The 72,089-nt window shown below is 37.8% G+C and overlaps 1 long non-coding RNA gene across 2 annotated transcripts; it reads right to left on the bottom strand.

The window, feature by feature from the left end:
• Window positions 1–13,264: 13,264 nt before the first annotated feature.
• LOC141581631 (uncharacterized) lies at window positions 13,265–70,448 on the bottom strand. 2 transcript variants are annotated; one of them, XR_012514384.1, is made up of 4 exons: window positions 69,848–70,448; window positions 68,451–68,531; window positions 47,793–47,890; window positions 13,265–14,553 (listed from the first exon to the last, which is right to left on the bottom strand). It is a non-coding gene; the product is annotated as an uncharacterized LOC141581631 (long non-coding RNA). The 2 variants fall into 2 exon arrangements; XR_012514385.1 differs by lacking the exons at window positions 13,265–14,553; window positions 47,793–47,890 and adding an exon at window positions 55,749–57,051.
• Between the last annotated feature and the right edge of the window lie 1,641 nt (window positions 70,449–72,089).

Below are 72,089 nucleotides of genomic sequence, written 5' to 3'. Positions count from 1 at the left end.
AATTAAAAAAATCTATAGATTCCTTTAGAGTCCATTTTAGAGTATGGGTGAATTGACACAGCCCCATGGCAGGACAGTGGTATGTACTGCTGTTTGACCCCTTCTTTCCTTCATGTAACGGTAAACTCTTTTTTATCTTTCTTATTGATGAGAATTGAGAAGAATGTCTTTGCTAGATCATTAGCCTCATCCTAAGTCCAAAAGGCTATGTAAATCTTCTTCTGAAACAGCTGCATTAGAGGCTTCCACTTCTTTCAGTTTATATTAGTCCATTGTTGTCTGCTAACATTTGGTGTCCATGGGAACTCTCTTTAAATTAAAGTGGAAAATAATAGGGAGAGAATTGGTAAAGGATTAATAATTATAGCTAGATAGGAGAAACAAGTTCTAGTGTTTTTCATAGTACCATAGGGTGACGATAGTTAACAATAGTATAGGATATATTTTCAAAAATCTAGAAAAAAGGATACTGAATGCTCCCACAAAAGAAATGATAAATATTTGAAATGATGGATATGCCAATTACCCTAATCTGATCACTACATGTTGTATGTATCCAAACATTACCATGTAGCCTCTAAATATGTATAATTGTTAGGTGTCCATTTTTAAAAGTAGAATATGATGGGGCTCATCACTTCTAAGTCTTTAATGATGACACCAATTTTTGTAATTCCTCATAGCACATGATACTGCTTCTGATAAACTATCTTGGCCAGAGTTGCGAGGGTAGTTTTAGGGACTTCTACTTGGTTTTCCTAAAATAGTGCCTCTGATTTTATGGATCCAGAAACCAATGTGAGAGTACTAAGTACATACATCTCAAATATACACTCAGGCACGTCCATGATCCCATTGAGCCCACTGTGAAGTGAACTTGGGCTAGAATTTCATTTGTCATGTATTATGCTCAAGCCATAACCATTCTAACTATAGGTTCAACTCAGATTCTACATCTTCTTGTCCTTATAGGTCTTGAGATTTTCCTTTCCATAGTGCATTTATTCTAGTAAATCACATTAATTCCCCTTTTAAGAAGGAATGAGGATGCCCATTTAATTTCCTCAGTGGGGCTCAGCCTACATTTGATTAATGGACTTTGAGTCTGTGAACTGGTTTACATCTGGACTAAGAGAATGCAAGAGATTTCCCATAATAGCGGTTGAATTTAGCTTTCTGACTGTCAGCTCTTGATTTTTTTCTGATTCTAAAAATGAAAGGTATGAACCCTATTTCATTGTTCATCTGTCTTATCCCTAGGAAAATCTTAATATGTAATTACTGAGCAGCAATTGCTGTGGGTCTGGGCTCCCTGGTTGCCACCCTGGGTTGTTGCCCTTACCTAGTCATTAAATCTACCTTGCCGTTGATGACAAAATATTACTACATGGCCTCTGCCAGCCCAGATTCCTGTCATTCTTATTGAAAATGGGCCGCCAGGTTTCAGTGTAGAATCCTAGTCAGGTTCCAACATACGATCTTCTACTGTTAATCTCAGCCTACAAGGACTGCTACTTCTCACCTCACCAGAGATGCTCGTGCCTCTCTTAACATTCAGTTCCTTACTACTGTAGTGAAGTGAGTATCCTCTGGGTGCTCCCAGGATGAATTTTTAAGTTTCACATAATAAATTTCCTCTAGCATTTTCACCTCCAATGAGTCTCGTGTCTTTCACTTCAATACTATTCCATGGTAGTTTCAGAATTTTCACTTCACTACTGCAGCCATCCATGCTTCTGGTATTTTCGTTAGAATATTAAATCCTTAGTCCTCTTATGTCAGTGAATCCCCCTCTCATTCAGTCTTTGAGATGTTCAAGATCTACTCTACAATATGCTGATTTATCCATTGACAAATTTCAGAACTGAAACTGGGGATATTTAATATCTGTTGTCTTCAGTTCCAAGTCTTGGTGACATTTCAAGATTACAGGAAATGTCCTTAATAACCTTATATATTTTTTTGTTTCTTTGCTAACCAGAGGTCCAGATTTGTAGTTTTTCCTCAATACAGCCAACCAGGAATGGATTCCTGGTCACTAGGCAACTAGGAATATCTGTCTCCAGCACAATATTTCCAATGAGATGTCTGTGTATGAGAACAATGACACTGTTTATGTGAAACACAGAAGTAAAATGGTACAGCAATGATGGCTGCTCCGTTACTCTTCCAGTATGTGGTAAGATGAAGAGAGCGCTTGGTTTGCTGCTAGCTCATGTCTAAGTAGAAGGTGATGGAAATGGGAACTCACAACCTTGAATCCATTACAAATGGGGTCAAGAAAACCAAAGGATTTTTTTGTCAGCAGAAAAAGCAATCATGATCTCTTACAGGCTGGACTACATTATGGGCAAAGCAAGGGATCATTCAGTGGTAAATGTACTGAGAGTCAAGGTTCCTGGTAGGGTAAGGGATAGCAGGTTCTCAAATGAGTAATAGGCTCTCATGATATCTTACAAAATGAGCTTTCATCTCCCTTTGACAATCGTTTATTGTGGGGTACTTGATTATTACCCACCAGATGAAAAGGCAAGTATGGTTACAATACGGTAAAAAGGTAAAGCTGAAATCCCAGTTTTCCTTATCACAATGTTTGTATTTTTATAATTCTGTTAATGCTACTATATGCTTCTCAGATTCTGGCTGTGGTAAGCAGTATAATGCCCTCTGCAAAGATCTGCAAATCCTAATGCCTGAAATCTGTGGAAATGTGATCTTATATGGCAAAAGAGACTGTGCAGATATAAACATGTTAAGGATCTTGGAGTGGAGAGATCATCCTCAATTATCTAGGTGGGCTCAGTGTAGTCACAAGGGTTCTTGTAAGAGAGAACAGTAGGTGAGAGAAAAGGAGATTTGATGAGGCAGAGGTCGAAATGAGAGAGATTGAAATATGTGAGGCTGCTGACTTGCAATACAGAGGAAGGGGCCACGAGCCAAGGAAGGAAGGTAGGTGGCCTCTAGGAGCTGGGAAGGGCAATGAAAAGGATTCTTCTATATAACCGGAAGAAATGTAGCTATGCTGACACCTTAATATTGTCACAGTGAGACTGATTTAGAATATTTGACTTCTGGGACTATAAGATAATAAATATGTATTGTTTTAAGCCATCAAATTTGTGGAACTTGTTATCACAGCAGTAGAAAAGTATTACACCAGTCAGTGCCAACAGTCAATATTTGACCTCCAGGACTATGAGATAATAGAAACGTATTGTTGTAAGCCATCAAATTTGTGATACTTGTTATCATAGCAATAGAAAACTATTATAACAGTCAATACCTGCTTACGGTTACTGGACTTTCCCATTTCCCTTCTCAGGCTTCCACAAAATGTAGAACCAGGCATACTTCAACTAAACATTTATTTCCAGATATTATTTCTTACTATAAACATCTTTCTCCACCCTGATGAATTGGGCTGAACAATTAGAAACCCGAAGATTTCCTTCACCATTTTTGCCTGTGCTGAATCCCATTTCCATTCTCATTTCCATTCCCATCCCATCCCATCCCTTCCCTCTCCTCTCCTCTATTCTTAGGAATATAATCCTTTCATTCCTTTTACCAAAAGTTGACCTCCTAGCCCTGTGCTCTCCTGTTGCTATCCTCTGAGAAACAGGAGAGCAGTATCAGGATGCCTCTCCCTCCATGCTACTTTCACTGCGGACAAGAACCATGCTATTCATTCTTGTGCTTTTGGTACTGGCAAAAAAAAAAAAAAAAGAGTGAGAACCCTCATTAAAAACATGTTGACAGTGCCCAAAATTCCACTTTTGCAAATGTAATTATTGGTGTCTTTAAGTCGTCTAAATCCTCAGAGCATCCTCTTAGAATGCGAATACTCTTTTGAGAGATGAGTCTTATGCACTAACCCCATAAAGAGATCTAATTGTTCACTAAACTCAAGGTCTAGTTTGGAAATAGAACATTAGAATTATTAAACATCTTCTGCATCCCACATGCATGATTTATATTATCTCATTTATACCTCACAACAACCCCACACAGAATCATTCTATTTCACACATAAAGAAAGTGAAGCTCACAGTCACACAGCAAACACAGAAGCCTGTGCTTTTTCTGTCCCACCACACTGAGGAGGAGTGTATTTTGAGGAGTGGGGTGTGACACATATATTCACCCTTCCTCTTGCCAGCTAAAAGTAGGCCAACTAAGAATAACTTGGGAAAGCAATTCCATATGAAAGTTTCCTTGGAATTTGGCATTATTACAAGAGTGACATTTTACTAGAAGTACGAGTAAGATCTGAACCAATACTGAAGACAATAATGCTTTTAGGTCTCAAAGCCGTCTCTGAGCATTTTACTCCATCTCCTTCCTGGGTAACTCACTGAATATACCTATTTCACATCATGTGTCTTGCTCTCATTGATCTCTTAGAGAAGAAAAGGTTTAGTGTGTTCTTACTTCATGATATTCTCTTTATTGGACACAAAGAGTTTGTGGGTTCGTGGATAGTGCAGTGCATTTGACGGGCCTCATATCTCTCCTTCTCCTTCCCCTTCCCTTCTGATTTTCCTGCTTTTTATTTTATTTCTATAAAATTTAGTATTTTGGGGAGTTTCCTAACTCTTCCAGCAAGTCATCTGGAATATTTCCAGTATTCTTTTATAACTTGTTTCAGTTTTGCATTTTATTTCTGTGGTTTTTGTTTGTTTGTTTGTTTGTTTGTTTGAGATGGAGTTTCGCTCTATTGCCCAGACTAGAGTGTATAGGCACAATCTTGGCTCACTGCAACCTCTACCTTCCAGGTTCAGTGATTCTCCTGCCTCAGCCTCCTGAGTAGCTGGGACTACAGATGTGTGCCACCACGTCTGGCTAAGTTTTTGTATTTTTAATAGAGACAGGGTTTTACCATGTTAGCCAGGATGGTCTCAATCTCCTGACCTCATGATCTGTCCGCCTCGCCCTTCCAAAGTGCTGGGATTACAGGCATGAGCCACCATGCCTGGCCTGTGATTTTTAAACCTAGAAGGGTTTGAATGATGTTCTTTCACTTAGGAAGAAGAGCGATTAATATTTGTCAGTTAAATTGGGTTTGAGAGACAATAGATATTGGTGTTAAAATTGCTTTTTTGTCAAAGGTACAAATACTGATAAAGTGCTTTATGAATTATGAAGGTCCTAGGAAAAGATAGAGATGTTATGGAATTTCCTTTGAAGGAAAGCAAGCTGCCTTTAAGCAATCCCTGGCAATAGAAAGATTGTGGTATATTTGAATTGTTTGCACAGAAGACTAGATTTTAATTGACATCACTGCTTCAGATTCAGAATTTGTTGCTATTAATCAAGCATTTTGATCTTTCACAAAAAGAAAATTTATTGTATCAGTAAGAAAAAAAATAGCCCTGTAACAGAGCATTGTAAGAATGAAGAAGTATATTTTTTTCTTTTTTTCCTGGGAAAGTATTTTAATGGTAAAAATAAGAACCAGCTAATCATTTCTGACATTCAAAACATTAAAAATCATTCAGCAGTTTTACTAATCTAGTTCTTGCTTTGCTAGTGTACTTACAATATAAATATATATTTAATATAAAATTCTAATCTAGATTTAAATATGAGACTGAACAAATCATAGCAGATGTAGTCAATGGGTTATTGCTTTTTGATCAATCTAATGATTGAATTGCTGTCATTACTAGGTTACTAGCAAATTTAAGGGTTGACAATTAACATTTACACTCCTAAATTGTTTTTAAAAAGCTTTAAAAAGGACAATCTCTACTTAGAGTCATAGAAAAATTAATTACCTGATTTTTTAATGCTGAAATTTTGTGGTCTTTGCTGTTCATGCCATGTTTTGGAATAGACAGGTATACTATAAGAACAGCAGGAGAACAGACGTGGCAATTGTGTATAAAATGGCTTGAGAGGTCATTTAGAAAGCTTTAGAGTTTTCCAGGGCAGAAATAATAAGGATTATGGTTGTAGCCAGCAGTGAAATGTACAAGAGATAGATGGAAGCAATGATCCAGAGTTAGAACCATAGATGGTTAGGTTGGAAATGATTGAGCAGGAAGTGTTAAAGATAAATCCCATTCTTTTCAGAAGGCCAGAACCATATAGCATCTAAGAACCTAGCCTCCGAAGTAAGTCTAGGGTATGCTGGAGGTTTCAGCTCTGCAAATCTCTTGAGGTTTCAGCTCTGCAAACGCAAAGTGGGGATAATAATATTCCTTAAAGGATGGAAGGAAATTATGGCTGTAGAATGCTCAGCACACCGTCTGGCAACTCCTTACTATTTATTGTCTCAAAAGGATATTGTCAATATTAGTCACCACATAATAAAAGAAACATGATCCTTATCAAATTTGTTTCATGAGCTCACTGATAAGTAATTCTTTTCAATAAAATAAAACAAGCCATCTGCCCTCTAAACTATTAGGGTCACAGTTTAATATTTTAATTCCCAATATTGTTTATAATACTAGATTAATTGAAATCCCTTCATATGGCTCTTCTCTATGAAGCAGAATTATGGGTAAAGCTAGTGTGTAAGAGTCTTATTTTAAGGGCTTTAGATTTTCTTTTCAGGTGACTTAACATAATAAGTAGTTCAAAGGAGAAACTATGAAGACTCAGAACTGCCAAATTCCAGAGGTCTTAACTGCCATTTCTATCAGAGCCGCTGCCTTCAAAACAGCGTTCGTGGGGATCTAAAACGGATTCTGTTCCAAGAGTAAACTCGTCGTCCATCTGCAGGCCTGCCTTCATGCCTTTAGTATACCAAGTTATTTTACCCAACGAGTACTCTATGGAAGTCAGAATGCTTTAAAATAATATTGGTTTGGATTCAACTGCGGTAAAGTAGGTACATTGATGAGTGATAAACCATTTTTTTGCCAGATTGAAAGGGATAGTATTTATGAAAGTCACACCCTACTCCTCTTCATATTCAAAACAAGCAGAGACAAATGATTACTGTAAGTGCCAGAGAGAGAACGAAACTTTGGGGGAGCTGTTGTTTATTTTATAGACCAAGAAAACAAAGCTCATTGATCATACAGATGATTAGTACTGTAGTCCTCAACTCATGATCCTAGATATATGAGCTATGCTACAGAGCATCATTGGCAAGCCTTGAGAAAAATATGAGCAGAGAAAACTTACATAAATACTGTCATTATATACATTTGTATGAAGTCATAAATGGGGAAGATGTTTTTATAATGTATCATCCTAAGCAGATGTTTGTGATTGCCTTATTAGCTGACACTCAGTTCTTCCCTGGGACCTGTGAGCTTGAGTCTCTGGAGTAACCTGTATAACACAGTAGTTTACTCTCTGTCCTAATGTCTTATAATATTATATGAGAAATAAGTACCTTGAGGTTGTTGAATGTATGTGTGTGTATGTGTGCACAATTGCAAACAAATGATGTTTAATTTCACTTTGAACTTCTGTAGCTAGAAAAAAATACCTACAAAGCAAAATGTTTTCAGCAAAATTTTCATAGCTTAAATGTATTATTACTCATTCTGTGGCAGGATAAATCAAGACAGATTATTTGGCTAGATAAATTTACCTTATGTCTCAAATTATTTTGTTTGAAGGCAGGAAGTAGAAGGGTCTATGTTCTGAAGGAAGCTATTGATAAGCCAAAAAATGAGATGGTAGAAAAGAAAATAAGGCTTTTACTCTATTCCAGAAAGAGTAAGACTGACATTTTCATTTTTGAAAACATTTCTACAAAGATTATCAGAGAGATTAATTGTTGTCATATATGGATGTCTTCCAAAGCAATATCAAGGAATAGAGATCCATCAAATAGCTCATCTTTGAGTTAAGCATTGTTATATAAGTTGTGTGCTGTTTAATTTGTTATTTCAAGAAACAAATGCCTTGTTGGTGAGAAATTAACTATGCTTTAAAACATAACATCCAAATTACTTGTTTTTGTGATTGTATCTATTTCCTGTCTCAGAATTAGTGCCGTGAATGGGGAACACCACTGTACTGAGTCAGCAATAGAGGGATCCAATGGCAGTTCCTCCACCTGCTGGGTATAAACCCCTGGGCAGGTCCCTGCCACCTTCAGAGGCTCGCTGGTTGGCTTCATATATAAAACGAAAATGACAGTCTCACTCTCTCCACCCATGACACAGGGCTCCAGGTCATTTAACTTTTATTATTGAATGTCTACTTAGTACCAAGTCCTATGATAGTATACTAATAAAGCTTACATGTGTGAAATCATTTAGAGAGTTTGAAGATTCCAGGTATGAGGAATCATTATGCCAAATTGTTGAGAAAAAAAGGTGAATATAAATATTACTCAAGTATTTGAAGTTATAATGTCAGAAGAATTTGAAATGTTTATTTAATAAGAATATATACACGTGTACTTTATAGTGAGACCTTTGGAGAGTTAATTAATCCTTAATCAATACATCAAATCTTTTTCCAATGACCCATTCAGATACCAGCTCTAGAATATTTTTCCTCCTCTGTCTCTTTCTCCCAGACATTAAATATCCTGTTCTGGCGTACATGCAGCAGTGACTTAGGAAAAACAAACAAAACAAAACAAAACAAAAAACCAAATGAAGCGTCTTTGTAAAATTTAGCAATCACATCCCAATGGGAACTTAGGGGCAAGGAATTAAGTCTTGATTGATAGCTTTTTTTTGTCTGGTCTTTCATAGCCTCATAAGTGAACCCCATGCTACGATTGCAGCACTTGTAGGGAGCTTGTGACGTTACAGCCAGTCAATCAGTTATTCTCTAATAGATGCTTCTAGCTTGACTACACAATCAAGTATTTATGAATTACTTTTAAAGACACAGGGTAACATATACTTACATTAGAGAAAAAATTATTTAGGGAAGGAAGCAACAGGAAGTAGCAGACAAATTGAGTAACAGACTATGGGGACAAGCCATGAGTAAAAGAGGAGATAAAAATCATGTGATGGGAATCTGAGATGTGGAAGGTGAGGAAACATGAGAGAGAAAGGGCAGGGCTGGCAGGTGTGGCGCGATCGCATGCTAAGGAGGTCGGTTAGCACAACGACTCAGACAAGAAAGAAGGCGGAGGGCTAGGAGTGGGAAGGTGCCACAGCCGAGGCACCTGGTAAAGAGGTTTCTGAAAGGAGGCACCTAGGCTAAGAATGCAGACGTGTCTATGAGAATGGCTCATTGCAGGTAGCGGGGAAAGGTGGGTTGGAGGCTGAGTCTTTAACTGCAACTCCCACCAGAAAACTCTGATTCGTTGGTTGTGCAGCAGGACTGATGTTGGGAGAGCAGCCTATGGCTGGGAGGACTGCCAGGCAAAGCCTAGTAAAAGTTGTCTATGGCCAGGCCTTTAAGATCACATGTCAGATTTTAGGCTAGCACCAGACCCTTCTCTGGAGGAGGAGGAAAATTAGGGCTAGAGCTTTCTCCAGCTAGAGTGAAAATAAGTTGGGAGGGCTGGGGCAATGTGAGATTGCAAACTGGTAGATTCACAGAAGACTTTTAGATGGATGAGGAAGGCAGGGCCCTGAATTCCATTGCAGGTTGGGTAGACTTGGGCACAGCACTTCCATCTCTCAGAGGAGTCTATTTCTTCATCTTCAAAACAGGATATTACTTGCCTGTGGGTTTGGGTTAAGTTAGGAGATATTGAGAAAATGCTCTCAGTTCATATCAAGCCTATGTCCACCGGCTGGAGTCAAGACATTGGCATAAAACTCATTCGGAAAGAAGAGCCAGCATCTTAAGCCAGACCCAGTGAGAGAGCTGTGATAGGTTGAATAACAGCTCTTAAAGGCCCATGTCTTAATCCCTGGAAACTGTGAGTGTGATTTTATATGGCAAAACAGGCTTTGTGGACATGATTAAGTATCTTAAAATGGGAGATTGTCCTGGCTTTTCAGGTGGTCCTACATAAAATCACAAGGGTTCTTACAAGAGATAGGCAGAGGGAGGTGATGCCAGATGAGGGAAAGGAGCAGTGATGACAGAGACAGATGTTGGCATAACACAGTCAAAAACCCGGGGATACTGACAGCCTTAGAAGCTGGAATGGACATGCCATGGGTTCTCCCCTGGAGCCTCCAGAAGGAGCCAGCCCTGCTGACACATTTATTTTAACTCAGTGAAACCCAATTCAGGCTTCTGAAGTCAAGAACAATCATGATAAATTTTTGTTATCTTAAGCTGCTAAATTAGTGGTAATTTTTGAGGGTGGCAAAAGGTAACTAATATGAGAACTTTTGTGGCCGGCTGTGGTGGCTCACACCTATAATCCCAGCACTTTGGGAGGCTGAGGAGAGTGGATCACAAGGTTAGGAGTTCGAGATCAGCCTGGCCAACATGGTGAAATCCCACCTCTACTAAAAATACAAAAAATTAACCGGGCATAGTGGCAGGTACCTGTAACCCCAGCTGCTTGGGAGGCTGAGGCAGGAGAATCGCTTGAACACAGGAGGCAGAGGTCGCAGTGAGCTGAGATCACACCACTGCACTCCAGCCTGGACAACAGAGCAAGACTTCATCTTAAAAACAAAAACCATAGTTATCGGTTGAATGTATGGATGGACACACCTCTGGACAGCTTAGCTTCAGACAATCGACTTGGCCTCTTAGCCCTGTTCTCCCTGAACCCAACCCACATCTGATTAATCCACCTTTCAACTGAGTGATGGAGGGACATAAAGGGAGGGGGAGTTTTGCTGGAGAAGCTGAGAAGGTGCAGAGTAATAGGACAAAGAAGTGTGGAGCACAGAAACAGAAACAATTTGGTTTGCAGGTACACGGGAAACATACCTTAGAATCCTGCCTTGGTATGAGATAGTGGCCCAGCAACAGTTGAATTCATACTATTAAAGTGGCTTTGTGATACCCTCTCAGTGATGCGGCCTAAGGAATTTGTTATATATTCTTATAGATTTTTTAAATAAAATTTGTGACTTGAAACCTAGATTTTTCATCTCTTTTCCTAACTTTGCTTTTTGATGTGGTTACCTTTGACGAACATTTTGGAGCCAACACTATTTCGTGTCTACCTAAGTATCTCAGGCCCTGAAGCCTCTGCATACAGAAAACAGCTTTTGGTCCCGTGTTTAGCTTTGCATTAGCTAGAGGCCACCAGTTTGACTTTATGTCCACATTGTTTCACTGCAACAGTGAGAAGGGCAAGCATACAGAGAACCTTGCAGACCTTGGCAAATGAAGAAACGAGCTGGGGACTGCATGGATACCAAAAGTGACCACATTCACAGTTCCAACGAGACACAACCTTGATTGCTGTTTACTTGACCTCTATCCCTTCCCTTCCTTTTTTCTCTTGCCTTCTGGATGTCTTCCTTCTGCCCATATTCCCAGTTCATTAGCACCTCCACTGGAGAAAGAATTGCAGAGAGGAGAGGAAAAAAATGTAACTCCCATAAACCAATTTTGCTACATGTGAGAGGCTATTGCACAAGGCTCATGAGAGAGGAAGGTGAAAATTATTGACAAAAAAAGGTTTGAAATAGCTGTAGGGTTTATTTGGCCAAAGAAACAGCATTAATTGAGAACGGAAGGTCAGAGTCTTTTGTTCATTTGCAATTAGTGTTTTTGTTCTGAGTGGAGAACTTTGTGATTTCTAAACCTACTCTATAAATGAATCAAAGGGAAAGGGAGATGAGAAAGAAAAGTTTTTTATGATTTCTCTGAATTCTTAGTAAAAGGTGTATTTTCATTATGTCTCTTGGTACTTTTCATAGAAGTGATTGCAGATCCTTTCAGTTTGTTCCGAAATGATTTTTGGTTGGCATCTGGGTGTACCACCGCACATTAATCTTTGATTATTCTATTTTTTTCCTGAGCAGGCACTTTTCAATGTGATTTTTTTTTTCATAATGGCTTTTAGGTGAGCTCTATATTCTTCTCCCTGATACTTAATTTCCCAGAGTTATAGAAGTGATAGCAGAGGCAGAACTAGATATTTGTACAACAGCATCTGAAGGCCTTACTGGCACTTCTACAAAGATGTATTTCTGGGGAATCGAATAAGAACCAATGAGTAGGAACTATAGAGGTAGGATATAGACTTGATGCAAGAAACTTCTACTGTCTAGAGCTCCTCAGCAACGTGATGGGAGGAGCAACGTCGAAAGAGTGAAAGTGAAGGTTGGTTGGCCATTTACTGTAGAGGGGATTCGTGAGCATAGTAAAGGAAAAAACAGAAGAAAAGTCATGTTGCTTCTACCTTTGAGAGTATGTTAGTCTAAGTGTATGACCTAAAATAATTAAAGTGTCACTGTAGTTTGTTTTCCTCAAATAGCCAAGCTTTGATAAGCTCATATTCCACTTAAGCTGTAATGCTTTTCCAATTTGTAGTGCTCGCCTTCACCCGTCTATTCAAATCACATTCAGCCTCAAAAGGTCAGTTAGAGGATAACTTTTTTAGCCTTTCTGCCACTCAGTGAACTTTCTTTCCTTAATTATTGAAAGATTCAATAACTGCATCTCTTACTTCAGCCTTTCATTACATACCAATGCTTGTATTGTTTATCTAACTTTTTCATATGTGCTTATCTTATCTCTGCAAAACTGACAAGTTCTGAAAGGTATGAACAGTACCAGGCTGACTACCTGTTAGGTTTTTCTTTTTTTCATAGATTAAAGTGAACTTTCCTCTGTTGTGTAGAAATGAATAACTTGAGATTTTCAGTGAATTTTTTTCTTCTGTCATTGACGAGACCTCTAAAATGTACCACCTTGTCAACTGTAAACAATCTTTATAGGCTGATTGTTTCATTTATGGAATGTATTAGGTAGATACCTTTCTAAAGCCAGGCTAAACAAATGCTTAACTTTCTTTAGCATCAAAAAGCTTTTACTATCTCTATTTCTGATCTTTTAAAAATGTCACTGTATGGCCAAAAAGAATAATGACACAAGCAGCTTCATAAAAGATAGCACACAAGGTTTCAAGACTGCAAAAGTTGAAAAGTCAGACTACAGGAATGAATTTCTTAAGACTGCAATAATAAAATACTGTTATTTGACTACTAAATAGTATAGCTTTGTCAGTTATAAAAAATGAAAAGAAATCTTTACCCCTTTTCTATAAAGGTATTTTGACTTTGTTTACCTTTCTCAGATTGGTTTCTACATAAATTTAATTGAAGACAAACTGTGGCTGCTGTTCATAAAATATATATATATACATATATATGTGTATATATATATATATATATATGGGCATAGACAGTCATTCCTAGGATAACTATTAAGTATGTAAAATTTGCCGTAGGAGTACCTAAATCCTTTGCCGCAAAAGTGCACTGTAAATTAAAACATCATGAGTTAATGTCATTATGAATTAGTTTAGTGAACCCGCATCAGACAACTTATGGCATAAGTTGTGACACCAAGAGGTACTTTTTCTTTGATTTACTTTATTTTAAAATGTAATATGACAGTATCGGCTTTATTTAGCTCAGTGTTGTGTGTGGAATAAAAGAAAACCATAAACTTGAAAAAATACTGAAGAATTTCTCAGGTGGCAAGACCCTGTCTTCTGGGGCACAGCAGGACTCACTTGACTCAAAATTAGTGCCCTTTTGGAGTGAGCCTCAACCAGCCATTTGGAGTCACCTAGGCTTCCCCACCCACTGCTCCCCAGCAAGAGAAATTTCACCTTTTTTTTCAGAGGCTGTGAAGCAGAGTTGTTAGATGACTCTTTAGAACTTAGACCTGATTTCTAAGCTGAGCGGTAGTATTTATTTTTATTATTTTTCTTCAAGCTACAGATCACACCACACACACACGCACACACACACACACACACACACACACACCCCCCTCAGAATCAACAGTCTTAAAGAATGATTAAAGGAAATAGAGTGAGATGAGTAAAGTAGAGGGCATTCTTTCCATCTCACCATGAGGTACCCAAAAAGGAAGGAAGAAATGTCATTCCATTTTTCCAGTTTTCCGGGTTTTGGAGGTTGAAGGTTTTTCTGGTCCCATGTGGAAATCTGGAGGATCTTGGGGATGGTTATTTATCTTCCTCCAGGTCAATTAACCATGGCAAATAGTTTTCTTTGAGGGTGAGCCTTTATGAAAGGAAACAGCATGCTATAGGAGTATTTCAGGATGATTACTTTTTCCTCGTTCCCTACCAGAGGCAGGAGATGATTTTTCTCTGATTATCATAGTAAGAACCTGGTGGAACTCCTGGAGGTAACTCATGAAAGTTGGCACGCCTCCGGAGTTTTGAACTCCCAAGTTAGTCCACAGTGAGCCTTTAAAACTGATTAATTGCAATTTAAGTTTTCATGTGGTTACTAGGTCCAGGTAAGAGCTTCTGCTTATTTTCTGTTTCCAATAAGCTGTGATTCTCGGTATCCACCTGTATCTTTAGATTTCAGGACAACAGTTTCTCCCTGTGACCTCAGTTCTCTAAGATGAGTTCGTGATTTTCAATTTGTTTGGCTTCTTCCTTGTTGTGAGGATGGTATGTGACTTCCAGGCTCCCTGCACAGCAGACCAGAAGGTGAAAGTCCTTCTCTGTCTCTGCTACGCTTCATTGTTCCCAAGGCCTTACTTCTGCTGGAAGATCAAGCAGATAACATTTAGTGCACAAGCCAAGGTGTGTTTGATGCATGATATCACAACATGACTTGTTCATTTTCATATCACAGTTTCAATTATTTAGAAGGACATACAGCCCTGGAAAGCCTGCCAGTGATACTGAAAACACCTGTGTTTTATGGAATTTGGACTGGCATGTTGAGGTTCTGTGGTGTGAGAATCCTTTTGAAAATCTCCAAAGGCAGGTAGATGTCTCCTACAACAATCCTTATATCCATGTCCCCATCTGCAGTGTGGCTCCTCTGCTCCTCCCTTTGGGTCTGATCATGAAGATATGTCCTTCTGAGAGATGGAATTCCCACAGCTTCTCTGAGCCAATTTTTGGAGCCACTAAGCACTACGATATTTCAGAAACTAACAGAGAAAGGAGGCAAATAAACTAGTAGTTTGGGGGGAAAAAATGTTGTTATGGGAATTAAATTAATTCAGTTTTATAACTGACACCAGGACCCTTTTTAGGTGCCTTGCAATGTTTTAAGACCTTATACTTTGGTGATTAGCTTTCCATATCCTGTTATTTGTGATGATTGTCATGGGTATTTCTCAATCCCTCTATTTACAAAGCAAAAACTGGAACACTTGACTTCTCTCTGGTGCTTATAGAATAGTCTCCTTCTGGAGATTCTAGTATTTCCAAGTGCCTACTTCTTGCCTTGCAATTTAATTAACTGTGTGGTTATTCCATGCAGTGATGTTACTGGACCCTTGATATACAAATTCTCCATGGTTTGGGATTGACCTAGCAAAACCTGCCCTCTGGACTTGGATATATCCTAACTAGGCAAAGAAATCATAGTAACTGCAAGCACTTCTGAAGAGTCTCCCCTCCCTTCCCCTCCCCTCCCCTCCCCTTCCCTCCCCTCCCTTCTTTCTTCTTTCTTCTTTCTTTTCTTTTCTTTCTTTGGAATTTTGCTTTTGTTGCCCAGACTGGAGTACAATGGCATGATCTTGGCTCAACGCAACCTCGGCATTCCCGAGTAGTTGGGATTACAGACGTGCACCATGACGCCTGGCTAATTTGTATTTTTAGTAGAGACATAGTTTCTCCATGTTGGTCAGGCTGGTCTTGAACTCCTGATTTCAGGTGATCCTCCCACCTTGGCCTCCCAAAGTGCTAGGATTACAGGTGTGATCCACTGTGCCTGGCCAATTATGTCAAATTTATTTGGGTGCTCAATGTGCGTGCCAGAGGCACCAGAATTTGCCCAGTTGTTATTTTATAATATTCTCAGCATTTACATTGCTCATAAGAACTATGAGGCCATTTAACAAGAAAGAAATAATTTCAGGCTGGGCTCATGCCTGTAATACCAACACTTTGGGAGGCTGAGGTAGTTGGATCACCTGTGGTCAGGAGTTCGATACCAGCCTGGCCAACATGGTGAAACCCTGTCTCTACTAATACACAAAAATTAGCCAGGTATGGTGGTGGCACACACCTGTAATCCCAGCTACTTGGGAGGCTGAGGCAGGAAAATTGCTTGAACCCTGAGAAGCAGGTGTTGCAGTGAGCTGAAATTGCGCCACTGCACTCCAGCCTGGGTGACAGAGCCTAGGGTGACAGAGCGAGTTAAAAAAAATTAACCAACTCAATACTCAGTAATTCAGAGAAGAACTATGAACAAGTCATTCATGAGAACAGGGCAGGGTCAAGTGAAAGTACAAAATTCAAACACCTTGGTATGTTCCTGGATTTCTTTTTCTTTCCCAAACCCCTTCATGTGAAGTGGTAGACATGAGGCAGAAAGAGCTGCTCAACTAGTTTAAAACATACTAAGAAGAATAACGATTTGTGTTGACTGGCTACTACATGCCAGATACTGTGCTAAATATTTAATGTAAATTATTTCATTTCATTCTCTTAACAATCCGATGAAAAAAGTGCCATCCTATTTCCATTTTACAGATGAAGAAATTGAGCCAGAGAAATAAAGTCCAAGTTCTTATAGCTAGAAAGAGACAGAGTTTAGCTTTGAACACACGCAGCCTAGCTCTTGGAATTTAACCACTGTACTATATAGACATACGGTAGTCTTTTATCTTCAGATTGTTACCTATTTGGTATAATATGAGCAACATCAGAAAACCCACTTGCCTACATCTGTCTTGTCAACTGTGAGATGACACTCCTGTGATATGTATTGACTGATGTTTGCCTTCCTACATATAAAAGTGAACTCTCCTGGGGCCTGGGAGTAAAGGTTGGGATCATTTGCTAAATACCTTAGTTCTGAATACCTCAGTATTTGTTATAGAGGTATCAACCTCTAGTGACTGATTGCTCTTATTGATGAAGGAATCGTAAGTCTAAAGTTAGATGCTTATAATTGAATGTTTTTGCTCATGCACTCACCATAGCCTTGCCACTAACTGACTGTGTAGAACTCAGGCAAGTTCCTTAACCTCTTTGTGCTTGCATTTTCTCATATATAAAATGGAGGTAATAATAGAACCAACTACATAAGATTGTTGTCATGATTAAATGAGATAATACATGAAAGGTACCTATCCAATGCCTAGTATACAATGAGCTTTCAATACTTTTGTTATTATCACTCTTAGGCCAATGAGATAAAGAGAAGTAGGTCAAATCTCATTCCCATTTGATACGTTCTTGCTCAGATTCATTTCAGAATGCAAAACCAACCACAAGTCCACTTAATTGTCCTCCTTTGGGACTTGCCAATTGTCTGTTAATTCTCCTTAACTATCAGAATTCACTGGTAGATGATCCAAAGCCATTGTTTTTATTTTTTCATAATGTGGGTTTGGGGATAGAATCAGAATATTATTGATATTTTCAAGAGTTAGAATGGCACAAAACTCTCCAAAAATAAGAAGCCCTGCAGTTGGTGACATGATGTCCTTAGAGTCCCAAGTTCACATCCTGGGAGCTTTGCCACTGTCACAGCTCTGGGTCTTGGCCCAGGCTGTTCCTTCTGCTTTAGTGTCTTTTTTTGCTAGTCTACCTATTAAACTCCCAGTGCTTTGAACCAGACATTTGTCTTTACTTCTCTTCTTTTTTATATGATCCAGAGGCTAGTCTGTCTGTCTGCACTGGGAAATATGCCATTGTGTGACTTTTGGCAGGCTTAAGGACCCCTGTCTTTACAGAGGCAAGACTCTGGCAATGTGAGTGCTGGCATGTTGTCTAAGATGCTTTTTCCTGAAACTTTGAACCTGGGAAGAAATGATAAAAAGAACCAGAAGGCATTCTGTGGCAACCACGTGGTATACAGAGTCCTGCAGTGGATGTGCTATGACTTTATCAGTGGTGTGCTGGAACCAGCTGCTACAGCCTTTCCAGGACTGATTCTTAAAATTTTTAGATTTGCATCAGTTTTTAAAAATATTGATTATGAACTACGAAATGGCACAAACTAATAACTACATAAATTATATTATAAAAACCTAAGAGATATTCAAAGTCATCAGTTCCTAATTCTTAAAATGACACAAACTAATAACTACATAAATTATATTATAAACACCTAAGAGATATTCAAAGTCATCAGTTCCTAATTCTTATGCCTTTATGGTAATTTATGCATATATATATATATATATATATATATATATATATGAATGATTCACACATACACACACACACACACACATATGAGATAATTTCTATATAGTGGTGTGGTGTGTTAAGGTACATTTTTTTCCCAGTTCTAATTCTGTGATATCATATTGGCAGCTTGAAATCACCCACAGTGACAATATTTACACCATGAAAATTGGCAAATGTTAAAAATCAGGGTTTTTTCTTTCTTGGAAAGCTGGTTTCTAACATTTACCAGCATACCACATCCACTGTTTAATGGTGGTGATGCCAGGCTCCCCATCTACAGTCCAGATAGCATCAGGGTGTCCTCACCAGGCTGTGTGTCTGTCCGTAGCTGTGACCATCTGTCTCCTGTTGTTTCTACCTCCATCCTGGGTCTGACCCTCTAGTTTTTCTAAAAGTCTGTGAACTAATCTCTATTCCTCCAATACAGATAGTCCCCAACTTAACGATAGTTTGACTTAAAATTTTTCGACTTTACAATCATGTGCAACTGTCATAATTTTGACAGAATGTACAATATTTAACAAGTTACATGAGGTATGCAGTACTTTGTTATAAAATAGTCATTGGGCTAGATAATTTTGCCTAACTGCAGGCTAATATGTTATGAGCATGTTTAAGGTAGTCTAGGCCAAGCTGTGCTGTTCAGTAGATTATTTAGATGCATTTTTGACTTACGACGTTTTCAAGTTAAGATGGTTTTATCAGGATGTAACACCATTGCAAGTCAACTAGCATCTGTATATTCCATTTTTGCTCAAGTTAACCCATTTCTATTTCCAAATAAGAATCACAGCAGGTATATCATATTTTCAAAGTCTGTCACAGAGAGCCAACCCTGACACCCCTCACCATATGTACATACTTTCCTTTTGCTACATGTAGCTCTTATTCAGGCTTCTATATTTGCGCTAAGCACAGCCTTGCAATGTATTTGTTTATACCTCTGTGTCCTTGAAGTTAGGAACATTGCCTTATTTACCTTTATTTCTCAAGGTGCTATCACTAGGCCCAGAACAGAGAAAGTAATAAATAAATTATTTATTTACTTAAAAATAAATGTTTGTAATCATTAAACAGTTGTTTGTAATTATTAAACAGTAAAAATTGCTTATAATTATTTGTTGAGTGTCTTCCTAAGGAAGCTGAGGGTTGTAGACAAATTCCATAGTTCATGGCACCAACACTTCTGAAATGACCTCCAACATCACCGTGATTCAGGAAAGGTGAATAGGGACATGAAATTTGAATTCTCCTTTGTTTGCTGTAGCTGGAGCTGCATGACTCAGAACTACGTGGCGCAAGGGACAAGAGAGGATATGGTGATGTTATCATTCAGAAACTGAAAGATAATGTCAGGTAAATCTCCTACTCAAAATAAAAATCTGTGCTTAGGAAGAATAAAAGAAAAGGTCAGATTCAAAAATTAAAGAGCATGAACCAAAAAGCAAAAGCATAAAAAATGGCTGGATGGCTGACCCAAAGTAAACTATCAATGATGGGAAAAATTGAACAATGGAATATACAGAAAAAAAACTAGAGATTATATATGAGAACACAGCCAAAATACAAAGTGTTTGTGATTTTGAAAAGAATTTTTATTGTCTCTTTATTCAGGAAGGATTTTATGGGCTGCACTTAAATTTAATTCAGTGCTTTCAGAATAAGGCAAGGGACGGAGTTCTATCAGTAATATTTGTAATCTAAATTAGAGACTTTGTTACTGGCATCATTCAAATTAATGTGGTCTGATATACTTTTAATTGACACAATAAGTTTCACAGTAGGTATAATGATTTATGTAAATGTAAATCCAAAATTATACTCTGATCTGATCAGTCTACAATTACTTTTGAAGTAAACATGTGAGCTCTATTGTCGAGGGAATAAATCTAATGAAAAAGCTGCAGGGAAAATTGCTTATTATGCTCATAAAAGATTGGCAATCAATATGAGGTCTGTTTGTTACATGGTTTTGCATAACTTTTATTAACTGAACAGACGTTTAAAGGATTTTCTAAGTTTTCCCTGAATCGTCAGTTAAGAATGTTAGAAGCAGAATATATAAAATAATGAATGTAAAAGTTCTAAGTATTAATACATTAAAACAATAAATTATAAAGAGAATCTAGAACAGCCAGAATCTCTAAAATGGCAAAGTGGGGACACACATAAATCCATTCCTTCATAAAAGCAGTGAGAACATTGGCATAAAATGTCAAGATCCAACTTGTTCAGAACTCTGAAAATTAAGCAAAGTCTTGCAACAATTCAAAGAGTAAAATTTATTTAAGAAAAACTGATTAACAACTTGGTATAAAAAGGCATAATTAAAAAACAAACTTTATTGCAGTATAATTTACCTACCATAAATTTCACTCGTTTTTAGCTGTGCAACCAATGATTTCTACTAATTTATTATGCTGGAAAACTGTCATCAGAATCCAATGGTAGAACAATTCTATCCCACCCCAGTAAGATCCCTTATGGCCTGGCGCAGTGGCTCATGCCTGTAATCCCAGGGTTTTGGAAGGCTGAGGTGGGAGGATTGCTTTAGTTTAGGAATTCCAGACCAGCCTGAGCAACATAGTGAAACACCGTCTCTACAAAAACCACAACTATTGGCCGGGTGTGGTGGCCTGTGCCTCTAGTTCCAGTTACTCTGGAGGCTGAGGTGGGAGGATCACTTGAGCCTGGGAGATCAAGGCTACAGTGAGCCATGATCGCAACACCGTACTCCAGCCTGAGTGACAGAGCAAGACCCTGTTTCAAAAAAAAAAAAAAAAAAAAAAAAAAAAAAAAAAAAAAAAAATCCCTAGTCCCTGTTGTGAATTTGAGAGTTATCAAGGCAGGATGCCTTAAATGCCAAGAACTTGCACATAGAGATAGACCTTCCTTTTGTTATTTTTCTTTTTATTCTAACCCAGTATCTCAAAGTCCGGGTATATTCTAGTCATTAAACAAAATGTAGATTTTTTGCGGATATTTTAAAGTATTTTAGGGGTAATTTTTTACTGTATTTTATTTTTGCTTCATGTAGAACATTAGATTCTTAGTCATAATAAAAAGTTACGTAGCTATAATAAAATTAAAATATAATTATAACTTGGCTAGTTCCTTTAACCAATGGTTATTAAGAAAACATGTATTAAATAACCAAGTGCCTGTGCAATTGTTTAAACATTGGCTCTAGTTTGTAAGCTTGTTGCATATTATTTAAAAATGCAGTGTTGATGTTTTGTCTTGGATTTAGTGAAAAGAACTTGAAGTCACTCATGGTCATTATTTTAAAATGCATAATGGAAGGTAAAAAGACCATGTTAGCTTTAACATATAATACATTTCACTATATTATTAAAATTATCTAAATCCTTATTTATATTTTCTTATTTGATCTGTCAATGACTAAGACAGGTCCATGTTCCATGATAATTATGTTTCAGTCCATTTCTCCTTAAAAGTGTTAGAGTTTTTTCTTCATTTGTTTTAGTGCTTTGCCATCAGGTACATAAACTCTCACGACTACCTTGTACTAGTTTATTATGACTTGATTTTGTATTATAGTTTTAATAAATATAAAATTACATATCTAAAGATTTTTTCCTGTCAACACTGTCACTCAACTACATCTTTTATGCGTTTGAATGTGGAACTTATCTTTGCATTTTAAACTTTCTATATCTGTTTGTTGTCGTATTTCTTATAAACGACGTATAGTTAATTTTAATTTAGAAAGAGAGCTAGATATATTTTACTATGAGCACATAAAAACCTTACACTTTTTTTTTTTTTAAATGGAGTCTTGCTTTGTCTTTCAGGCTGGAGTGCAGTGGGGCAATCTCAGCTCACTGCAATCTCTGCCTCTGGAGTTCAAGTGATTCTTGTGCCTCAGCCTCCTGAATAGCTGGGATTACAGGCATGCACTACTGCATTCGGCTAATTTTTGTATTTTTAGTTGAGATGAAGTTTCACCAAGTTGGCGAGGCTGGTCTTGAACTCCTAATCTCAGGCAATCTGCCTGCCTCGGCCTCCCAAATTGCTGGGATGACAGGCATAAGCCACCGATCCCAGCCAACTTTACACTGTTTAGCTAATGCACTGTATTCCATTACCTGTATACCATTACTCAGTAACTTCCTATGAGTAAGCATTTGGGTTGTTTCCAGTTTGAATCTTTGGTAATTATAAATGTGGTGATGAACACCATCATATGAATGGCTTTGTATATGCGAAATTATATAAATAAAATGAATTCTAAGCAATGGTGTTTGTGGATTAAAGTGTAGGTGTATTTTAATTCCTTGATATTGCCAATGTATCCATCAAAAAATTTATATTGAATATGGAAATTACAACAGGTTATAATTATATACAGATTTATCTCTCTTCCCATTCAGCTATTAAGGATAAGAAGACACAATCTGTTGGAAGAAAACAATCCAATTTTGTTTTCTTCCAAATGAATAACTGAGAATCCCAACATTATTTATTAATCTTTATTGCTGTTTGAAATGATATTTTCATATTTTGACTTCCCATATAAACAGAACAGACTTCTAATTGGCATATTCTTCCAGTATCATGGTGATATATGGCAATGTTATGATTCCTTCTTCCTTCCTGTCTCCCTCCCTCCCTCTCTTTCTTTCTTTCCTTCCTTTCTCTCTCTCTTTTCTCTTCTCTCTCTCTCTCTTCCTCCCTTCCCCTCCCTCTCTCCCTTCCCCTGCCTTCCTTGCTTTCTTGCTTTCCAGCCTTGCTCTGTCGCCCAGGCTGGAGTGCAGTGATACAATCACCGCCTACTGCAGCCTCCACCCTCTGGGTTCAAGTGATCTTCCCACCTCAGCCTCTCAAGTAACTGGGACCGCAGACGTGTGCCACCATGATCAGCTAAAGTTTTGGTTTTTTGATAGACATGGGGTTTTATCATGTTGCCTAGGCTGGTCTCAAATTCCTGAGCTCCTGAGCTCAAGAGATCCACCCACCTTGGCCTCTCAAAGTGCTAGGGTTACAGGTGTGAGCCACTGTGCCTGACCATATTGTTATGATTTCTATTGTTATGATTTCTCTCTAATTTGGTCTCTTGGGTGTGGCCAAAAGCCAAGATAGATCTCTCTAGGAGAACCCTGATAGGGGAGTTAGGTTTGGTTGTGTGTGTCAGGTGAGACACAATGAGGAAGTTAAACTAAAATGCACAAAACAGAAGAAATGTATTGCTCATAGGTCCCAGAAGGGTTAGGTTACCAAGAGGACATCTGGGAATGTCAGGGAGCTTCACCAGTGGGTGGAGAGAGAGAGTGGGGGGCTCGTGGGTGGTATGCCTTAGGTTTTCTTGTGGGGTTGTGGATCAGGTACTTTAAAGAAAATATGCACAAATGAGGGAGTGTATTTACATGTCCCCAGTTTTAACCATTCGGGTTTATCATGATCAGCATCCATGGGGTATGCTGGGTTTGGGGTCAGTGCAACAAGGAACAAGCATGCCATATTACAAACCAACATTCAGGGAGGGAAAGTTTTTGCTAGCCTGAAAGTGACAGGGTAGACTGAGTTTCAAATGCCTGTGAGGTCTAAAATCAGATGTCAAGGCAGCAACTATACTAAACAAATGTATGACAATCTTTTAAAAAACATTATTTTAGCTTTATATGTTTATATATATATATATATATATATACATATATATATATATACATATATATATACATATATATATATACATATATATATATATATATATAATATCATAGTTTGCCTTTCAATTGTACCTTATTTACAAACACAGCAATGATAGATAAATAGAAAACAAAAACATGGTTATATAAAAAATATGATATGCATTTTTTGTTTAACCATTATTGGAACAAAAAAGTGAAACGATGAATGACATGTGTGGCTAAAGCTACTGAGCTCTTGTTCTCTGAGTTATGAAGTGGAGTATGCTGATCAGGGTCTTGGCTCTGTGGAGCAGAGGACACAAAACTGTTTCATACAAATGAGGGGCTTGAGGCAGGCTTACTGCTTCTTGAAGTGAGGACCTGGAGTGTACCACTCTCAAACCCAGTTTCGAAAGCAGACAACACAAACAAGCAAGCTTAGGCCAATTTATGTGTGGAGCATGAAACCAGCATTAACTTCATACCCAAGCCAGGTATAGATATAAGAAAATTAGAGACAAATGCCTTGTAAATACAGATGTAAAAATCCCCAAGAAAATACTAGAAAATGGAACACAGCAGCATATTAAAAGGATTGAACACCATGGCTAAGTGGAATTATTCTAGAAATGTAGTTTGTCTGTATCATCAGACAAATATATTTTAAGATATAAATCAATCACATTATAGGGTGGGTCATTTATAATGATAAAAGGTACAACTCACCAAGAAGAATAAAACAATTAGGTATGTACCTAATAAAGATGCTCAAAGTATATAAAGAAAAAATGATGATAATATAAGGAAAACCAACAAATCCATTTTAGTGGGACATCTTAACATTCCTTTCTCAGTTAAATCTGAGCAACAGGTTTGAAGTAAAAGGAATATAAAAAGTCAACCATTCAGCAATGAATTCACCATCCCAGAGCACATTCTTCACAAACACACATAGAAAGTTACAAAAAAGATCTTGTTTAATTGATCACGGATGAGTGAGCCTAACAAATTTCAAAAATAGGTATAGACAAGGTTCTCTGTTTCATGCTACCTCCCTTGCAATTACTTCCCAGTGTCTCTTCTAAACTCTGGCATTCAATTACCACAAAACCATGCCTTTAAATCAGAATCTCTTTACTGTCAATTTAGTTCAGAGATATGATGGGTTTAATCACAGGGTATTTAGCAAGATTAAAAACTCCTCAGCCATCACTCATCATATTTATCTGAAATCCTCTAATACTGTAATAGGATTGTCTCCCTAGAACTCAAAAGGCCACAGTATTATTAATCACTTAAATTCCTTTTTGATGGGTGACCTTACTTCCTCTAAGGACCTGGAGAGTCAAAGTAAATGGAATTTCTACAGTATGTCCAAAATTACCATAGAGTATTTTATCTCAAAACCAAGCCAAGCATAATTATAATAATACTGTTAATAGCAGCAGCTACTAATTATTAGACACCCTAAGTTGCTAGGTCCCTGATTTTTTCAAATGATAATATTTGTCTAGCACTATTAAATCACTGACTATATTCTAAGTGCTTTATATGAATTATTTAATCCTGCAAAACCTTATAACGTAGGTGTTATGGTTTTTCCCATTTCACAGAAGAGAAATTGCAAGCTTAGAAAATTTTAGAAACTTGTCCAAGCTTACACAACTAATAAGTGGTATTACAGAGATTCAAAGACCTCCTTCTCCAAAGGCCAAGCTGTTAGCCCCTACCATACCCTCCCTCTCCACATATCTCATTTTATTTATTCTTCGTTGTCTTCTTAGTTGGATTACATTACAGATAAGGCAAGTGAGGCCCCAGGAGGGAAATAAGCTTCCCAAACCAGAGCTAATCAGTAGCAGAACAGGCCTTGGAAATTCAGTTTGCTTGATTTCCACACCTGTGCTCTTCACGTCTCTGCACATCTGTTTAGACTAGATCCTTGGTGAAAATGACCTCACTCTCTCCAAAAAGCAAAGCGTGATTTCTGACAAAATCCTTGGCCACCAATTCATGCTTTACCCTACCACTAAAATACAAACCTTTTTTTTTCCAGCCATAATTTCAACTGACAGTTGATTAATTCAAAGAGCCTCTTAAAAAGAGAATCATAAATAATAAGACAGAGTTCCTTAAATGTTTTATATTAACTTAAGGTATATAAAATTATATTTATGTGCCAATCTTTTGATACAGGGCCAAGGCCTTTTCTCTGAATATGGATGTGCTAATTGGAACTCTTTCTGTTGTCATCTTTCTTGCATCAACCACACCCCTAATGCATCTGCTAGGATTTTGAGATTAAAGCAAAACTGGAATCTAAAGACATTTATGAAGCAGTCTAAGTGCAAATTCCCACTCAGTTTTGACACATATTTCCAAAACATTTATAGTTTTCTTGCATATATATGTTGCATACACTATATATGTATCACAAATACATAATATATAAATGTATGCACATAAATATGTATACATATAGACCTCACTATACAATATTTATAATATATGACACATTCTAAAATATATTTGTTAGTGATTTGTCTTTATCACATTTTCCCAAGCATTTTACTTAACTTTCACTGAAAAAACAACTATATTTCTTTTAGCATATGTTGGTTTGGGGTTATAAAATATAAAATTATGTTAACTAGGGTAACAGGTACAACTAGCATTAATAGGAAAGGACAAATAAAGGTGACCTTAGCAGGCACACACCTCAGCTGCTGGCCAGTGGGATTCTATAAAGAGGATGGATCAGTCCTGGATAGAAATTAAATAGCAGTTGATTCCAAAGGTGTGTGCTATAGTTTTTAATAAAGGAACTATGACATATTCTGATATGAATCTTGCTGCAATTTCCTTGAGTTAAACCCCTCACAATTTTTAAAGGCATCCTTAAACACATTCTGAAGTTTCAAAGATTAAAAACGATATGTAAAAAACAACCGTGAGTGACAGTAGCTCCATCCCAACTTCCCCCACTCAGAGTTGTAGTTGTAACTAGTCTATTGTAGTTATCAGTTGGAACTAGTCTGTCTGACTGAGGTTCTGGTCCTTAGCTGCACATGGAATCACCTGAGGGGCTTTAAAACATATAGAAGCCTGCCCCCCACCCCCAGATAGGTTGATCTCATTGATGTGAGGTGCAGCATGGGCATTTTTTTTAAGTCCCCCTAGGTAACTTTAATGTGTAGCCAAGGTTTAGAACCAAGAACACAGAAGCTCTCGAGGCTCTGAGGTGCCACTAAGTCCAAACCCAAGATCATAGAACAACTCTCCTTCACCTTACTGAACCCAGGACTTTTCCATTTTACAGAACCTTTGCGAGTCTCAATGGGTTTTACTGTCCATTCAGGAATTATCTGTTTCGACTTAGATCTGAGGATGTCGGGAATATATAATTGGGCTAGTTCACTCTTATTAGATGTTGGGAGAAGCTTGGAATCATCTTACCCATTTGTAGAAGACTCATCCCAGGACAAACCTACATTTAAAATGAAGTCCCTGAAGTCAGCTCTGTAACAAATTTGCCTCCAAATTTGTACCTCAGGATTGGCTCATGTAGTCCACATAAAACTATCAAAATAATCCTATAACGTGGGCAAAGCCTTTCATATTATCTACCTGCAAAGGAGGTTCGCCTGCTGCCTCTTAGAGGGACAGCTCGCCTGCTTTCTGGTGCAGTGGGCATTGCTGTGGAAACACTGCTGTTGTAAAGGCTGCCCAGAGTCCTCTCTGAATCTACATCACTGAGGAACAATTGACTTTGGGGAAATGTCTTCCTCTTTCTGAGGTTGGATTAGATATGACTAATAATTTTATCACCCTGAATCTCATTCTGCCTTGTGTTTTATTTGCTCTTTTATCTTTTCAACGGGGAGAGGACCATGCTGCCTACTTATTTTGGAGGTGCCTCTGCTCTGCTGTCAGAATGTGTCTGGTCCAGCCTGTGTACAGCAAACACTGTGGGTACCATGAGAAAGTGTGTACCAATGCATGATGTTTTCTTCTAGGGTGACCTAAAGACACCATGATTCTTCCTCTCAACCATTTTTCCTCCTTCTCAAGGAGGGGGAATGCTGCAGGCCTCAAATGGGGGTCAACATTTCTATAGCTAGAGACTTGTGGGTATAAAGAAGCTCTTCCTAGAATTCAGCTAGCCATCTCACTCTCTGCCTTCTGGCACTAGTGAAGAACTTTTCATTAGGTTGGCATAGTGTGATATGAGACTCAGTTTTAAGCTTTGGGACAAAAATAGATGTATTAGGTCTCCTTCACTTCAGAGGTTCTTGTCCTTTGACCCTGTACCCCAAATCATCAACAGGAAACAAGAAGCCTCCATGTGGTCCAGCCAACATCACCATGGCTCTGTGTTGAGATTAGGGCATAAATCTATCTTAAAAAACTGAGAATTACTTGACTGGCCTATGACAATCCACATTCTCTTGTCCAGCACTTTTCAGGAAGGATGATTGATTCAAAGATGATTTCTGAGTTCCTTAGCTAAAACAGCCTCTTAATACACTCCTAGTCACACCATCATGAAGAAAACTTGTTTGCTAAGCTAATAAAGGTAAGATGAGCATTGATTCCTTGAAGGGGTACCATTTATGTTTTTTCTACTACTGTCTCTTCACTTCCTTATCTATAGTAAGTGCTCAATATCTGTTTACTGAAATAATAAATAGAAAACTGACCAGTAGGGGCTCTAATTACTCTGTTCCCATGTTGATGATGATAACATGAGTCTCTGACAGATGCTTTGCAGTGCCTGATAAGTCCCCTCTGCATTTCCCCACAGCCACAGCTACCAGCACAGACCCACTTCTGGCTGGTAGATAAGCTGGTAGGAATTTGAGGAATTGGATTCTATAGCCCAAAGAATTAACAGGACAGGTGTTTATATTTAAGCTTGAATATGTTTTAAGTATTTCAAGAAGTCTTACTCGATAATTACTTGGACATCTGGAAGAGGCAGCATTTTAAATCACTTCTTTATATGCATTATGCATATTGTACATATGAAGTTTGAAATAACTGTTTGTATTCTATATACAAATGGTTATTTTTATAAACCAAAGACATCTTAGCTATATCTCAGTTGCATATTGAAATAATTGAGTGGGAGCATCTTAAATCTACTCGTGTGGTGTTTTTCTTTTGTTGTTGTTGTTTTTGTTTTGTTTTGTTTTTTAGTGTGACTTTCACATTTAGAATTGTGTGCAGTAGCATATGGCCGCTGCTCTAGCCTTCCCCTGACACTGGATTCTTGTCCCCCCATTTCTGAATCCTTCTCCCAAACAGTTTTTCCTTTACTTACTGACCAGTGGGCCCATATTCTATCTTCTGCCTATTTCTATTAATCCTTAATCAGAAAATTATTTAGTAAAATTTGTCATACTGAGATACAAATAATTTTTTTAGAAAGTTTAATTTTATACTAACTCTTAGTGGAATTTTCGTTTGAGCAGGCAACAAGAAGCCTTTGACCAAATAAAATTTTAATTGTGGAATGTCCTAGGTCAGTGGACTAGAGGAGGTGTGTTGGAAGCAATGTCAGGAGGAAAGTTAGGTGAATTTGAGAGACAACTTTCACATGTCTCTGAAATCAAACCTTTAGCTAGCTCAGGGTCACAAGGTCTGGAGACTCTACTTTCTGCACCTTAGCCGGGGGCTCCTTTTGTGAGCACTTTCATAGAAGGATTAACAGCCTAGCCTTCAGAAATAACAACATCAGATTTGAAGATGAGCTCATATTTTCTAGCTCTTTAGCCTAGTGACACAGGCTTTCTCAGAGCTTATTTCCTTGTTTGTAAAATGTAAATAGGTTCATGTGAGGATTAGATGAGCTTTCTGCACTGGAAACGGGTAAACGTTCGATAAATATTAGTATGTGTGTAGTCATGGGTATATGCATGTGTGCATGCACACAAGCACACAACAACAAATTACACCCACTCCTGAGTATTCGGTTTGAATGTTTCACTCTTCTTAGAAGAGATTGAGGAAGAACAGAAGTGCTGTACATAACTACACTCAGAAAGACCGTCACAGGATAACCTCAATTTACAATTACCCAGTTTTCTTCTTGCCATGGTTATTTCCAGTGGATGTTATCACTGGAATGAATTTCAACTCTTCAGGACGCCTAAAGAGTAAGCCACAGGAGGCCCCTGGGCTGCTGTAGGCAGAGATGGGAAGATACAGGAAACAGGAAGCCCTGATAGGCGAATGGTACTGTCATGGGATTCACAAACGAGACAGCCACTGGAGGGATAAAACCAAGATGGGCTCAGGTAGAAAGTGATCAGGGCAGGCAGAAGGAAAAGACAAATGCTACCCGTGCTGCATCCCTTAATTCCAACCTCTGACTCACTAGTCTGTCATTTTAGGTGTTTGGATTGTAACGGCAGCACAAACACTGCCATCAGAAACAGGATGTTGCACTGTAAATTAAATGTCTCTACTGAGTAGGTAACATTTTAAGCTATTTGTACTTGGCAAACATTAAAAGAAGACATCCCTGAGTAGATTCTGTTTTTCCTGTGACTTTAATTGGACAGCAACGGCACACACATCATCTTGGATTTTATTTACCAATCCTAAATCAGGAAAGAAAATTTCCAGAAGCAGAGACACACATTGAACAAGCAAGCCTGCCCTAGAATTGCACTATCTTCATTTGGTGCTAAAACAGAATGGAAGAGTTTTACTGAAATACTTCCGTTTAATCAACACTGAGGAGGACTGAACAAAGAGATGTAAGATCTGGACAGCTGTAGTCCTTAAAAACTCTATCTGCAGTTTGGAGAAATCTGGTTACGCGGTAAAATCTTGATTTGTTGGAACTCCTTGTGCATGTCTCTTGCAGAAAAATCTCACAGGAGAGATTTAGTACAAACAAATTCCCAGAAAATCCAAGGAGTAATACGAATTACATACAGCCTTCTCCACATCTCTGGGGTTTAGCACAGAGAATTTTAACAACCAAAGGTTAGAACAACCCCTGGGGACCAGCAAGAAATCCTGTAAGCAAAGAACATTCAGTTTATCTTTTTATACTCTATACATTGAGACAGGACTGTAGAACAATAATTGAAGGATTTTTTTGGCTTTTTAACTTCTGAAATTAAAAATAAAACCAAACAAACTGTATTTGGTTTGATTTATGTCTATCTTAATGTTCAGTTGATTAACATACCCACTCTGGAGGATTCTGTTTGAATATTTCACTCATCTTTTAAGAGATTAAGGAAGAATAGAAACATTATACATGGCTACACCTGGAAAGACCTCCACAGGACAACCTCAATTTACAATTACCCAGTTTTTGCCCATGTTATTTCCGGTGGATGCTATCATTGACTGAATAACTGTCCTGGTGACATCTGCAAAATTGCCCTCCTTATTCTAACCCTTGGGAACTTGATTTGCAATAGGGCGTAGCTGCATAACATACACAGGATAGAAACAGAGGGAAGAAGGAAATAGGACGCTTCCTCTCAGGAGGAGTTCTGGTAGATTACAGTGCTCTTGGTGGTAGGAGGATGGGGAGAGCTGTATGCAGAATCATCTTTCCTTGCCTGTAGCTGATGTAGGAAGATGGAACAGGGGATTCTTCAGCTTTGGAAGTCATCCCTGCCATGAATGATTGATTAAGGTAAGGACAGAAAGCAGTGCCAGGAAGAGCGGGTGACTCTGGGTTGGCCTAACTGATAGAGGGAATCTTGAAGTGGGCACAAGAACCAGTTCAGTTCACACATTATGAGAGTATGTCACGATTTAGAAATAGGAGCACTAACCCCAAATCCAGAGGTTATATTTGCCTGCAGTGTCCCTGGTTTCCCTACTGCTGTGGCAACCAAGTTTGATTTCTGTGCCATCTATCTTTAGTCTTCTCTCCACCCTTACTTATATTCAGAAGTGCCAAACTCTCCTATAAATACCTTATGGCTTAAAACAAATTATGGTCATCCAGGAAAACCAATCCCACGTATAACATTAACTTCTGAGTTCCAAACACCTTGCTATTGGATCAAACCATTTGTAGAGTGAGGTTGCAATGAGCTATTGTACATGCACAAACTGTATTTTTTTTTCTTTTATACTAAACCTTTTTGAATTCTTCCTTTTAATACTGAAGCTTATCATCTCTTGGAAAAAGGTTTATAGAAGATTAGGTCTGCCTGATTACATTCTGCTCCACCGGATTACTTCTTGCCTGATTCAGAACTATCTTTGGATGATATATGACAGCATCTGCCCATCATCAGTACAAAGGGTTGTATCTGTATATTTTATTAGCCTGGTGTAAAAGTTATTGTGGTTCTTACATTAAAAGTAACGGCAAAAACCGCAATTACTTTTGCACCAAACTAATAGTATCAGGTCATTGTTTTTGCTCGGTGAATTCTTCTTTTTTAACCCAGTCTTATGTAATTCGTCTCTGGAGGCAGGTGCTAATGTATCTCATTGTATTAGGCACATTATGAATAAAGGACTAAGATCCAGACAGGTTCATTAGCCTGACCAGTGTTACCTCGGGAGCTAGCATCTTTATTTCAGCATTACTATTAATTTGAACAACAGCCCTTTTGACATGAAAAGGACCTGGAGACCATTTTCTAAAATTCTCTCTGTTTGGAGATAAGTAAGCCAAGATTGCAAAGGTTAAGTAACCAGCCCAAGGTCACACAGCTAGTTGGTGGCAGGGCTACAGCTAGAGGTGGGGCTCTCCAGTCATTTAGTCCATAGTTCTGCTCATATTACCTCATACACATTCAACTCACACACTTCAGAATTTCCAAATAGCTGTTTTACTTAATGAGCATGGAATGATCTACTTTAATGGGTATGAAGAAGGAATCTAGCTGTAAATGCTGATATCCAATTATAGGGCACATGACCAGACAGTATATAAGAACTCCCTTTAAAAATTATAGAAAATTATCAAGGATCCTACTGGCTTATAAAACCAGCAAATTCTAACAGAAAGTAGAAACTGTTCACTCTTACCCTAGAGGAAAAGGTGAGCAGGATGGCTTACTGAGATAAATAAATGAGAGACTGGTAGGAGAAACTGTCTTCTCTGCCTTGGGAAGCAGTTGTGTAAGAACAGGTGGCCTGGGCAGAGGCTGCCATCACGAAGAGCCATGCCTGAAGTTAATAGGCAATATACTGGGGATGGCAGAAGAGAAAAGCAGAAAGACTCGGGTCCCTAATGGTATTGTGCACTCACTGAGTTGATGCCCCATCTGTTGATTTCTTGTCATGTGATGTGCTGGAGTTAGCTCTTATGGTGAGAAATGATTGCCTGCATCTCTTTCCACTTCTGTTTTTAGTAACTGTGTTGGTTGCATAAAATTATCCATGTTGGGTGTATTCACAACATGGAACTTGCAAATGCTGCAAATCAAGTATCTGAATTCACTGGAGAGTCAATTGTTAAATATTTATCAGTTGACCACTGGATAGAATGTATTCCTAATATTTAATTCACTTTTAGTTGTATGCTCTGGTACTTGCAATTGGAAGAACACTAATTAAGGCACCAGAATTATCTTGAAAAGCTTATCTGTACTGTACTTAAGTATAGATCAAATAATTGAATAGTTACCCTACATGCTTGCCGCTATGGAATACATTCCAACTGGAGACATATGTCTCACACTACCAACAGAGAAAGTGTATTCACAATTGTCTCATTCAGTTGGGACTTTCCATTCTAGACTGGCCTGATAGCCAAAGGCTTTGGGAATGGAGATTTTGGTAACAGTCCCATTGTGGGCTCTGGTGGATGTGTAATAAGGAAATAAAAGGAGAATCTATGTGGGAGAAAGAACTCTCCAATGTTGATGGCATCCAGGATGCAGGGTTTACAGATGGGAGGTAGCAGGAGTTTGAAGAGCCCTGGATTGCTCAAGCAGCATCAGAAACACCCTAAAAGTCCTTCAAGGCTGGGGTGATACACAAGACACACTGACTTCCAAGTTGCACACAAGCTCCCAGAAAGCATGGACTACATTATATTTATTTCCTTTCATAGGCTGAAAACAGTGATACCCAGCAGAGGACAGGAGGGGACTCAAGGATGCTGACACAATATGGAATAAAAGGAAGTTACTGAATTTCAGTAAACCAGAATTCTAATCTTAATTGTTTTGTCTTATTCGAATCAATTTTAAAATGTTTAATGTTTTGGGGTACATAGTAGGTATATATATATATTTATAGGGTATTTGAGGTATTTTAATACAGGCATACAATGGGTAATAATCACATCAGGGTAAATGGGATATCTATCACCTAAAGTATTTATCCTTTTAACTCATGGTTTGTTTCCTGTTTTTAAAATAAAGGTGTTGGAATAAATGTTTTCAAATAATTCTTTCATTTGTGAAGCCATTTCAAAGAGGTGATGCTTACATGATTCTTTAAAGGTCATTCATTTGTTTATTCAACAACTCTTTAGTGAGTGAACACGTTATTTGTATAGTATGCTAGTCTTGGGTCAATCATACCGAAACCACGTGACCATGGGAAAGAAACTTAACCTATCCGAACATCATCTGATACATCACTGGTGAAAGGGGTATGATGATATGGTTTGTGGAGGTAACTAATAAGATTGTTTTAAAGTATTTTATAAAGTTATAAAATTCTGTCAAAAGGAATCACTGTTAGTATCACTATCACTACTCATAGCAAATATTTATGATTTTGGGGGGTATCTAGCATTTACTTTTGTTCCTCCCTTCTTTAATAATAGCCTGCCAATTTCCTTCTGAAGAGAACACCCCATTATGTGTAAGTCTCAGAGGAGGGTAGTTATCACCGCCAGCCTCTTATCATCACCTCCTACCGCTGCCTCTCTTATACAACCTGATGGAGTTTGATTGGCCAGTGAGACATTCCCTACAGGGACTTTACTTCTTTGAATACTTACCAGTTGACTCATTGTAGCAGTAGATGTTTGGAGGCTTGTTTCACTGGGACAGCTGCTGCCCAAGGATCATATGGTCTCTGCCTTGTGTCCAAGGCTGTGGTTTGGCATCAAAAACTTCCTTGGTTTTTTAACTTTTCCCCAATTAGATTTTGGTGGTTTTATGTGAGAAAAGGTCTTGTCCAAGACACTCAGGAGTGTCTTATCAGAAAAGATGTGGTATCTTGCTTCTCATTTGTCGTACCTACCTAACTTAGAAAACAAAATCAGCAAACCCCATTCCCCCAAAAAAGATATAAAACTTTTGGAAACAAACAGTGTGACTAATGTATATTTAAGACAATCTGATGATGATAATTATAAACTCAACGTTAAAAGGAAGATTATGATTGTTGGTTTCCATTAGTGAACATCGTTGTATCTGAGAGTCATTCTGTTAAATTAGCTGGAGGCTCAGGTGACAGGTAGACATAAGATGACATGAAAGTGAGTCTGCCTGCCACAAGCACATGATTCTTCTGCTTTAAAGAGAAATCAGCAGGTGTAGATGCAAGACAATGTATCTTTGCCAGGTTACTTTGCAGGCATTACCAATAAGCTCCAAAGCAAGGCTTTGTAAGAGACTTAGTAAACATGAGTTCAGAGTTTGAATTATCTATTTGTCATTTATTGACAGAAGGAAACTTTGGTCTCTAACACAAACTGTCCTGTCCTTTAGTTGTCAGGATGAATCAGCTATCTCCCTAAGCATGTTGGATTGATCAATTGCTTAACATCATTTAAAAGAATCAGACAAGTTGCTAGAATGACACTCTGGATTGAATTTTCAGTGTAAAAGACATAATACTGTTAATTCAGGGGCAACATGGCCAAACTGTATTTAATTTCACATTATTTTTTATTGTCTTCTCAGGAGATCTTTTAAATTGGACAGGAATTGCATGCTGCATAGGATAATGGGATATAGTAGTTGACATCCTCATGTTGATATCAAAGCTATTCTTTCAGGATCTACTAGTTCAGAATAATGATAACAGCATAAACAACAAGATCAAGAACAAGATTTGTCAAGTGTAGGAGTCATTCTGAAGTTTGCATATACTATCTGATGAAATCTTAATAACAGCTCTAGGAGTTTGGTACCTTTTAAATCTATACTTTATAGATGAATGAGTGAAAGTTCAGAAATGTTAAGAAATGCTTTCCTATGCAGAGCCTCTAAGTAACAGACACAGTTACATCCAGCCAGAAACTTCGCTCTAACATGTTGCTGCCTCAGGAGACTAGGACCTTACTTTAACATTCCACCAGTTAAATCTCCCTCTTATTTCACTCATTTGATGGAGTGAATAATGGTTTTCTTTGGTTTTAGGAAAGCTACATGATAAACTTGACTACTAAGTTGTAGGGAGCAGACTTTACAGTCATTTACCTTGATCATCTGTGATCACAGGGAATGAAGAGAACAGGGATAATTTCAAATCTGTTTCCTCATCATGGAGAATCATTGCCCAGAGCGATCAATTTAGAAACAAGCATAATATGTAGTTACCATTGGAAACTCACAGGTATATTATGATGAGAAGGAGTCTGAAAAGCTCTGCAGAAAAACCCTGACTCTTTTTTTTTTTTGAGACAGAGTTTCACTCTTCTTACCCAGGCTGGAGTGCAATGGTGAGATCTCGGCTCGTTGCAACTTCCACATCCCAGATTCAAGCAATTCTCCTGCCTCAGCCTCCCAAGTAGCTGAGATTACAGGCATGCACCACCATGCCCAGCTAATTTTGTATTTTTCTTAGTAGAGACCATGTTGGTCCGGCTACCACAGCTTCCCAGGTGATCCACCTACCATAGCTTCCCAAAGTGCTGGGATTACAGGCATGAGTCACTGTACTGGCCAACCCTGACTCTTCTTAACCTAGCTTTCCCCAAACTTTTGACTGTGTGACCTTTAATCTATTGATTTTATTTCTTAAATAATACTAATATCCAATAGTACTGCCACTACACAGACACAGGATGAGAAACAAAGAACACACAGATATGACTTGTATTTAATATCACCAGAACTGCCTTTATCTTACATTCAACTGAGAAGCAGTGTAATTCATACATAAGTAGTCATATTAAAAATACAGAACAGGTACACATGCCATTATAGCATTTTTTATAATGGCCACATTATAATCATATATCTTAAAATCACCAATTCAAATGTAAAAGTAAGTGATTTGTAGTATATTTACAGCTGTGAATCCATCACCAAAATCTGATTTTAGAACATTTCATCTCCCCAAAAGAAAAGCTCATACCAACAATAACAGCAGTCACTTTCTATACCCCTTTTGCCCAAGCTCCTGGTAAACACTAATCTACTTCCATTCTTCATGAATTGGTCTATTCCAGACATTTCGTATAAATGGAGTCATACAAGATACAGCCTTTTTTAACTGACTTCTTTCACTTGGCATAAGGTTTTCAAGGTTCATCCATATCGTAGTGCATATCAATACTTCATTCTTTTATATTGCCAAATAATATTCCATTATATAGATATACCACATTTATCTATCCATTCATCTTTTGATAATTACACTTGTTGGCTATTAAGAATAATACTGCTATAAGCATTCACATACACATCTTTTTGTGTGGGCATCTGTTTTCTGTTCCTTCGGGTACACATTTAGGGGTGAAATTGCTGGAGGTCACAGGGTAAAACTATGTTTAACTTTCTGAAGAACTGCCAGACTGATTTCCAAAGTGGCATTTTATATTCCCACCAGCAGTGTATGAGAGTTCTGATTTCTCCACATCCCTACACTGTTATTTTCACTATTATTATTATTATTGTGAGGTAGTATCTCATTATGGTCTGGGCTTGCATGTCTAATGACTAATAATGATGAGCATCTTTCATGTACTTGTTGGCTATTTGAATAACTTGTTTGGAGAAATGTCTATTCAAATTATTGCCGAGATTTAGACTTGGGTTGCCTTTTTATTGCCGAGTTGTAAGAGCTTTATATATATACTAGATACAAGTTCCTTATCAGATATGTGATTTATAAATATTCTCTCCCAATATGTGGGCTGCCTTTTCACATTCTTGAAGGTATTTTTAAAGAAAGAAATAATTTTGAAACTATGATGAAGTTTCATTTGTTGCTTGTGCTTTTCATGTTACATCTAAGAAATCATTGCCTAATCCAAGGTCATGAAGATTTATACATGTGATTTCTTCTAAGAGATTTATAGCCTATGGCTCTTAAATTTAGGTCTATGATCCATTTTGAATTAATTTTTGTCTATGGAGTGGGCTAGAATGCAGTTTCTTTATTTTGCATGTAAATATCCAGATTTCTCAAATCATTTGTTGAAACGCATGTGTTTTCCAAACTGACTTATGGGTTTGTTTCTCTTTTTTTTTTTTCTTTCTGAGACAGGGTCTCACTCTGTCACTCAGGCTGGAGTGTAGTGGTAAGATCATGGCTCACTTCAGCCTTGACCTTCTCGGCTCAAATGATCCTCCTGTCTCAGCCTTCTGAGTAGCTGGGATTATGGGAATGCAGGCACACACCACTAAGCCCAACTAAAAAAATATTTTTTTTTGGCTGGGTACAGTGGCTCACACCTGTAATCCCAACACTTTGGGAGGGCAAGGCAGGTGAATCACGAGGTCAAGAGATCAAGACCATCCTGGCCAACATGGTGAAACCCCATCTCTACTAAAAATACAAAAATTAGCTGGGTGTGGTGGTGCGTGCCTGTAGTCCCAGCTGCTCAGGAGGCTGAGGCAGAATATCTTGAACCCAGGAGGCAGAGGTTGCAGTGAGCCAAGATCATACCACTGCACTCCAGTCTGGTGACAGAGACTCCGTCTCAAAAAAAAAATTTTTCTTTTTTTTTTGTAGAGATGATGTTGCAGTATGTTACCCAGGCTGGTCTCAAACTCCTGAGCTCAAGTAATCTTTTTACCTTGGCTTCCCAAAGTGTTGGGATTACAGGTGTGAACTACTATATCTGGCCATGTATTACTTTCTTAAGGCTGTCATAACAAAAATATCGCAAAGTTGTTGGCTTAAAATGATAGCAGTTTATTGTTTTTCCATCCTGTAGGCTAGAAGTCTGAAACCAAGGTGTTGGCAGAGTCATGCTTCCTCTGAAACCTGCAGGAGAAAATTTTTTCTGGCTTCTTCCAGCTTCTGGTCCTTGCTGGCAATCCTTGGTGTTCCTTGTCATAGAGATACATCCCTCCAGTCTCTCTCTGCTGACACAAAGCTGTCTTTTCATATTGGGACACTGGATTAGAACCCATTCTATTCCAGTGTGACCTCATATTAACTAATGACATTTACAATGACTCTATTTCCAAATAAATAGATGTTCTGTGGCACTGAGGGCTATGACTTTAACATATCCTTTTAGGGGGACACAATACATAACTGTCTGCTCTCTGCCTTCCCCAACTTCATGTCTTTCTCATGAGAAACATAGAGTCACTCAAACTCAATGTCCCCAAAAGTCTTAACTACTCCAGCATCAACTCAAAGTCCAAAACCAAATCTAAATAACATCAACTCACAGTCCCAACTCTCATGATATAAGCCATCTAAAGCAGTTGTGGATGTGACTTGTGATAGGATCCATCCTGGAGCAAAACTGCTCTCCATTTGTGAATTTTAGAATCAAATAAATTATCCACTTCCAAAATACAATGGTAGGACCAAAGTAGGACAGACATTCTCATTCCAAAAGGGAGAAATTGGAAGGGAGAAAAGAGTCACAGGTCCCAAACAAGTCTGGAATCCAGCAGGGTAAATTACATTAGGTTTCAAGGGCTGAGAATAATCCTCCTTGATTGTTAATAATCCTCCTTGATTAAATGCTCTATCTTGGTGGCTTGCAGGGTTGGCAGATGTACCCTCTCAGCCCACTGGGGTGGCAGCACCACTCTCTCAGTCCAAGGAAGTAATATTGAACATCTGTGGCTTCTTCCTCAGGATAATTCTTCATTTCACCCTGTCTCTGTCCCTTTCAGTCCAAGTTAACAATGTTTCTGCTGGTATAAAACTCTCAAAAATTATATTGTTCTCTTGTGCAATTCACAAGACTTCAAGCCATGAGACAAGAAAGCGCTCCACATGTCTCTTGTGCATCATGGATAATCACCTCTCTCTTTCTGGCCCCTGTTGAGATGACTGGTTGGATTCATGAGTCACATGTCTAATTTCTTCAGCAAATGATTGGTCAGCCACACTCTTGGCTCTGCTTTCAGAGTGCACTATCCAGATAAGCTTAACATTTTCCAAATCATCAAGTGTTATTTCCTTTTTACCTCAATTCATTACTCAATTTTTTTTATTTTCCCTCACATTTTACTGTAAGCAGTGAGGGGGAATGACTCTGCCTTTTCCACATCTCGCTTGGTAATCTCAACTGGATGTCCAAATTCATCACTTACAAGTTTTATTTTCTACTTAACAGTAGAACCTAATTCTCTGCCACTTGTTAACAAAGATTATGGTTTTTCCAGTGTACAATAATATTTTGGTAAATTTCTGAGACACCAGCAGAAACACTTTTTTTAATGAAGATATGTTTTTATTATTATTATACTTTAATTTTCAGGACACATGTGCAGAATATGCAGACTCATTACATAGGTATACATGTGCCATGGTGGTTTGCTGCACCCATCAACCCATCATCTACATTAGGTATTTCTCCTAATGCTATCCCTCTCCTAGCCCCTACCCCTTGACAGGTCCCGGTGTGTGATGTTCCCCTCTCTGTGTCCATGTGTTCTCATTGTTCAGCTCCCACTTATGAATGAGAATATGTGGTGTTTGGTTTTCTGTTCCTGTGTTAGTTTGCTGAGAATGATGGTTTCCAGCTTCATCCATGTCCCTATAAAGGACATAAACTCATCCTTTTTTATGGCTACATAGTAGTCCATGCTGTATATATGCTACATTTTCTTTATCCAGTCTATCACTGATGGGTATTTGGGTTGTTTCCAAGTCTTTGCTATTGTGAACAGTGCTTCAATAAACATACATCTCCATGTGTCTTTATAGCAGAATGATTTATAATCCTTTGGGTTTATACTCAGTAATGGGATTGCTAGGTCAAATGGTATTTCTGTCTTCCACAATGGTTGAACTAATTTACACTCATACCAACAGTGTAAAAGCATTCCAGTGCCATTATATTTAAGATGATGTATATATTGTCTAAGATACTAGATGCTTTCAAGATTTTCTTTCTGTGTGTTTGGCTTTGAAATGTTTCACTTTGATGTGTCTAGGTGTGGATCTTCTTTTAGTGGTTTTACTTAGAGTGCATTGAACTATTGAACTTATAGGTACATATTACTGGGTTTTTAAAAATCAAATTTGGGAAGATTTTATCCCTATTTCTGTAAATATTTTTTCTGCCTCTTTCTCTCTCTCATTCTGAAATTCTCACTGTGTGCATGTTAGTACACTTGATGTTGCTCTTCAGGTTTCTAAGGCTCTGTTAATTTTGTTGATTTATTTTTCTTTTAGTTCCTTAGACTGAATATTCTCCATGGTCCCATCTTCAAGGTGATTGATTTTTATTCTTTTGCCTTTTCAAAGCTACTGTTGAACCAGTCTAGCAGATTTCTAAAATTGTACTTTTATCTGAAAATTTCTATTTTTAAAAAATAATTTTTGTTTCTCTATTGAGGTTCTTTATTTAGCAAGGCAGTGTTTTCAAACCTTTCTTTAATTCTTTAACCATTTTTTCCTTTTGTTCATTGCATGAATGTCTAATGGCTGATTTAAAGTTTATGTTCAGTAAATTCAAATACGGGATTGTTTTGAGGCACTTTCTATTTGCTACTTTTTCCTGTGTATGGGCCATATTTTCCTGTTTCTTTACTTTTTGTTGTTGTTGTTGTTGTTAAAAACTGGGCAGTTAGGCTAGGTGTGATGGCTCAGGCCGGTAATCCCAGCACTTTGGGAGATCGAAGCAGGCAAATCACTTGAGCTCAGGAGTTCAAGACCAGCCTGGGCAACATGGTAAAACCGTGTCCCTACAAATACAAAAAAAAAAAAAAATTGTCCAGGAGTAATGGTGCATACCTGCAGTCCCAGCTACCTGGGAGGCTGAAGTGAGAAGATTGTTTAAGCCCCAGAGGTAGAGGCTGCTATGAGCTATGATCGTATCACAGCACTCCAGCCTTGGGCAACAGATGGAAACCCTATCTCAAAAAACAAAACAAAACTGGGAGTCAGTTAAATAACATCATGTGACAACTTTGAAAATCAAATTCCCTTCTCCTTAGTGTTTGTTATTGTCACTGTTGTTCTTACTATTTCTGTTGTTTATTTTGTAACTTTCGTGAACGAATTCAGTAAAGGCTGTATCCCTGATAGATTGCAAATGACATCTCTGCTCAGTTAGCTTAGTGGTCATGTAATCACTGGACTGCAGTTTCCTTAAAAGCTTTTGAACCAGTAGATCTCCTAGTCTTTGCTAAGAAGCTCTATGTGTGTTGGGTATGCCTCAAAACTCCATCGGTTTCCAACTTTGCTTAGCCTTCACTTCCTGTTTGTGCAGGGCCTCAAGATGAGCCGGCACTGAGAGACCTAGGGCCTAGGTCAGAGGTTAAGATTTTTTCTGGGTACCCACAGAGCACTGCACATGTGTGTGGACTTCTTGATCCCTAGGAATATGTCTGAGCTCTTCAAAGGCTCCTATCTCATTTCCAGATTTTGCTTTTAATACTTGTCGGTGCTTTGTCCTTTTTACAGATTTTCATGGTTTCATTTTACACATAGTATTTTTTAGAAATTAAAAACATTTTCATAGCACTGGACTAAAAAAATGACAATAACAACAAAAAACGGCACATAGTCCCACAAGTTTAAATAAACAGCTTTATAATTTATTTAGCCTGTTTTTAAGAAAACTCACTTTACTGGTTTTGAAAAATCACATATACTCATAATGAATTCACACAATGCAGCAAAGTACAAGATGAAAATTTTCAAAGAACATTAATTGTAAAAATTATTATGTTCTATAAATCAATTTAATCTTTATCCATGCTTATGACCAATTCTTTTAGCATATCTCTCAATTCCTAATTTTTAAACTTTGATTTAGCCCTTCAGTGGCTCTATTCCATTGTTAAGCTTTTATTTCTTTCAAAAAAAAAAAACTCAGATTCTATCATGTTTGGGAACAATAGCTAGTTTCCTCTATATTTGATGGATATTTTAAGGTGTAAAATAATCTCCTGTCATACTTTTATTTCTTCATTTTATATGTGTGTGTGTGTGTGTGTGTGTGTGTGTTATTGTCTTCTGGAATTGAACGACGCTTTAGAGAAACCTAAGTTCAGTCTACTATTTTTCCTCTTGAATGTCTTCCTGCTCTGTCTTGATGGATACCAGAAGAATTATTTATTTTTCCTTAGTTTAATATCTTATTTAGATTATGTCTTGTGTGGAGTGTTCTGTTTTCGTATTTTTCCTGTAACACAATGTGCTCTTTTTTATATACAAGCATCAAGGTTTGCTTTTCATTCATTTTAGGAAAATTTTCTGGTATAATTTAAATTCAATTTATATTACATTTATTATGGCTCTATTTCAGGAACATCAAAATTCCTTATGTTAGATCATTTTATATCTTTTTTTCTGTACCTATCAGCTTCTCTTTAGTTGCATTTGTCTTTGTGAAATTTTCATTCACTTATTATCTGATGATTGCAAGATTTTTCTCCATGCTGGTAATTACAGTTTTAGCAATATCAGTTCTCATCCTTTCTGTTTCTAATTTGTTTATGCTTTAGTTTATTTCATAAAGTTTATAAACTACGTTTCATTTTCCTGTATTATCCTCTCATCTTTGAGCTTTCATTTCATTGATGTTAATATTACCATGCAACTTATGCTGTACTGAATATTCTAAGAAATTTTATTGTTACTCCAATTATGAAAAAAATATTTTCCCATTTTGGTCAATTGTTTTTCCCAGGCTAAGTGCTTTGTTTGACTTTTACATGATATGTTTGTTTGACCTTTTTTTGGCTCTGGATTGTTTGCACAATTGCCATGTTATTTCTATTCATCTTGGTCATGCTGGGCAATTCTGCCCAGATATCCTATTTTCTGTGAGCATATACAAATAGCTCTTATTTCTGGGGTGAGTTTATTTTTATTCTTGAGCTGGAATTTGAAGCTTTAATATTTCTGGTCCTACTCTTACTGCAGGTCAGTAGATATCTGTTTCACATATTTTCAGAGATGGTGCCATTTGTGATGCTACCATTTCATTATGTGGTTTCCAGCATTGCTGTGGTCAATGAAGTGAGAAAGGATGAAGAATTTGTATCTGCTCTCGAGTACTTTGGCATATAAATGACATACATCAGTTTTGTTTAGATACTATTAAATGGCATATAGCTCCAACATAACTGGAAAGAAGCTGGGAAATGTAGGGGTACTCATAGAATACTTGGATCATTACTGTCTCTTCCATAATATTCAACATACAGTCAACATAATACTCAACATACAGTCAACATGGTTTTCTATATTTGTTAGCTTTTCTATCTTCTTTGTTGGATTCACTGTCAGGTTCATCCTTCCCATGACAGGACTATTATAAATTCTATGATTATATTCCACCAGTTTAGCTATCACAGCACCGAGAGAGTTTCTTTTCTCAATAGCTCTTGCAAATTCCCAGGGACAGATCGAATTGGTCTCACTTAGGTCTCATCTCTATCCTTCAAATAATTACTGTGGTCATGGGAAAATAGTGCTGTGACTGGCCAAGCCTGTGTGTCTGTTGTTTCTGAAAGTGGAGCAGTTCTGTGTGGAATGCAACTTTTTTAAGGTTAAGATGTTTGTGGAGAATGATTGGTAAAAAAGTATTCAGAGGATCTTGAAATTCAGAGGAGCCATTAAGAGTAATCTTACTCTTGAATTCTGTTACTCCAGAGTGCCAAAAAGCAAAAAAAAAAAAAAAAAAAAAAAAAAAAAAAAAAAAAAAAAAATCAATAGCTTTATAAGTAACTCTTATCCCAAGTTACTTTACTTACCTATTAACACAACAAAATGTCTATGTACATTTATATACTCTAAAGATATAGAGATCCAAAAAGGTTGTCAAAAACCTTTAAGTAATCCCAGCTGTTACGGGTTGAATTGTGACCACACAAAAAGAGATGTTGAAGTCCTAATGCCCAGGACCTCAGAATGTGATCTTATTTGGAAACAGGGTTATTGGAGATAGAAAGAAGTCAAAATGATGCCAAATTGGAGTAGGTAGGCCCCTACTCCAATATGATTTGTGTCCTTATCAAAAGACTGTGACGTGAAGACAGAGACACAGGGAGAATGTCATGTTACAGCAGAGGCAGAGATTGGAATAATCAGCTGCAAACCAAGGAACATGAGAGATCCCTAACAAACCTCCAGAACACAAGAAGAGGCATAGATTATCCTACAGATTTCAAAGGAAGTATGGACCTGCCAATATTTCAGTTTTAGACTTTGACCCTCCAGAACTGAGAGGCAATAAATTGTTTTAAGCCACCCAGTTTGTGGTGCTTGTTCAGCCCTAGGAAAGTAATATACCAAGTTTTATTTATTTTTTATTCAAAGACATCACTACTTACCTTAGCAGCATCAGGAAAGTAATGCCTAGTAGTTGCCTGCTTTAAAGTTCCTATTAAATGCCCACTATGCTCATTAGGTTACTTCTACATGGTAGCACGGGTATACTGGTGATAAATTCTTCCCCTGCCTACCCCTCTTTTTTTTTTTTTTTTTTTTTTTTGAGACAGAGTCTTACTCTGTCACTCAGCATTCAGGGTGGAGTGCAGTAGTGTGATCTCAGCTTACTGCAACCTCTCCCACTTGAGTTCAAGTGATCTCCTGCCTCAGCCTCCTGAATAGCTGGGATTGTATGTGCCTGTCACAGCGCCCAGTTAATTTTTATATATTTAGTAGATACAGGGTTTCACCATCTTGGCCAGGCTGGTCTTGAACTCCTGACCTCGTGATCCACCTGCTTCAGCCTCCCAAAGTGCTGGGATTACTTATGTGAACCACCTCGCCCAACCTCTTTCTACTTTTTTTATGTGAGAAGACATTTATTTCCCCTTCATTATGGTAAGATATTTCCACTGGGTATAGATTCTAGATGAACTTTTTTTTTTTGTTTGCTTGTCTTTGTTGTTTGTTTTAGTACTTTAAAATGCTGCTTCACAGTTTTCTGGCTTGCATAGTCTCCAGCAAGAAATCATCTGTCATTCTTATCTTTCTTCTGTACATATATATCTTTTTTCTTTGGCTACTTTTAGGATGTTTACCTTTATTACTGGCTTTAATCAATTTGATTACAGTGTATTGTGATGTCACTTTATTCATGTTTTTTGTGCTTGGAGTATGTTGAGTTTCTAAAATCTATTGGCTGATATTTCTTATCAAATTTGGAAGAAAAATGTAGCCATTATTTTTTCAAAATTTTTTTCTCTTCTCTTTCACTCTTTCTTTGGGGATTACAATTACATGTATATTTGTCTCCTTGAAATTGCCCAACAACTCAGTAATACTCTACTTTTTTTTATTGAATCCTTTTTCTCTCTAGTTCTTTTTTGGATACTTTTTATTGTCTTCAAATTTACTAATCTTTTTTTCCTCTAATGTCTAATATTCCATTAATCTTGTCAAGTGTATTTTTCATCTTTAGATCTTCAATTTGCACCTCTTTGATACATTCCATACTGCTACTTTACTTATTCAGTCTTTCTCTAGCTTCTTGAACATGTTAAAGTAAGTTACAGTTGTTTCATTGGGTTTTTCCACCTAGCAGTTCTATCAGCCTTGTCATTTCTTGGTTGGTGTCCACTTGATTTTTTTCTCTTCATTATGGGTGGTATTTTTCTACTTTTCTGCATGCCTGATAATTTTTAATTTAATGCCAGGCAGATAAAAATACATTTTATCTTATTGAGTGCTAGATATTTTTGTATTACTATAAATATTTTTGACCTCTGTTTTAGGACGCGATTATATTACTTGGGAAAATTCAGTCCTTTTGGGTCTTACTCTTAGATTTTGTTAAGCAAGATCAGAGCAATGTTTCATGTAGGGTTAATTATTATCCACTCAGGCACTCTATTATAACTGGTAAAAACAGGAAATATTCCTTCCCGTGACTTCTAATCATTCTGAGTATTTTTAATATTCTGATCTCAAGTTGTATTTTCACATGTGCTTTTTAAATTCTCTGAAAAATACTCGAGGTGGACCCTTTGCAGATCAGATCACTGGGGTTCTGTCTTTCTGCAGCTGTCTCCTCTCTGCTACTCTGACCTGTGAATTCTATCTGCTTTGGTTTCCCTGGACCCCTACTTCCATCTCTGCAACTTATAGAGAGACCCCAGGTTCCATCTGGATCCCCTGTGACATGGTAATTGCCCCATAAACTGCATACCTTGACCATACCTCGGCTTTCCATTGAAACTGCACTCTGTAACCCTAATGTGACAGGCAAGCAGTTTTGGCGCCTGCACCATTTTAAGAAAAACTAAGACTTGTAATAAGTAACTAAGGTCTGTAATTTCCACCCTACTCAGACAATGTGTAAACTAACTCTTATCTTGACTTCTGTGAACCAGTTAAGTAACAATCGGAATGTCCAAAGGCCACTGGCCCTCGGAATGTCCAAAGCCCCTCACCCTCAGGTTTATAGAATGTCCAAAGTCCACTGGTCCTCAGAATGTCCGAAGCCCCTCACCTTCACCCCTGCCCAGGAGGTAGTTTATGGGCATAAAAGGTTTTGACACCCTCCTTTCGGGGCCACAGGTTAGAGAGATGTGAATCCTCTGTGGCCGCTGGCAATAAAGACTCTGTTATTTGGCCTAGTCTTTCTCTCAGCAGTGATTTCGCTCTCACTTGGTTATAACACCCCCAACCCCTGTACACACTGTAGAAACTCCCAGGAAATAACCTGGGAGTACTCACCTTGTACTCACCTTGTTTGCCTCCTATCTCTCAGGGATCAGCATTTTTCATTGCCTCCTATCCAATGCCTTGAAATGTTTTTAAAGATATCTTCTCAGAACAGGAAACTCTGAAAAAAAAAAGAAAAAATATCTATTTTGTCCATTTTGTTGTTGTTGTTCATTTCACAGACGGAAGGGTAAATCTATCTTTGTTACTCCACTGTATTTGGAAGCAAATTTAGAAAATATTTTTTATTTTGAAACATGACTTAATGTACTTTTCATAATTTTTCCTTTTACCCTTTTTGCCCTTTAGCTGTTACTCCTCATTTAAGAAGATATTAGCCATAATGAATCACTGTACCCTAAAAGGTCCTAGCAGATGTGAGTGAGGCCTTGCTTGGCAGCAAAGAGCATGGACTAACTACCAAAGGCTGGTGAACAATATTATGAAACTCTCAGGGAATGATACAAGAGCAGAACAGCAAGGATCTGGGGTCCACTCCTCATGACACCATAGCTTCACAAAACCCTCAGGACTTAGATGCACTGTAGTGAAAGAGGAAAAATCCCTGAATTAAAGAGAGTACATTTCTTCCAATATAACAGAATATATTTAAATTATATAACTCTCTACACATTGCAGAGAAACATTGCAAAACATTGCACAAATGGCATCTTAGGAAAGCGATGTTTGTTTTGGTGGGGGGGGGATGGAAGATTGATGTTGTATAAATTTTTAGCCATCTTGGATTGAGGTGATAATGACTTATTAGAAATGGGTATGGGTAAGAAGATATCAGGACAATTATGTAAATTTTGGATTAACATGGAAATTCCCATGGAAGTTGAAGAGGTCCCTTAGGAAATGAGTTTAGAATGATAATTAAAAAAAAGAAATGGTAGGAGGAAGTAAGGTGTGCCAGGAAGCGGAGAAAGAACATTCAAAGTAACTGGCAAACAAAGCAAGTCAGGGTTTGCAGAACAGAGAGTTTTAAGAAGTGGGCTGTTGGTGGTATTTTGGGTATAGAGGGCATGTTATATTAGGGTGGAAAATTCCCAGCATGCATGCTGACACTCCTGCCTACCACACCCTTACCAGCCAGGATTGCAGTATAATGGCATTCCTTGTACTTGGGCCCAGACATATCCTCACAAGTCTCCTCAAGAAGGTTTTCCAAGTTTGCAAGATGAGACTTGTTTAGTTTATTGGATCTAATGTTAGGGACTCTGACTTGTAACTTGACCTTGGCCCTGTGATTTTCTCTCTCACACTTATACCTTGCCTGCTAGCCAAGCCAAATGAATTTCCAGTCCATTTCTCTCTATTATACAACTTGAAATATCTCAATTGATAATAATGTTTTATATTTGTATAATGCTTCACCCTTTATAAGGCGTGGTTGTATCTTATACAGATCTCAAAATAGAAATGTTGAGATGAGCAAAAATTATAGTTATAATTTGTGGCTGATATAACTGGAAATAACAGGTTAAATGATTTTCTCAACACTATACACCTACTAATTAGAAAAATCAAGAGAAAACAAATAAATCTCTGACTCCCAGTTGTATTCTGTTTCAGCTTAACTGGTTTTGTCATTGTGTGGATAAGAGTTCTATTTTTTTATTCTCTGCTTTCCACCCTGAGTTCTGTATCACAGGTGAGGCAGAACTGCTTTGCTCACCTGTGAAGGAATATCAAATTATTCAGAGGGCTACTTGTGAAGATCGCTTGATTACTCATTGAACGTTTGCTATTTTCTGTATATTACTTCTCATAGCAACCCTTTAAGGTAAATATTATATTATTTTATGTATGGGAAAACAGAGGCTTGGAAAGTCCAAATAACTTACCCAAGATGAGACCATTTGTTGGTAGGGTTGGAATTATAACCATCATCCCATGATGAACTAATTCTATTAGGCCTTTCCTGGGCATCAGCCTCTCTAGAACTAAGACTCTGCTGATAGCTATTTGTTCCTTTAGTTATTTATACTTCAGACATTTATTTGGATGCTCAGACCCCATGCAAGGAACCATGAGAGGTGTAAGGGATAACAGAATGAATGTTTGGGCCTTCTGTGAATTCATGGTCCACACACTGTCCTCTGTCTGAGACCTACACACCTAGACCATTATTGTTCCTTGACTTGCAAAGCAATTCATTACACTGGAAAAGTCAAAGTGGCGTTTCATAATTAATCCTGGGACCTTGATTCTTCATTATTTTATCTTTCTTTCTTTGGAGCCTATGTGGATGGGGGCAGAATCTGGAGAGCACCAAACCTTTTAGCAGCCTGATCTTTGCTAGCATAAAAATGTCCTTATTTCACTGGTGCAAATTTTGTCCCTTGAGGGTAATGTCTGGGCAAACTGACAATGTGTGGGTGGTTATCATCGCCATCTGCATTTTGCCTTGTAGGGAATCTTAGAGTAGCACCAGCTGTTATATATGATTTTGGGAAGTTCTGAGTCCTCAAGGAAAAGCACAACATAAGGACAAAATCCTCTTGCTATAAAGAGAATATAAGTGTATAAAACCTGGGGGTGGAGTGAAGGGCGAAGCAATTTCTACATTTGTTATAGCTAGAGTTTGCTTTTGTGAATGCCTAAGTACTGGCAAGACAAGAGAAATGCATATACATTCAGAACATAAAGTCATGAAACTTGTATTTGTGTTTGGCTCGTGGGAAAATGTCATCACAGTGGGCATTCAAACTTGCCACCAAAGTTTCAGAAGAGAAGAGTTAATGCAGAATTCCCAGGGTCTGTGTTTCCCAGGGTCAAAGCTAAGTTCTCATCCCACGGTGAACTTGGAATGAAACAAGCCTGAGCAATTATGTCTCATCTAATTTGATCCTTTGTCCCTGGGAGGCCTGAAGGTTTATAGTGATGAGCTATCCAGAAAAAAATGGTTATCACATTTAACTTTCTTTAACTTCTATCAGAAAAGGAAAAGTAAGCAATACTCTTTATCTCTCTTAGAATACTATGCAGCCATAAAAAGGGTCAGTTCATGTCCTTTGCAGGGACATGAATGAAGCTGGAAACCATCATTCTCAGTAAACTAACATGAGAACAGAAAACCAAACACTGCATGTTCTCACTCCTAAGTGGGAATTGAACAATGAGAACACATGGACACAGACTGGGGAACATCACACACTAGGGCCTATCAGGGAGTAGGGGGATAGGGGAGGGATAGCATTAGGAGAAATACCTAATGTAGATGACTGGTTAATGGGTGCAGCAAACCATCATAGCATGTATACACCTGTTTAACAAAACTGTACATTCTGCACATGTATCCCAGATCTTAAAGTATAATAAAAAATTTTTTAAAAATTAAAAACTTAGAGAACCTTGAAAGATGAACCATCTTTCTTTTGGTCCTTACACATTACTAATGAACATTTAAGCATATTAGTTATTTAGCAGATTATATTTCAACTTGCTATGATATATTTTGTGAACATTAATCAAAAAATATTTAGTGATTGATCCGTACAAAATTACAGAGTATTCAAAGTATGCAAAAGTTTAAGGCTGTCCCCAAAATCATTAAATTAGCAGTTTATGAAGTTGAGGAAAAGTCATTGCCTCAGTATTTCCAGAGGTCATATGTTCATAGCTAGTTCTGTGGTCTAACATAATACTCCAATTATATCTTCCCAAATTTTCCAGTTAGAAATAATCTCTCTCCCTCTTCCCACTCTATTTTTTACTCTCTTTCTCCTCCAAATTCCCCATAACATTTTGCTTGTATGAATATTATAGCACTTTGTATTCTCATCACAGTCTTCAATATAATAAGAGCCAAACTGCGGCTTCCACATGCCAAGGGCTTTATCTTAATAAAAAATAACAGTAACTTCCATTTATGAAGAAGATATTATGTGTCAAATGCTAGGTCAGAGTTTTTGAATCTTCAAATAATTTTATAAGATAGTCATTATTAGTATTATTTCACAGGTAAGGCAGTTGAGGATTAATTATGCTATATAACCTGCCCAAGATCACAGATTTGGAAAATAGGAGTGATGATGTACAAATGCGGGCCTCCTAACTTCTGAGTCTTTGCATTAATTAAGACTTCCTACCAGCTTTCAACATGCCAAATTTACCTTTGTGTTTTTCCCACCCTCACCTTTCACACTCACCATAACTCATTTAGTTGAATGAACATGAAAGAGAAAACATTGAATGTAAAATCTTTTTATACCTGAGCTTCTTATGACATAAACTGTATACAGTTGGCTCATTTGCCAATACAAAAATGGACCAGAAACAAATCCTGATCTCTTGCTGCTTAGTCCATCTTGCACAGCTATAACAGGATACAACATACTGGGTAATCTATAATGAACAGAAATGGACTGGCTCACAGTTCTAGAGGCTGGAAAATTCAAGTTCAGTGGGCTGGCATCTTGTGAGGACCTTCTTGGTGTGTCATCTCATGATGGAATGGCAAATAGGGCATGAGAGAGAGTAAGAGGAGACAAATTTGTCTTTTAATAAGGGATCCACTCCCGTGATAATGTAATTAATTCATTCATGAGTGAAGTGTCCGCATGATTCAAACATCCTCCTTTGGGCCCTACCTCCCAACATAGCTGCATTAGAAATCAAGTTTCTGCCACTGTTGTGTCTCCTCTGCTCCAGAAGCTCCTAGGTGAGGCTACCACAGCCCCTGTTATCCTGTGACCCGCAGGTACTGGGAGATCCCTAGGGAGGACGCCAGAACATTCAGAGGCTGGAAAATGCTCTGGTGTAGAAACATCTGACGGCACTGCCGGAGAGAGCTGCCTACCCAGTTCAGAGAGATTCCCACTGGAAATTCTTTGTGTGAATTTTATTACAAGTGGGTCGATCTGACATATGCAGGGAGAGTTGGAGCAAGTGAAGCTACACTTTGTCTAAAGAAGTCTGGCCTCTGAGACATGATCCTCAGGAAGGGTTTCTGTGTTGCACTGAGACCGGTGGCCCGTGCACAGAGCAGCAGTGAAGTTTACTTGAGCAATCTGAATTTGAGCATGCTGCCTAAATTTGTGGAAGAAAAGGCAAATTTTGATGAGATTCTTGAAACTGTTTTACCCATCAATGGTTTGCCCTCTGGAGACAAAGTCGAGTTGGTCCTCATGAACTCAAAGCTGCTTCTTGCCTCTTGATGTCCTAGGCCTGCACATTTAGTGTGTCATGCCACCATTTCCTGGGCTGTGAGGTTTCCACTGAAAAGTCTGCTGTGAAATAAAGGCAAAGGGCTCTGAGAAATGCTTCTTTCTTATAGAAGCAATACCAGAGGCTTCTCTTTATTCTCTACATCCAGTGTGTAATAAGCCAAGAAAAGTCATCACCATGAATTTATAACATGTAGCATACAAATGTTCCTTTTGAGGCTGTTGAACATGAGAAGTTGTGGATGCCCAAGATTCCTATTAGAGATGGGATCAGGTCCTTGGATATCAGTGAGGAAAAAGGCAAGGTACTGTTAGCTTCCATTAACTCTATGCCAAGCAAATTATAAAAATGCACATTTGAGAGCTCCACCAAGATGGCCCAATAGAAACAGATTCTGGAGTGCAGCTCCCAGCAAGAGTGACTCAGAGGGCGAGTGATCATGGCATTTCCAACCAAGATACCAGGTACATCTCAATGGGACTGGTTGGACAGTGGGTGTAGCCCAAGGAGGGCAAGCTGAGGCAGGGTGGGGAGCTGCCTCACCTGGGAAGTGCAGCTGACCGCAGGACCATGCCCTCCCACCCAGTGGAGGCCATCAGGGGCTTTTCCAGTGACCGGGCACTCCGGTTCAGATACTGTACTTCTCCTGTGGTCTTTACGGCCTACAGGCCAGGAGGCTCCCACTGGCCAACAGGCAGCATGGGTTGCTAGCACAAAAAAAAAAAAACACAAATCTGGGTGGCAATTTTAACTGGCACCTGGAATGCCTGGGAGACAGAGCCACACATTCCCCTGAAAAAGAAGGGGCTGAAGGCAGGGAGCCAGTTGATCTGGCCCGACGAGTCACACCCACACAAAGACTAGCAATCTGAAATGCACTGGCTTAAGAGTTTCACAGCCAGCACAGCAGTGTGAGTTCAACCTGGGAAGGTTGAGCTCCCTGATAGGAATGGCATTTGCCATTACCAAGGCAGTCCGTCCATCATTACTGACACAACCTGCCATTACTAAGGCAGTCCACCATTACTAAAGCAGTTCTAACTTAACTTGTATAAACAAAACCTCAAGGACATTTACACAACAGCTGGACAGAGCCCGCAGCAGGTAAGCCACGCCTCTGCAGGCAGACTGCATTCCCTCCTTGCTGGGCAGGGCATCTCTGAAAAAAGGCAGCAGCATGTCGGGGACTTATAAATAAAGTCTCACCTTCCCGGGACATAGCACCTGGGAAAAGAGGCAGTTATGAGTTCTGCTGCAACAGACTTCCTAATGTAGGTGACAGAGCGATGGAGGCACCAAACCACCATGGCATGTGTATACCTATGTAACAATCCTGCAAGATCTGCACATGTACCCCAGAACTTAAAGTAAAATTAAAAAAAAGAAGAAATTAAGTTCCCAACACATACACTTTATGGGATATAGTTAAACCTTAGAACTTACTCTCTTCTAGAAGAAGCTTGTGTTCAGCTTTGGCCATGGTCTCTGGTTGCTTTCAACAGCCTAATGCCCTGAGATCTTTCGTGTATATTTACTTTTTCTGATGTTGATCCCAGTAGTACCTTCAAGTATGCAATCCAGGCATGTTATTAGATTTAATGCACTAATCTGAGTAAATTTACTGAAGGAAAAGTATCTTGCTTCTCTCCTCTCAAGAAAAATGATAAATAAACCTCTCAAAACTATAGATAATCTTATCAGACTAATGAGTTTCATCCATCCATGCATACATTCATTCACTTACTCATTCTCTCAAATGCTCCTTCATTCTTTCAGCACAAAATGTTTTACAGCTTGACATAATTTCTACCTTCAAGTTTACATTTACTGAGGACAACCAGCAGCTAACTAGATGCTTACAATAGTGTAAACACTGACCCTTGTACACAGTAGTATGGTGACAAACTCCTGGGTTTTCTGGGATGTGGGACTTACACTTTTTCAAAAATGGAGTAGTTCCTGGCAAACTGGGACATTCGATCACCTTCGCTGTGGGAGTATAGACGAGGCAACTCATGACTTCGCTTGAAAAGGCAAATGAACATACCCCAGAAGAGGTGGTTCTAATGCTGGAATCTCAGACCAGGCAAGTGGGAGGTTCAATTCCTTAGCAGCCTAGCCCAGTGGTGCCCACCTTATATTCTCCAGGGATTTCAGGAAGAAGGCTCGTGATGGGGACTGAATATTTCTTCCTCCTCCTCAACACACACACACACACACACACACACACACACACACACACACACTCAGAGAGAGAGAGAGAGAGGAGAGGAAGAGAGGTGACAAAAACACAGACACAAGCAAGCAGGCAGGCAGCTTTGGCCTTTCTGAATGAAATTAAGGTTTTTTTTTTTTTTTTTTAAATCCTTTTTAAATTTATAATGAACCATCTTATACATTTTACCTCTTTCTGTAATCAAAGCTTGAGCCATATTGCAGGGCATCTAAAGTAGAATGCTTTTTGGAATTTTAAATCTGCTGTATTTCACCCTGCAGATAGCAAACAATGAAGAATCTTCATGAGAGGAAAGAGCAGCTAAGCATTGTAGCAGCCTTCTCATTCGCTGGGTGCCACTGAGTCACTGACGATGGTTCCTAGGGTATGGCAGAGTCACTGCAGAGGCTCTTGTGTGTGATCCAGGCAGGAGCACAGGCTGAGCCACTGGTGAGGACAGATGCTGACTGTTCCAGAGGCAGAGCACATCTCTGGAGGCTTGCTATGTAAGGGTGGGGCAGAGCTGCCTGAAAACATAATAATTGCTGTGACTATGATTATGAGTGCCTTTTAATTGCTGTTGCATCAGGACAAATATTTTGGAAAGGAAAAAGTAGGGCCTTGTCTTATAAATAAATGATCACTTATAATATTTAAATAGCTGATTATAATATGTAACTTTAGAATACTTGGCTTCACCTTGATGCTAAGTGCTTCCTGCAAGATATGGCAAATTCATGGCCAGCAGTAAGCAGTTTAGATGTCTGGTAACTCAAAATACATACTTGTGCACCCTTGTTTAAGAAAACTTGTGTACATCTGAGTAATGGATAAATCAGAAAGTATTTGATTATGTAATATGGAGATTTAGGATAATTATTTCAGGAATGTATCAGAAAATATGTTGTATTGAAAAATGATCTGCTTTTAATTGTCCATTTCCAAAACCAAAAACAATCTTGAAGTTTACATAAAGCTAATGAGAATGAAAGTTATTTTCTCAATTCCCTAATCTCCCTTCTATGAAGTAAAACACAAGTCTGGTATGACATAGTGGAAGAATTTTACTATAAACAATAGTTTATCACAGGATACAATCCACCCAACATAAAGAGTAGAAAACCTTTTGCTGAGAAGAAAATAAGAGGAATTTAGAGACCATGTCTCTAGGATGGGAATGTTGCTGCTAGAGTCCCTGAAAGCAGACCTAGCACCTTGTATCTCCTGGGCCTGGAGCAATCACTTCCCAACAAAACCCAGCTTGGTTGACAGGGAATGAAAGAACATGCTGGCTCTTGCCCTGTTTCTGGGATCATAATGGTGGAAAAGCAATGAAGCTGTGGGCAGAGGGAATTTTCTTGATAGACAGACCTGTAATAGTCTACAGTCTTCCATAGACTGCCCACAGGAGCCTGGATCCATGTAGGAGAATAGGAAGGGGCCCAAGGTCAGAAGACAGCCTGCAGGGCAGGGTTTGGTGGACTGTGGTCTGCAGGCCAACTCCTTGTACTGCCTACGTTTTTATGGCCCTGAGATGAGTTTTTTGTTTTTTTTTTTTTTATTTTAAGGGAATATAGAAAAGAAAATGATGGTGAAGTAAGAGAGGGAAGAAAATGAGAGTAAAGGAGGAAGAAGGAGGAGGAAGAGAACAATAATAAACAAGAAAAGTAATGTGACAGAGACTGCATGCAAAGCCTAAGGTACTTACTTTCTGTCTCTGTATAGAAGAAGTTTGCTAAGCCCTGGTACAGAGCACAGGGACCTCATACTTACGACAAATCAGTCACTGCAGACTTTGGTATTAGGAGCCTGGACAAGCCGAAAAGTCCAAGTGCTGGTAGGAACATCCAGGTGAATAGCAGCACAGAGTCCAGAGCAAAGCAGACATGCCACTAAAGAAACCAGGAAAGCAGGAAGGAAAGCCATGTCACAGAAGCTTCTCTACATAAGTCCATGAGGATAAATAAAGTTCATCCTGAATCCAGACACAACTCAGAAAAGAGAAGGAAGGAAAACTCTGATGGGAAAGGACAAATGGTTGGGAGTCTGAACTTTTAATTGAGTATCCCATGAGGCTGAGTTAACCCGAAAAAGATGGTCTAAACTTAAGGCTCTTCTTTTTTGTATTTTTTTTTTTTAAAGATAGGTTCTCACGCTGTTGCCCAGGCCTGTCTTGAACCCATGACTTCAAGGCTGATCTTGAGCCCCCCACCTCAGCCTCCCATAGTGCTAGTTTACATGCCTGAGCCACCGTGTGCAGCATATATATATAATGTGTACTGTGTGTATATATATGTTTATATATAATTTTTATCAGTTTTATCTTAAAGCAAGAAAAACTGGAACATTTTGAACTTAGAACTGCAGTTCCCAAACTTTTTGGCACCAGGGACCAGTTTTGTGGAGGATAATTTTTCCACAGATGGAGAGGAGAGGGAGAGAGGTGGATGTTTTCTGGAGGAAACTGTTCTATCTTAGATTATCAGCCATTAGATTTTTATAAGGAGCACAGAGCTTGATTCCTGTCATGAGCAATTCACAGTAGGGTTCCTGCTCCTGTCAGAATGGAATGCTGCTGCTTATCTGACAGGAGGCGGAACTCAGGCAATGATGCTGGCTCACCCGCCACTCACCTCCCACTGGGCGGCCCTATTCCTAACAGGTCATTGACAGACGCCAGTCAGTCTGTGGCCTTGGAGTTGGGGACCTCTGCCTTAGAAAGTGTGATCTTTAGGTGTTTCCATCGTTTATACCTTGACAGAGAGGCTGAGAATTTTCATACAAAGTTGCAAGTTTTGGAGTCAAGGCTAAATGATAAATGTTAAACAATAAAAGAGTGAAATCCAAATAATGAACAATTTGAAAAAAACTAAACTTATGAAAAAACCAGAATTTGATTTCCCAAGATTCATTTTAACTATTATAAACAGTTGCTAAAATTGTTCTGAGTTTGGGAACTAGAACATCTGTACTAGGAAGATGACATTTAACTCTGTGATATTCATAAAAAATTATTTTCTCAACACCACCTCAGCAGTTTAAGGTGGCACATGAATGGTTCTATCATCATGCATTACTAGGGTAAACCTGACCAAATCTAATGAATTTTTTTTTTGATGAACATGTTTTAAATGTTCAGTATTAATGTCGCTATGATTGAAATATGCATTATGGATCCTGGGTATTTTTAACATTCTCTTGCAGCACATAGAGTAGTTTTGGTTGCATCTACTTGAGTCTCTAACTCAATTTCCTGCAGCTGTGTTCATCCTGTGACATGAGTCTTAATGAGAGTCTTAATGTCCCAAGACTCGTATATCCGAAACATATCAAGGTTCCTACTCAGTCTAATTCAGGTTCTTATCTAAAGCCATTTGTAATTTATTTCTGGGATACATTGATGTCTTTGAGATTAAGAACTTGGTATGTTTTACCTAGTAAGGATTAAAGCTCTAATACTTAGAAGATTACAGAAAGGATACACATTGGCGCTGTGTCTTGTCTATGGCATATTGGTCTTTTAAATTAATAGGTATTGTTTTTTAAGAAGAGTTTCAAATTTACATGAAAATTGAACAGATAGTTCCCATGTACCTCCCCACAGTCCCCCATATTATTAACATGTGGCATCATTACCGCGGATTTGTTATAATGAATAAATCAAATTGACACATTATTGTTAATTAAACTCTGTAATTTATTCTTATTTCCTTAGAGTTATCCTAATGTCTTTTTTTCTGCTCTAGAATACCACACTACATTTAATAATCATGTCTCCTTAAGCTCCTCTTGGCTATGAAGGTTTCTCCGATTTTCTTATTTGTCATGACTTTGATGAGTTTAAGGAGTACTAATCAGGTATAATGTGAGGTGAGTGTGATGACCAGTGCACCATGGAAAGCCGTAGGTCAGGTATATTATAGAAACTTTCTAGGAGTTTGTTTTGCTCGTAATTAGACTTAAGTTACAGTTTTAGGGGAGGAAGCTTACAAAGACAAAATGCCTCTTTTTGTTTTGGTGTGGGTAGACTATTTTTTGAGTAGTTCTAGGGTCACAGAAAACCTTAGAGATTTCTCATGTATTCCCTGCCCCACACATGCATAGCTTCTCCATTACTAGTGTCCCCTAACAGCATAGTACATTTGTTACAACTGATGAACCCACATTGATACGTGATGATCACTCAAAGTCGCCAGCTTACATTAGGGTTTATTTTTGGTGTTATACATTTTGTGAATTTTGACAAATGTGTAATGATATACATCTACCATTATAGTATCATACAGTGTACCTGCACTGCACTAAATATTCACTCTTATCCAGCTATTCATCATTCCTTCCTAACCCCTGGCAACCACAGATGCTTTTTCTGTCTTCATAGTTTTGTTTTTTCCAAAACATCATATGATCGGAGGCATACAGTATGTATCCTTTTCAGACAGTCTTCTTTCACTTAGTAATACGAATTTAAATTTCTTCTGTGTTTTCTCATGGCTTGATAGCTCATTTCCTTTCAGTGCCAATTAATATTCCATTTCACATTCTAAATGTAGTACAGTTTACTTATCCATTCACCTACCAAAGGATATCATCATGGTATTCCAAGCTTTAGTATTTAAGAATAAAGTTGTTATGAGCATTTGTGTGTAGGTTTTTTGTTGGACAAAGTTTTTCCAACTCTTTGGGGTAAATAGCAAGGAGTGTGACTGCTGTCTTCCACAGTAGATTTACCCTTTTGCATTCTCACCAGCAATGAATAAAAGTGCCTGTTGCTCCACATCCTTGCCTGCATTTGGTGGTGCTAGTGTTCTGGATTTTGGCCATTCTAATAGATGTGTAGTGGTTATCTCTAATATGCCATTTTCATCTGCAGCCCACACATAAGGAGAGAGGAGTTATTTTCCCCATCTTTAGGGTGAAAAACCTACATAATTTATTTCTAATACTTCTGTGTAAGATAGTTCTCTCTCCTTCTCCATTTATTAATTATTCAGTAATTTATTTACTTCAGTATGGACCCATGATATTTATTTTATACTCTAAGTTATAATCCAATACAATTTTTAATTTTGTTACTTAAACTGTTCCCACTTCGGCCTTCTGGAGCTCTTTCCTTTGGCACCTGTAGGCTCTTGACATACCCACATCAATAATATTTGTTGCTTTTGTTGTTACTGTTTTTGACAACTCCTTACTTTGTGGCACTACACAGTCCCCTGTCCTTATCTTGCATATTCCTTCCCAGTCCTAAAATCAGTAATTTCTTCAAGGTGCCCTGGTTCCTTTCATCTCAGAATCATATTGAAAACCAAGATCTGTCTGGGTGTTGAATGTATTTATTGCTATGGGGCTATCATTTCCTTTTGGCCCTCTCAGCTGACAGAACAGAGATGTATACATATATATTTGATAACTCCCATATGTATTCATACCTATAAATATTTCTGTGTGTAACCATCTGTATCTGTATTAAATTAAACATAAGTTCTTAGTGATATCTCCAATTCTAATCCATTACCACATGCATGGATCATTCTAACCTCCTATCCTTGCTTATCCATAATCTCCAACAGTGAGAAATTTGACTCCTACCATCTGCCATCCATTTACTGATTTGTTCAAATCCAGTACACAAATATAGCATTATTAGAATTGTTAAGTTGCAATCCCAAAGGAAATAGCTTTATCAACTAGAGTATAATGCTTCCATTCATTTCCAAAGTTACCAAGGTCAGCACCTCTTCCCTACATCCTCTTAAATGAAGTTGTTTCATACAGTTATAACAGAGTTAGATTCTCTTGTCATGGTTTGTGTTCCTTTTAGGGATTCTTCAACCTCTATTACATGATTTTTAAAAAATCATGGATACATTGAGTTTACTCTGAGTTGTACAATTCTATGGGTTTTGACAAATGCATAATGTCACGGATCCACCATTTACAACAACATACAGAGTAATTTCACCGTAATAAAATTCCCCTGTCCTTCACCTATTCATCCCTCCTCTTTCCCAGAACATCATGGATCCTTTTATTATCGTTATAGTTTTGTCTTTTCTTAAAGATCATGTAATTGGAATTATACAATATATATCTTTATATATAAGTAGAATTATATAAATAATATATAATTAGATATATTATATATTATATATAATATAAAATTATATAATATATAATAATTATATAATATTTATATAAAATATAATATATAATATATAATTTGATATATATTATATATTATATAATTGGAATTATACAGTATATACCTTTATATGAAAGTAGATCTCTTTCACTTAGAATTATGCATTTAGAATTCTTTTACATATTTTCATGGCATGGTATCTATTTTTACCATTGAATAATATTCCATTGCCCTGATGTACTATAGTTTATCTGTTTACCTAATGAATACATCTTGGTTGCATCTAGATTTTGGTGATTATAAATAAAGCTACCATAAATATTAGTGGGCTGGTTTCGATGTGAACATATGTTTTCAATAACATTGTATAAATACTTAGGAGCACAATTGTAAGACCGTGTTTAGATTTTCTAGAAGCTCTCAAACTATCATCCAAATGTGCTGGACCATTTTGCATCCACACAAGCAAAGAATGACAGTTCCTGTTGCTCTGCACTCTTGCCGGCAGTTGGTATTGTCAGTTTTTGTTAATGTTAGCCATTCTTATAGGCTAATTCTAATAGTACTAACTCATTTTTGCTTTAATCTGCAATTCCCTAATGACAGATGTATTGCCCATCTTTTCATATGCTTATTTGCCATCTGTGTATCTTCTTTTGTGAGGTGTATGTTCAAATGTTTTTCCAAGTTTTAATTAGGTGTTTGTTTTCGTCTTATTGAGTTTTATGAATTCTCTGTATATTTTGGATATGAGTTCTTTATTAGATACGTGTTTTACAAATGTTTACTCTCACTTTGTGAGTTGTCTTTTTCTTAACTAATGTCTTTCACGTGACAGAATTCTGTATTTTAATAAAGTATAATTTATCTATTTTTAAGAGCTTGGTGTTGTATATAAAAACTCAAGCCCAAGGTTGCTTAGATTTTCTCCTGTGTTACCTTTTAGACATTTTATAGTTTTGCATTTTATATTCAGAAGAGTGATCCATTCTCAGTTATTATTTCTGAAAAATATAAGATCTGTATTTAGTTTTTTTTCCTTTTGCATAAGGATGTCCAGTTGTTCCAGCACAATTTGTTGAAGAAAACCAAAACTATCTTTTTTCTATTAAATTGCTATTGCTCTTTAGTCAAAGATTAGTTGACTATATTTTTGTATCTATTTCTAGGCTCTTCAGTCTGTTCCATTTATCTATCCTTTTGCCAATACTATGCTATCTTAATTAGTGTAGCTGTATACTAAGTTCCAAAGTTGCAAACTGTCAGTCCTCTGATGTTGTTCTTCTTCATCAGCATTACATCTTCTATTCTGGGTCTTTTTTTCCCTCTTCATATGAACTTTAGAATTAGTTTATTAATATCATAAAATAACATGCTGAGATTATATATATATATATATATATATATATATATATATATATATAATTGCACTTTAGGTTCTGGGGTGCATGTGCAGAACATGCAGGATTGTTGCACAGGTACATACATGGCGATGTGGTTTGCTGTCTCCATCTCCATCACCTATATCTGGCATTTCTCCCCATATTATCTCTCCCCAACTCCCTACCCTCTGCTGTCATGCTGAGATTTTGATTGGAATTGTGTTGAATCTACAGATTATACTGAAATAACTGATAGCTTTACAACTCTAGTCTTCAGTTCCATGAACATAGAACACTAACTACATCTCTAGTTATTAAATTTTCTTTATTTCTCTAGAATTTGATCATTTTACATGTACTGATTCTATAAATATTTTGTTAGTTTTTTTTGTGCTATTGTAAATTGTATTGTGGTTTTAATTTCAAATTTATAATTGTTTATTGTGTGTATGTGGGAAATCCACTGATTTTTCTATATTAACAATGCATCTTGTGGTTTTATTACATTACTTGGTTTCAGGAGTACTTTTTGTTAATTCTTTGGGATTTTCTGAATAGACAATCATGTTAGTGGCAAACAAAGATAGTTTTAGTTCTTTCTTCTCCATCTGTGTATAGATTACATCTATCAACTTAACAAATGTTGAAGTAAATTTGTGTACTTGTGAATCCCATTTGGGTTGTGGTGTATAATTATTTTAATATATTGTCGAATATGATTTGCTGCTATTTTGTTGAGGATTTTTGCATTTACCTTGATGAAAAATATTGGTCTTCAGTTTTCTTTCTTATAATGTCTTTATCTAGTTTTGGTAGTTAAGAGAAGGCTGGCCTCATAAAATGAGTTAAGAAGTATTTCCTCTGCTTCAAATTTTTGGGAGAAATTATAGAGTAATATTTCTTTGTTTCATAGAATTCACCAGTGAAACTGTGTAGGTGTGGTGATTTCTTCTTTGGAAGATTATTTATTATTTACATTATACTTTGAGTTTTGGAATACAGGTGCAGAACATGCAGGTTTCTTACATAGTTATACACGTGCCATGGTGGTTTGCTACACCCATCAACCTGTCACCTACATTAGGTATTTCTCCTAATGCTCTCTCTCCCCGAGCTCTCCAACCCTCTGACAGGCCCCAGTGTGTGATGTTCCCTATGTCCATTTGTTCTCATTGTTCAGATCTCACTTATGAGTGAGAACATCCAGTGCTTGGTTTTCTGTTCCTCTGTTAGTTTGCTGAGAATGGTGCTTCATCCATGTCCCTGCAAAGGACATAAACTTATCCATTTTTATGGCTGCATAATATTCCATTATATATATATATATATATATATATATATATATATATATATATGCCACATTTTCCTTATCCAGTCTATCATTGATGGGCATTTGGGTTGGTTTCAAGTCTTTGCTATTGTGAATAGTGCTGCAGTAAACATATGTGTGCATGTGTCTTTATAGTAGATAATATACAATCCTTTGGGTATATACCCAGTAATGGGATTCCTGGGTCAAATGGCATTTCTAGTTCTAGATCCTTGAGGAATTGCCACACTGTCTTCCACAATCGTTGAACTAATTTACACTCCTAACAGTGCAGAAGTGTTTCTGTTTCTCCACATTTTCTCCAGCATCTGTTGTTTCCTGACTTTTTAATACTTGCCATTCTAACTGGCATGAGATGGTATCTCATTGTGGTTTTGATTTGCATTTCTCTAATGACAAGTGATGATGAGCTTTTTTTCATATATGTTTGTGGGCTGCATAAATGTCTTCTTTTGAGAAGTGTCTGTTCACTACTGATTCCATTTATTTAAAACATGCCTCTTGAGATTACATATTCTGCTTGTGGGAGTTTTAGCACAGCATGTCTTTCAGGGACTTTCAACCAAGGTATTAAACTTGTGGGTTTAGTGTTGTTTGTAATATCCTTTACTATCCTTTTAATATCTGTGGGACACTATTTCATTCCTGATATCAATAATTTATGTCTTCTCTATTTTATTTTAGATTAGCTTGTGTAGAGCATTAATTTTGTTGATCTCCTTTAAAAAAGCTGCTTTTAAAAATTGTGGTCAAACACATGAGATTTACCTTCTTAAAATATGTAATACCTTATTGTAGATACAATGCTGTACAACAGACGTCTAGAGATTATTTGTCTTGCTTGACTACAATTTTATGTCTGTTCATTAGCAACTTCCCATTTCTCCCTCCCTCCAGCTCCTGGCAACCACCATTCTATTCTTTGTCTCTATGAGTTTGACTATTTTAGATATCTCATGTAAGTGGAATTATGCAGCAGTTGTCTTTCTATGACTGGCTTATTTCACTTTAGCATAACGTTCTCCAGTTTTATTTCGTTATATGTTGCAGCTTTTCCTTCTTTTTTTAAGGCTTAATAGAATTCCATTATATGCAAATAACACATTTCCTTTGTCCATTCACCTTTATATGGACATGTAGGTTGTTTCCACATCTTGACTATTGTGAATAAAGCTGTAATAGAGAGCAATTGTTTTGCTGTTTATTGCAGCATCATTCACAATAATAATAAAAGAGATAATATCTCCTTCAGTTACTGATTTCAGTTCTTTTAAATAAATGCTCAGAAGTGAGATTGCTGGATCCTATAGAAGTTCTATTTTTAACTTTCTTAGAAACCTTCATTCTGTTTTCTATAGTGGCTGCAACATTTTGTATTCTCATCACCAGTGTGCAAAGCTTCCAATTTCTCCACATCCTCACCAACACTTTCATGTTATAACTTTTAGTTTTTGTGGGTACATAGTAGGTATATATTTATGGTTTTTCAGAAATAATAGCAATCCTAACAGGTATGAGATGATAGCTCATCCTGGTTTTAATTTGCATTTCCGTAGTGGCTTAGTAGTATCGAACTTCTTTTCATATACCTAGTGGTCATTTGTATATCTTATTTGAAAAAATGTTTCCTCAATTCAGCCCACATTGTAATACTCTCATTAGGTTTTGTGTTTTCCTATTGAGTTATAGAAGTCCATTATTTATTTTGGAGATTAACCCCTGTCAGGCATTTGTCTTGCAAGTATTTTCTCCTTTCATAAGTCGTGGCTTTTTCTACAAGAGTTGGGACTTCCCAGATGGCTTCTTCACTCACATATGTGGTGCCTCTACTGAGATGCATGGAACCTCTGGGCCCAGCTGAGCCGTCCATGCTAATATTTCCACCTCTCTTCCACCTCTCCATGGGGTCTTTTGAGAAGCACAGCCAGATAGCTTTATATGGTGAATCAAGTCTGCCTTAGTGAGTGTTCCACAAGAACAAGTCCCAGTGTCCAAGGGTTTATCAAACCTTTGTTCGTGTCACTCTTGCTAATGTCTCATTGGCTACAGTGAATCATGCAGCCAAGGGCAAGTCAGTGTGGGAAAGGGATACGCAAAGGAATGATAGCAGTCTAGCACACAGCAAGGATGACTAAAAAGTAATGACATATTAAATCAGGCGTTCCCAAACTACGGCCCGCGGGCCGCATGCAGCCCCCTGAGGCCATTTATCCAGCCCCCCCGCCACACTTCAGGAAGGGGCACCTCTTTCATTGGTGGCCAGTGAGAGGAGCACAGTATGTGGCGGCCCTCCAAAGGTCTGAGGGACAGTGAACTGGCCCCCTGTGTAAAAAGTTTGGGGACGCCTGTATTAAAAATGTTGATGAAGATGTGGAACTACCAAAACTCTCATAAATTGCTAATAGGAGTGTAAATTGGTACAGCCATGTAGGGAAAAATTGGTGGTATCCACTAAAGCTAAATATATACTTATCTATGACCTAACAGTTATGATCCCAGCAGAATTGAGAAATCACATTCACAAAAAGACTTTTATGAGAATGGTCCTAGATTTCTTCATAAAAGTAAAAAACTGGAAACATCTCAAATGTACACCAACAGAATAATGGATAAATTGTGGAATAGTCATACAGTGGAAAGATACATGGTAATAAAAAAACCAAAACCTTACTTCAGCCTAGATGACTCTCACAGACATGATGTTGAGCAAAAGAAGCACACACTGTCCAATTCCATTTATAGGGCGACCAATTGCTTTAGTTTTAGCACTGAGAAATCCACATCCCAGAAACCCCTCAGCTCCAGGCAAACCACTATGGCTAGTCATGCTACATTCACACAGAGCTTAAGAAGAAGCAAAATTAATCCGTGTTTATGGTACCTCTTGGGTTTTATGGTACCTCTTGGGTGCATTTTGAATAAAAAAAGGGCAAAAAGGAACTTCCTGCTATGTGAAAATAACTCTTGAACTAGATGGTGACTGCTTGAGCATATACACATGTAGAAATTCACTCGTTGTACCTTTAAGATTAGTGTAGTTTACATATAGACTTTATTATATGAACATTATACCTCAATAAAAAATTTTTTAAAAAAGAAAGAAAGCAGAAAACATGTCTGTAACTTACTAGCTCCATGACCTTGGCGATTTTTTAAAAACCTCTGAGCTTAGTTTCCTCACATGTAAAGTGAAGATAATGATAATGGGTAATTCCCATGGCCCTTGTGAGATTAAATTATACTTAAAGGGGTTAAAATTTTATTTATAAAGCACCTAGCACATAGTAGGCACTCAATTAATGTTGGGTCACATCCCTGCAAATCTGATGGGAAATGCCTTCCTTAAGGGAAGATTTTCTGTTTCTGGAATTTCACTCCCTAGAACTTAAGTCATGCGTTAGCTTGTGACAAGTTATTTTATTTAACTCTCCCTCATGGCAATCACTACCTGTGATGAAGCACAAAGCAGAAAACTAGATCCTGGCAGCACAAATAATAGCAAGCAATCTTTTGAATTATTTGCCTTGAGGAAAAGATAAAAAGTTATTGAGTCGTGAGTGCAGTTTGCCACATCACGATGTATTTCCCACTGTTTTCTTAGGCTGTTTTCTTTGCCTCTTCTAAGACATTTTATGGAAACTTTTGCTGAAGAGTAGCCAATTAGAGTAGATGCTTCTGCAATTGTTCTTTTTCTGAAAGTAATTCAGAGATCTCATTTTGGCACATGGAAGACAGTAGACTGTCTACTTCTCTTCCATTAGAGCACACTGACATAGAGGATATCGCTCTCAGAAGCAATGCTATAAGGAATCCTTTTTCTTGCATCACTAGGTGTTAAGTCAATTCTACGTTCTAGGCAGCCTATTTTTATGCCTGCAGGTATAGAATTGTACAGACCCATTTCATCCACTTGCTCTTATGCCTTTATGGAATAAAATATTCAGGTTTCTTTTAGGTTAACTCCCTGAGCATCCAGAAAGTCTACAGTTTTTGACCAAGAATTCTTGTGACTTTGGTAGGTCCAAGAAGATTACATGTGGCTGTCCTGTGCAGCACAATAATCCATTTAATTCTTCATTTGCCTCCCTTTACATAATGTCTGGGAAAAGTTGACATTATAAGCCAATATATAGAAGCATATTCTTTAATTACAAAACTCTTTTGAGTGGCATTTTGTGAGAATTAGAATTATTCAGAGATTTGGGTTTGAGAAATATGTTCCTATATGTTGTTTACAATGAGGACCATTCTAAGTTCCATGGAAAAAAATGTGGATGTAGAATTTGAAACATGATTTTGAATCTGGCTCCTTCTATAAAGCTGTGCAACCTTGCATGAATTACCTAACTTCTCTGCATCTGAAAATAGGGAATAGTAAATAATACCTACCCCTCTAGATTGTTGTAAAGGATTCATAGGAGGCTAGTACATTACCTGCATAGTGGGTTCTTCATACATGAATGGTTTATGCCTTTATTCTCATTCAGATGGCTTCTCAAGGCTCAGGAAGTCTACCTGGAGACCAGAAAGGGAGGCCAGAAATTAGAATGATATATTTACCTCATCGACACAAACCAGGTGGGACACATTCAAAGTTCTTCAGTCCAGGCGAATGTTTCACTTCCCTTCTGTGTTCTATATATTGAGCACATGATAAGCCCTTCAGAAATGTCAAATAACAAAGCCATTAGTTGCCTCAAGAAATTAGCTAATCCTTGCCTGCTTGTTTCTCAGAAAATCAATAATTTTTTTTGCCAGGTTTTTGAAATAAAGAAACTGAGTCTAACAGAGCATTGAAGATTTTAAGGCATGTACTTTTTTTCCCCTTTTCTTTTGCCTTTGTATCCATATGTCTCAAAAAGAAATTCTGCACAGATTAGAGATATCAGCCCAGAGCAAAAATGGCTTGTACATTATGTTGAAAAGAATTTCTAAGTTATTTCATATGAAGGCTTAGCTACATGTTTTTTTATTTTTTTTAATAGTTTGAATTCCATTTGCAGAATTTAGTCTACTGATTCAATACTGGCAATGATATAAAAATTTAGCTTTATTGAAACATATTGCTTGAATTTAAAGCATACTGGGATATTTATGGCCTCAACTCATTTTTTAAAACACCCACTAGTAGAATGACTTCATTGGTCAGCAAAATTGCTCAGCTCTCTCCCTCTCTGGGGGTTGGGAGAAAAGTGGATAGTTCAGAGCTTAGAAGTAGACTTGGTGATGTGATTTCACAAAGTCAGAACCGCCAATTCCTCCCCTCCATGTCCTTCATGATGCCTGGCATTCTAAACAGAAACCCTACTCCTTCATCAAGGTTTTATTTCTTGTTGTATTATTATTGTTTTAAAGCAATCCCTTTGATTGGCACCACTGTTCTATTCCTGGGCCCTGGCATGCCCTCCCGTCTCAGTGATACTAAATGTCAAGAGAGCAATCTGAGGTGAAGCTGCCAATACCATGCTGAAAACCTTGTCTGTGCCTCTAGAGGAGACTGGGCAATTAGCCCTCTCCCAGCCTGGGCTCCTGGGTGTCTTAGTTTTCTTTCTAAGCAGGAGTTCCAAACTTTACCCAGTAACTCCCTCTCTCTAACCCAGGAAGGAGTCAATCTTGTTATATATTAGTCATATTCTTCCCTTTTATGGCTTGCTTAGAAGCACATATCCAGCCAAAACTGCTCTCCAGGCTGAGCCCAAGGAATGTTCCTGCCTTCAGTTACTGTTTCTGTTTTTCTCCCCATAATAACACGGCTGCCATAAATTAGGGGCCTAACTGCTATAGCTCAGTGAATGAACGATGAACAATCCAGATGTAAGCAAAACCTTTACCTCTGTTTAGAGCCCGCTTCCTATGACTTGCATATGATTACAAGGATGCAAACTGTTCCATGTTCCCAGGTGCATTATTTCCTTGATTGAGCTCTCTCCTTCCTGGAGGTTTTATCATCTGTATAGTTTCACTGGAACGTACTAATTTCCTTCTGTTTCCTCCAGTCCTGGTGCTTTGCTCTTTCTCCTAGGCAGTAGATCCCCTCTGATTGGTTCTTCTCACACATTCTCTTCTAGCAACCTGTGACTTCAAGGTCATCACTAGTCTTAATGTAAATATAAATAGAGATTACATTTGCTTACATGTAAATGTACACATTGAAATGTATACGGAGATCTGAGAACAGACTTGGCGTTATCACTGTGTTGTTATGACTAAAGGACTAAGTCCAGTGCTATGGCTTCAGGGGCTGAAGCTGGAGTGAGAATTGTGACCTGACAGAAAGACTGAAGAATGAGCATATTGAAAAATCAGGATTCCAGAAGTGGGATCCTGAGAGTCCAGAGTTGTTCTGTCCAGTGGAAATTTTTGCAAAGATAGAAATGTTCCATAATATTCTGTGTTGTAGCTACTAGCCACATGTAGTTACCAAGTACTTGAAATTTCGTGACTAGTGCAACTGAAAAACAGAATGTTAAATCTTATTTTTATTTTAGTTAATTTTAATTTAGGTAGCCACAGGCGAGTAGTGGCTATTCTGTTGAACAGCTTAGAGGGAGCTGCACATGTTCTAAGAGGGGAGGAGGGAAAGCTGAATCCTAGAGATGCTGTAGTAGGGAACCAAGAGGGCATTATACTCCCAGGCAAGCTGGACAGCTGTAGAAGAGAATGGACAGGAAGTCACTCCAAGCATCTTTCTAGAAAACTCACCTCACTACTTGGCTTATCAGACAGGTTGAGTTGTGCTCAGAACTTTATAGAGGAGCCCTGAACCAAAGATATCTAGATGATCCTTTTGCGCTCCAACTTTCCTTCTTTAAGAGATTAGTGAGGTTTCTCTGGAAGGTGGCTGAAAGCTCAAACACCATAAAGATCAGCACTAAAGCTTTAACTTTTGAAAGTCAACTGTATAGCTTTGATTTCAATTATTATTTTTTATTTAAAAGAGTTGCAGTTAAATATTTAATGTTTTCAAAGAATCTACATGAATTTATTATTGAAAAAATGTTCCTCACCCTTTAGAGATCTCAGGGCACTTGTTTTAAATAAAACACCTAGAAATAGCTGTAATGGAATCAGTTTAAGACTGAGGTCATAAACAATCAAAGGCAGGCCTAGAAACTGTGGCAGCTTATACTTCCAGGCTATAGAAATTTCCAGGAGAGTAGCAGCCTTTATCATCCTGTAGAGTAGCATAAATCAGAATCTACTGAAGAATGTTTAAGAAGAAAAAGAATATATTATTGGTTCATTTATTTAATAAATATTTCACATGTCCAGTACCATTCTGGGATCTGGGTATAAAGGAGTTACAAAATAGATGTATCCCCTGCCCTCAAGGAGGGAGACAAGAGAATTAACAAATACACAAGTAAATAAATATGTATAATGTGTCAGAAATTGATTAATGCAATAGAAAGGACCGAAATAGGACAAAGAAAATCATGAGCTGAATGCTGGATTGTAGGGAGATTATTGCTATTTTACATTGGGTGTTCAGGGAAAGCATCACGGTAAGACAATATTTGATCATAGGCTGGAAAAAAAAAGTGAGCCATGTGCATATTGGAGGAAGACCTTTAAGACTGAGGAAGCAACAAGCCCAAAGGCCCTAAGGGGAGAGCCGAGTGCCATGTTCATAAAATACTGAAGATTGTTCTGGGGAACAACTGAGGCAGAAGATCTGGGGGAGTGTTTGTAGTTAGAAACAGACCATATTGGGCATTTTTGATGCTGAAAAGTGTTATTCAAAGCTGTGAGATCAGATGAAATCACCTGGGACAGTTTGGGCACCCCACACACTAACATATCAGAAAAATGAGGAAGACTCCACAAAAGAGACTTTGAAAGAGGGGCTAATCCTGTAGGAGCAGGAGAATAATGTGCCAGAAACCAAGTGAGAAATGTTTCCACACGAAGAAGTTATCAATGTAAGTGTTAATAGGTCAAGCAACAAGAGGGATATGAATTGCTGTTGGATTTTGCAAGGTGAAAGCCTTGGTGACTGATAGAGTAGTTTGGAGTGATTGAGAGAGTAGTTTGGGTATAGGTGAGAATAAAGGCATTCTTGCAGTAGCTCAA

The sequence above is a fragment of the Saimiri boliviensis genome, chromosome 16, assembly GCF_048565385.1.
Source record: "Saimiri boliviensis isolate mSaiBol1 chromosome 16, mSaiBol1.pri, whole genome shotgun sequence".
Classification (NCBI taxonomy): Eukaryota; Metazoa; Chordata; class Mammalia; order Primates; family Cebidae; genus Saimiri; species Saimiri boliviensis.
This window is presented reverse-complemented; position numbering and strand designations above follow the sequence as displayed.